We start from the raw sequence: 72089 nt of genomic DNA on the forward strand, positions 1-72089 counted from the left end.
CCACCGGTCTGGCGATGTGGAAGCGTATATGCTAGAAGTCGGAATTCGTCGTTTGGACTGGCCAGCTAGAAGTCCAGACCTCAATCCCATAGAGCATATCTGGGACGTTCTGAAGCGATGAGTGAGATCAGTGCAGCCGGCTCCGCAGACCATCAGAGAGCTAAAGAATGTGATTACCGCGGAGTGGGAACGTATTCCCGAAGAAACCATAAAAGATATACTCGCTAGCATGCCCAGACGAATGCAAGCTGTGATTTCAGCAAGAGGGGGTCACACTCAATACTAAACTTTTATCTGCTTTTAATGTATTCAAGAAAAACAAAGGATTTTTTTTTCGCATTTCATTTTTATTTAGCGAGCAGGTACAATAATAGTGTTTTGGTGGTGCTTAAACATTATTTCTGAATAATTTAATCAAAATGTTATGATAAAACTAATGAAAACTATTCCTTCTTAATTAATTTATAAAATTCTGAGTATAACAATACCTAAAATTGTCAAACAAACTAATAGTAACCATAAAATAGTTCCGTTGTTTTTTGCAAAAGTTTTTATATGAATATATCTCTATTTGAGAGTAATATAATATTTGTTAGATGCTGTTTTCTATAAACATTCCTTAACTATTTGTGAAAGTGAAATAAAATGTTTGCCTAGTTTATTGTTTTTTTTTTAAATCAAACCTTTATTTCTTAAGGCTAAATTTAATGTTATCTATACAAATAAATAAAATCGGAGTGTCTTTTTGTAATATTAAAAAAACGCCTTTTTACTAAATGCATATGGATGTAACACGGTACATATACCAAAACAACATTTTTTATAATTTTTGTCTGTCTGTCTGTTTGTTTGTTCCGGCTAATCTCTGAAACGGCTGGACCGTTTTGACGGCACTTTCACTGGTAGATAGCTGATGTAATAAGGAGTAACTTGGCTACTTTTATTTGAGACGAGCTATGCCCGCGACTCCGTCCACGTGGAATTTAACAAAAAAGTTATTGTTCATTTCGCAGACAATTGTTTCAACGACAAACAACAAAGGTATTTTATACCATGTACGGAAACATGCTTATTTAAGTATTTCCTCCCTCTAGTATATCCGAGTACGTGTTTACAATAGTAAGCGAATATTTTTTTTTGTTTGCTTACTAAAATTATTTAATAAAAGTCGGCAAGGACGTGTTATTGAGCCACGTAACTCAATTACTTTGTAGTAAGGTTTTGATTTAATTATACTTAAACTGTAATCAAATGTTATAGTGATAACGGCCCTAAAAAAACTTATTTATGTAACCTTGCTGAGAATGTGTAGGCGGTCAGTTTTGTTTCAGATGTGCTTATGTGTACTAGTTTTTTTCAAAAAACAAACTTAGTTCTACTAATAAGTAAAAAATATTGATATTTTTGTTTATCAAAAGAATAATTTTTTATTATTTTTAGCATGGCGAATAGCTCAGGAAAAATTGATTTGATGTCAATTTTACCAATGCTTTTCGTCGTACTAAAAATCCGGTAATGTTTTAATCTAACAATGTTTTAGAGTAAATGGGATGTAATTGTAACAGTATAATAAAAAAATATTTGGTCATAAAAATGTATATGAAACTAAAAATATGGTGTCTGCTAGCAGGTTGGTATTTTTATTTTAATACCGTTTAAATAAACTTGATCGCTTTGTAAATTTATAATTTAAAAATACTTTATATTACAGGTATAAATTAAAATTATCATAATAATATCAAATATTTTGGGATACATATAAGTACATAAGTATGACGACGCGTTGGCGTAACGGTCGCAGCACTGGTGTGGCTGTTGCGCTGGCGGTTGCGGGTTCGATCCCCGCACATGACAAACATTTGTATTGGCCATACGACGTTATCATGTAGGTACACCTGATAGCGATCTGTTACGCGGCACCTCCCGGTAGTCTTTTTAGAATAAACACACAACTTGTTCAAATATTGTTTTAGTTTATTTTATAGTCCACACACTAACATTAACTGTCCCTAAAAACACCTCACTTTCCTTTTCTGGATAAAAAAATATATACAGTGACGCGCTGGATGGTAAACGGCAACTGACTCGACCGTATGGAAAATGGAATATTTAAAAGTAATTAAAATAGCGCCGTCAGCACCAACCGCGACATAAACCTTGGTATAACAGATCGTTACTCATAGTAGGGAATATATCCGTTAACCCGTATTGGAGCAGCGTGGTGGATTAAGTTCTGATCCTTCTTCTACATGGAGAAAGAGGCCCAGCAGCGGAATATTTATTACAGGTTGAAGCGTATATACGTAAGTCAAATATAATTAACAATATTATTGAATTCTCCGAAACGGCTGGACCGATTTTTATTAAATTTTGTGAGCATTTCGGGTAGGTCTGAGAATCGGCGAACATCAATTTTTCATACCCCTAAGTTATAAGTGGGAGAGAGGGTTAAGGGGGCTAATAACATATATGGCAAAACAACGTTTGCGGGGTCAGCTAGTATGCATACCTATATACTTCTAAAGCGACTCTACTTATTGTTTCAAATAGGTGTTCAAATAAATAGATAAGCGTAATATACACACATGATCGTCTGCTCCTGACGTAGATTAATGTTTTTGTTTTAGGTAACAGCCTATTGATATAAATAAATTCGGCCTTTGAAAAGAAACAATTGGCTAATTCCGACTTCGTTGAGCGTTATGGTCTAAGATCCCAACCCCTTAGACCTTTCAAATTTTCTGAAGGACGAAATGCATGGCAATATAGTGGTTTTAGTGTATATATACTCTGTACAGTGAACGTATACACCCGCTAGCTGAAGCCGACGGCCAATTTTTTTTTTATAAATTAATTATACTTGCGTTAGATATAATTATGTGAATTCGACTTGCGTAACACAATAATTGTATTCATGGACACCGATTTGAACACTAATTATATATACATGATAGCATGTCACAAAAAAATTAAGATAATGTTCAAAACTTTGGTAATATTTTTCTTTGTTAATGTAGGTAAACCTAGACGGTCCACGCTGCAAATCTGAGTTTTTTTTTGTGTTTTATTCGTAAAATTTATTGCTTGTGAAGGAAAAGTGAAAAACCTGTAACATAAATAAGTCCTAACTATGTTTTTAAAAGGAGATGAGACCTTTGTCCAGTTGCGGGTTCTTCAGATTGATACAATACAGTGTGCCTAAGTAAAAGGATTATTTAAACCCCTTTAAAATCGTTTTTAGAATTTAGATATAGAATATAGAAAGAAAGATAAATAAATAAAAATAGCTGAATTGTAGTGAAGTAAAAAAACAACAGTAATTAAATTATTTCCGCAACACTGGGAATACTAATGTGACATTACTGCTATAATTGATTTTTTTTTATTGTACATATTTTTGTTTCCTGTTTTTTGAAACAAATAAAATAATTATTAAAATTCGTTATATAATTTTACAACTTTGTTTTTACAGTTTTTGCTGTCATCGATTGTCAAGAGAAAAATTATACCCCTATTTCTTTGTCTCCGGGAAGCTTTCGACAGATAGCACGTTCTTTTAAACCGGGTAAGATTTTTGATATAGGAGATTAGTGTGACATCTGCGTTTGTGGTCACTTGGGCTTAGCAATAAAATGTATAACTTTTAAATATTTATAGTAGGTACCTATACTATTATTGGTTAGTCTTGCGTTATTTGTTTCTGTAAAAGAATTATATCGAACCGAGGGCTGCTTGTGGCTATGCTGTGTGGCTACGGCATTAAAGAATATAGCCACCCCCTCTCTTCCCGCGGGTGTCGTAAGAGGCGACTAAGGGATCGCATAGTTCCACTACCACCTTGGAACTTATAAAGCCGACCGATGGCGGGATAACTATCTAATTGCGGGCTTAAATACACAGGCCGAAGACGGGCAGCAGCGTCTTAGGTGCGACAAAGCCAGCCCTGTGGTCACCAACCCGCTTGCCCAGCGTGGTGACTATGGGCAAAACACAAGAGTTCGCGCCATATTTGGCGCGAACTTGTGGAGGCTTATGTCCAGCAGTGCAATAGTGGACTGCAATAGGCTGAAATTATGATGATGATGATGATGAGGGCTGCTTAGTATGAAGTGTATGTTATTTACTAGCTGTGTCCCGCGGTTTTCACACGCGTTAATTTGAGGGAAAAACGTACTAAGGTATTTTATATAGCCCTCCTCGGTAAATTGACTCCTCATCCAACAAAAAAGGAATTTTTCAATTCGAACCGATAGATCTTGAGATAACCGCGTTAAAAAAAAAAAAAAAAAACTTCAGATATATAGTATTAGTATAGATTTACAACATTGTATGGAGGAAAGGTTAGGTGATGCGTGGTTAGTCGTACCGTGACTGTATTAATCTTGTCCTGATTCGCTGCTGGTTGAAGGTATATAAAATTTTCTAATTACTTAGTCATTTTGTGCAAGATATTTTAAACTAGACTGTATGCATAGTTTTGTTGCCCACGCAATAATGATTCAAAATGATTTCATTTTGTTTTTAAAAATATGAGTTATTTAGAACATTTTACGGTTTTAGTACCAAAAGGCCGATCTGCAAACATCAATGACACAAGGATCATATTTTATAGGTGAATATATACTTTAATATTACAATAATTACTTGAATAAAATTAAATTTAGGTACCTTTACTTGAAGCTTTAAGCTGTGAGGTTACGGTATCAATGAATAGCCACTCCCTCTCTTTCCGTGGGTGTCGTAAGAAGCGACGAAGGGATAACAAAGTTCCACTACCACCTTGGAACTTATAAAACCGACCGATTGCGGGATAACCATCTAACTGCTGGCTTTGAAATACACAGGCCGAAGACGGGCAGACTGGACATAAACCTCCACAAGTTCGCATTACAAAAGGGGTTAAACCCATGTGTGTTATCCATAGTCACCACGCTGGGCAGGCGGGTTGGTGACCGCAGGGCTGGCTTTGTCGCACCGAAGACGCTGCTGTCCGTCTTCGGCCTGTGTATTGTAAAGCCAGCAGTTGGTTGGTTATCCCGCCATCGCATAAATTGTATAGCTACATAAAAAAATAATTAAAATTTATATTAAATAAAAAAAGCTATTTAAGTTTTATATATTTACGAGTATAGGTTAGTACAAAGGTTGGTACAAATTTTCTAGTTTTGTTTGTATTTTCCCTTCCCTTATTTACGCGTTTGTTAATTTATTTTTAAAAGGATGGACGCTCGTAATTGGCCCTTTTCTATGCTGTATACCATCCCTAATAAAGAAATAAATATTCATATTTATTTTATATATTTTTTATATTATAGTGGTGGTGTCGAAGATCAAACGATATATACATTTGCTAATATTGATTCGTTGATGAACCACCCCAACTTCGACACTAACAAACCCACTGCACTTTACGTACACGGGTAAGAAACTTATTTTTTCTTTATACTATGAAGGTAAAAAACAAGCGTTCGGTACTCTTGATAGTCAGCGGATTCCGATGCCTCAAACACAAACAAAATTACAAACGTATTGTCAACCCTACTCCTGACCCTCCCCAGAAGCTTTCTCAATACTCACCACAGGCACACATTACTGCATGAAAGCAGTATTATTTAGCTGTTTTAGCTTCTTTTGTAAGGTCGAGGAGCACCTCGATCCTCCCCTGGGGTAGCAACCCCAGGGGAGGATCGAGGTTAGGGTCGGTAACGCGCTTGTGATGCTTTCAATGGTGTTTTTTTTTTATTTATTTTTTTATGACAAATAGGCAGGCATTTGACCACAATCTCACCTGATGTTAAGTGACGATGCGGTCGAAGGTGGAGCATGCCTGCCTAATAACAGCCTATTCACTCTGGCCTTGAAGGCACCCAGATTGTATCGTTCGGGAAACACAGACGCGGGCAACGAGTTCCATTCCTTAGCTGTGCGCATCAGGAAAGTAGAGCCAAAGCGTTTTGTGCGCGTAGATGGCATATCGATGACATAAGGATGGAACGATCGACCGCGCCTAGTGTCCCGATGGCGGAAGGTTGTTGGGGGAATTAGATCGTGTAATTCCTTCGCACACTCACCGAAATATATTTTGTAGAACACCGACAGATGTGTTGCAGGCGTCTATATGCTATGGTAGGTGACCGCTTACCATAAGACGGACTGTACGCTTGGTAAAAAAAAAACTTTCTCAGTTACTATTAACATTTTTACTGATACGAAGCTTACCGCGTTAGGAATTTTGAAATTCCCGATATTTCCGCCAAAGTTGCAGACGCTAGTGCGGGCACTCCCATCGGTTGTTGCCATTGCATCTGTGTAAGTTCTAACTCCCGTATAAGTAAAAGCGTTATATTAAACCTAAGGATGTTTTCTTTTATAAAATTTTTATTATGCTCTTTACGTATATAATATAAACTGGCAATGATGAAAATCACGGTAGCACTTTTTTAAATTTCTTAGCTATGTCGAATTGGTGAGCGATAACAGCGTAGTACTCGTGGTCAGATCTTACCTGCAGCGCGGTGACCACAATGTACTGGCGCTGGACTGGTCCAATTTGGCGTTTGGGAATTATCTGAACGTTCTGTTGGACGTGCCACTGGTTAGTACTGCTCTATCATTATAATTGGGAACCCTTCCCCTTACAGTGAAAGGAAGGATGAAAGAAAGAAAAAGTTAGCGATGTACGGTTGTGGAATAATTATTAAAATACCTATTAAAAAGTCATTTTGTAATTTTATTAATATTAACGAATATAACGACCAAATCCACAATTAACAAATTTTGTTCATCTGTTTGTCTAAAAGTTGCGCTTAACAGATAAGCAGAGCAGTAATCATTTATAAATACATATATACAGAATCAGACCTTAACCCACCACGCTGCTCCAATGCAGGTTGGCGGATTTCCTACTATGAGTAACGATCGCTATCAGGTGCACATAATAACAACCGGGACCGATAGCGTAACGTGCTCTCCGAAACGCGGTGGGGAGACCCACAAGTACTAACAACAAGACCGGAGATAAATACTCTATACTAAAACATTAATAATTTCTTAGATATAATAGGTAGCATTTCCCATTTTAGGTGGGCGAAGAAACAGCAAAAGCTTTATTAAGATTAGTGGACAAAGGTTTAAATATCAAAAACTTACATGTGGTCGGGCATTCACTGGGGGCTCCCGTAGCCGCTGTCGTGGCCAGATCTTTGAAACAAAATGGACACACGTTACCTAGGTGAGAGTGGAACTTTTAATTAAAACATTAAAAAAGTAGTTATAATTCTACTCAATGTATGGTCTGTTGCCATAATAGGCGAGATAAATACTTTATATTTAAAAATTGAAGATGTATATTGATAAATATTCTATATTTTTATATTTGAGAGTTAATCTCAATTAGAGCATCTACAAAACTTTGCGATACGTTTTATCTTTGGTTTACGTAAATACGGTCACATCCAGTTTCGTACTCAACTTAGGTGGCTCCCATTCCAACTTCGCCGTGATATGCACTGCATCCTTTCTTTTCTCTATCACATAGTCCATGACAAAAATTCTCCCTCCGACCTTCGGTCCCGTTTTCATCTTCTTCATACCCCAACACGTTCTAGGAGGTCTTGCATCACGTCGATGTTGGAAGTCCCCAGACATAACGCCAACGACTCAATTCCTTCGCTATACGTGCTGTAATATTTTGCAATCATTTACCGAGAGTGATCCAAAAAAGCACTTCAATTTATGCTTTCAAGGCAAGCTAAGGAATCCTCTTTTCTCCGAAATGATGAACCTCTCATAATTGTTGTACTCTCAAAGTATGTATTTATGTATATAAATAATAATAATAATAATAATAAGTATGTCAGCAATAGCGCTGTCGTACGCAGTTGGAAAAGAATTTATAAGCAACAGATGCAACGATCGCGCCACCTAGCACATCGTTCGATAGTCATCTACCCTCATTATATTACTCGAGTTATTCTGACGTGTATAAAACGAATAGTGCAACCGCCGCTAAGGCAGTCCTGGCTCTGGCTTGGCACGATGCACTTGTTGTATCCTGCTAGTAGCTTAACCTAGACTCATTCGATAATTAATTTGTGCATACGAATTAATTGTTACATATTATGGCGGATAACTCGAGCAGTGAAGGTGAGCGTTGATACGTATCCCAAAGGAGATCTCCTTAAACCTACACCTGGGTCGCAAGTCCTAGGCACTGCTCTGAGTTACTCCCTATGCCACACGATAGATTGGATCGGATCGCATTACAATTTTGTTATAATCATTTTAAGTACTACCTACATAGTATTGTAAAGAGTGCGAGTATAACCTACGCCTGCGCCCTGCAAATATAGAAAAGCAGCTTCCAATATCAGTCGAAAGACTACAAGTATCTTATAACGTACACACACGGTCGTCTGTTCCTATGGTAAGCAACTTAATGCTTTTGTTACAGGTAACAGTCGACTTAACAGTCTACTAGTTACTATTTTTTTTCGATAAACATACATAGAAATAATACATATATAAATACAAATATTACACTCAGACTCAGGTGGGAATCGAACCCGCAACTCGCGGAACAGAAAGTAGGGCCACTACAAACTGCGCCAACGAGCCAGTCGTTGACATATACATAGTCATGGACATATACATACATATATATGTCTGTATGTATGTATATGTCCATGTAACTGTGTATGTAGTTATGTATATATGTTTATATCACTAATTTTGAATGTATATATTTCAAAATAAGTTTATGGCTGTATTATTATTTTTAACCGACTTCCAAAAAAGGAGGAGGTTCTCAATTCGACTGTATTCTTTTTTTTATGTATGTTACATCAGAACTTTTGACCGTGTGGACCGATTTCGACAATTTTTTTTTAATCGAAAAGTGTTGTGTGCCAATTGGATCCATTTAAATTTATTTGAGATCTAACAACTACTTTTCGAGTAACTTTTTACTTGGTGCACCGATTTTGATAATTCTTTTTTTGTTGGAAAGAAGATATCCCTAGTTTAGTACTATGATAAGGAAACTAGGATATGATGATGGGATCCCAGAGAAATCGAAGAAAACTCTTGAAAATCTGCAATAACTTTTTTACTGAGTGTACCGATTTTAATAATTTTTAATTTAATCGAAAGCTGATGTTTGTTATGTGGTCACATATAAATTTTATTGAGATCTGATAACTACTTTTTGAGTAATCCTTGATAACACGTAGATACTTGACTATTTTTTCGTCGATCTACGTTGTATTACGCGTCGATGTAATTGAAGTCGGTTTTTTTCGTTTGCGAGCAAACACAATTATTAAACCTTTGGTTCGTTTTTTTTTTTTAGTTTATCACTCTTGCGCTATTGTGTCCCGCGGTAACATCGTTTCTCACCACCATGGGTAGACTGGTAGATATATCTTATAGAGATGAGTTCGCCCTTGCCAACATCCTTTGTAAACATGACTTTTTAATTATGTTTTTGTGTGTAATAAAATACTAAAAATATTAAAGTAAGATTCAGATAAAACGTTTTAAGTTTTTATTGACAACTTGAAAATCATCAAAGATACAAATAAGTGAATAATAAGCGGTTCGTTTTCAACGGCCCACAAATCCTGTGTTGGGGATTTGGACATATACAAGGCACACACGAACGCCCAAGTAAATCTGTATGGCCTATGTTATTAACATAATAAATTCAAGATAAAATTAAAAGTAATAGCTAGCATGTATCTAATGATACTCACCTACTTAGTAAACGTGACGAAACTAGATAAATCTTACTTTGTGATACAGTTACTGAAATGAAACAGGCACGGATCATTATTTTAATGATTCGATATTTCATAGCGCGTGTTAAACATGTTACAACAAAACAGTTTTATTGTTTTACTTAATATTGTTTCTGAATGTGATACTCGGCGGTCATTTACAGTTTTGTGTATCACTAGAGTAGAATAGGACAGTCATTTAAACATTAAAATAATATACAAAGGCGGTCTTATCTGTAGGTAATATTGATCTCCTCCAGAAAATCTTTGCATTGCATTCAGCCTGTAACATCCTACTGTTAGGCATAGGCATAGACCTCTTTCTCCATGTAGGAGAAGGATTGGACTTAATCTACCACGCTGCTTCACTGCTGCTTCTCCTATACAACGCGGTATTAAACTGGCGTCCTTTCGTTTAGGGCAATATAGAGATACATGGAATCCATACCCTAGCCGAAATTAGACGTGAAAGAAATGAAGCAGTAGTAAGTACAGCTCATCACCTTAATACAGTCCACTGCTGGACATAGGCCTCCACAAGTTCGCACCAAAAATGAAGTGAACTCATGTGTTTTGCCCATAGTCACCACGCTGGGCAGGCTGGGTTGGTGACCGCTCATAGTACAGCTCGATACTACGTAGCTTAAAAATCGACATATTATAAAAAATGTTGATAAGACATGAGAAAATTCCCGGCTCGAAATGACTCGGTCATTGGCACGACTCTAACATACAGACGACGGTAATTTTATTAATAGCTAGTGGCTCGCCCCGGCTTTGCACGGGTATTTAAAAAAAATTCAACATAAGTTAATAAAAAAAAATATAATATAGCCTATGGCACCCGGGGACAGTGTAGCTTCCCAACAGCGAAAGAATTTTTCTAACTGGTTCAGTAGTTACGGAGCCTATTCAATGCAAACAAACAAACAATAAAATCTTTCCTCTTTATAATATTAGTATAGGTAATTATTAATTAATTAATGTTATTATTATATATATTATTGCATATTTAGGTTGTAACATTGATTCTGATGTCGCAGTTAAATTGAAGGACGCCGGTTTAATAACACGTTGTATAGAATAGGAAACTTACTAATTTATTTTATTAGTGGGATAGTAGGATATATATGTTTAATGTGTTAGTACATACAAGTTAGTAGACTACTTTAGTATTTATTTATTTATTTATTTAACACCAACAAGATAGACACTGACAATAGACAGATATAATCAATCATAAACAAAGTATCTTAAAAGGTAAGCGTTATCTTAATTATAGGTGTTACACTCATTCTATTAATTCATTCACGTATACATAAAGATTATTATAACAAACAATATTAATTAAAACACATTAAAAAACAATTCCAACATAGTTCAATAAAGTCTCGATCAATTGACCATACAGTTGAAATGAAAATCAATTTGATATGATTTGATTATAAAATTAAATTAACATTAATGAATAAATCGCAGTTATTTTAAAACTAAATAGTATAATCTAAAATTGATAATTGAAAATCTATTTACATAAATTAAAAAAAAATGATATATAATAATTAGAGAATAAAAAAAAAAAACATTAAGGAACTACGTCATGCTATTAAAAAAAATCATCAGCTATTATATATTTAAATATCGATAGGTTACTCGAAAAATGTCAATAGAAACATTAGAATCGGGTTGTTTTTACCTTTTTTTCAATGTTTTTTCTTTTTTTTTTAGTATTACAGATACCACACATATGTTTTGTTTTACTTACCTTTCTAATATATTCTTGATGTTGTTACGGTCTGTTTACCGTTTCGTTAAGTTTATTAGCCTTGAATTTCGGTTTTAGTCTTGAGATGCTAAGCTATTCCATAATATTGCACAATCGTTTCGTCTGGAGAGTCATTTACTTCTGGTTTATATAAACGTGTATATAACTAGAGAAAATGCATGTTCTGCGGATGTCTAATTAAAGAATGCACGAGTAGGGCAAGGCAGAAAATACCCTGCTCAAAATTTGTAGCGGCTGGGGTAATACCTGAGCCTTACTGTAGATTACAGCTAAATAACACTGCTCTCAAGTATTGGTGTGTTCCTGTGGTGGGTAAGGCGACCAGAGCTCATGGACAGGGTCGGGTAGGGTCGGTAACGCGCCTGGATGCTTCTGGTGTTGCAGGCGTCTATAGGACAGTAACAGCTTGTTGTATTCCTGTAGTGATTAAGGTGACCAGAGCTCCTGGACAGGGTCGGGTAGGGTCGGTAACGCGTAACGTTGCAGGCGTCTATAGGACAGTAACAGCTTGTTGTGTTCCTGTAGTGAGTAAGGTGACCAGAGCTCCTGGACAGGGTCGGGTAGGGTCGGCAACGCGCTTGTGATGCTTCTGCTGTTGTAGGCGTCTATAGGACAGTAACAGCTTGTTGTATTCCTGTAGTGAGTAAGGTGACCAGAGCTCCTGGACAGGGTCGGGTAGGGTCGGTAACGCGTAACGTTGCAGGCGTCTATAGGACAGTAACAGCTTGTTGTGTTCCTGTAGTGAGTAAGGTGACCAGAGCTCCTGGACAGGGTCGGGTAGGGTCGGTAACGCGCCTGTGATGCTTCTGATGTTGCAGGCGTCTATAGAACAGTAACAGCTTATTGTGTTCCTGTAGTGAGTAAGGTGAACAGAGCTCCTGGACAGGGTCGGGTAGGGTCGGCAACGCGCTTGTGATGCTTCTGCTGTTGTAGGCGTCTATAGGACAGTAACAGCTTGTTGTATTCCTGTAGTGAGTAAGGTGACCAGAGCTCCTGGACAGGGTCGGGTAGGGTCGGTAACGCGTAACGTTGCAGGCGTCTATAGGACAGTAACAGCTTGTTGTGTTCCTGTAGTGAGTAAGGTGACCAGAGCTCCTGGACAGGGTCGGGTAGGGTCGGTAACGCGCCTGTGATGCTTCTGATGTTGCAGGCGTCTATAGAACAGTAACAGCTTATTGTGTTCCTGTAGTGAGTAAGGTGAACAGAGCTCCTGGACAGGGTCGGGTAGGGTCGGCAACGCGCTTGTGATGCTTCTGCTGTTGTAGGCGTCTATAGGACAGTAACAGCTTGTTGTATTCCTGTAGTGAGTAAGGTGACCAGAGCTCCTGGACAGGGTCGGGTAGGGTCGGTAACGCGTAACGTTGCAGGCGTCTATAGGACAGTAACAGCTTGTTGTGTTCCTGTAGTGAGTAAGGTGACCAGAGCTCCTGGACAGGGTCGGGTAGGGTCGGTAACGCGCCTGTGATGCTTCTGCTGTTGTAGGCGTCTATAGGACAGTAACAGCTTGTTGTATTCCTGTAGTGAGTAAGGTGACCAGAGCTCCTGGACAGGGTCGGGTAGGGTCGGTAACGCGTAACGTTGCAGGCGTCTATAGGACAGTAACAGCTTGTTGTGTTCCTGTAGTGAGTAAGGTGAACAGAGCTCCTGGACAGGGTCGGGTAGGGTCGGCAACGCGCTTGTGATGCTTCTGCTGTTGTAGGCGTCTATAGGACAGTAACAGCTTGTTGTATTCCTGTAGTGAGTAAGGTGACCAGAGCTCCTGGACAGGGTCGGGTAGGGTCGGTAACGCGTAACGTTGCAGGCGTCTATAGGACAGTAACAGCTTGTTGTGTTCCTGTAGTGAGTAAGGTGAACAGAGCTCCTGGACAGGGTCGGGTAGGGTCGGCAACGCGCTTGTGATGCTTCTGCTGTTGTAGGCGTCTATAGGACAGTAACAGCTTGTTGTATTCCTGTAGTGAGTAAGGTGACCAGAGCTCCTGGACAGGGTCGGGTAGGGTCGGTAACGCGTAACGTTGCAGGCGTCTATAGGACAGTAACAGCTTGTTGTGTTCCTGTAGTGAGTAAGGTGACCAGAGCTCCTGGACAGGGTCGGGTAGGGTCGGCAACGCGCTTGTGATGCTTCTGGTGTTGCAGGCGTCTATAGAACAGTAACACTTATTGTGTTCCTGTAGTGAGTAAGATAGATAGATAGATACTCTTTATTGTACACAACAACAATCAACACAATAACATATTACAAATAAAAATAAAACAGTGTACAAAGGCGGTCTTATCGCTAGAGTAGCGATCTCTTCCAGACAACCTTTGGGCATATAGGACACAGCGTAGTGAAAAAGCGGTAGGGAAGTGTATACAGAGAAGTGACAATTAGTGTCACCTACAACAATATCAACTATCGAGTACAAATACACATACATATACAGCACAATACATACATACATACATAGATACATACATACAAACATTTATATATATATATAAAATACTATACCTACATATAAACGAAATACATATAATATGAATAATAGCATAGAATACAAAATACAAGTGAAGCGATACTCCTACAATATGTTATGCAGAGATAAAAACAATTATGACGTACTAAGTGACAAATAGTGCGCCTTGAGGTATTTTTTAAAGCAAGACAGGGATTGGGCTTGTTTTATAGGAAGAGGTAGAGCGTTCCAAAGTTGAACAGCTTTAACTGAAAAGGAATTGGAGTAAAAAGAAGTAGTGTGAGCTGGGGTTTCGAGCATCAAAGTAGACTCAGATCTAAGGGTGCGTTCGTGTGTATTACAAAGATACTTGAAACGCTCCTTAAGGTACAGAGGTGTATCAGAATGAAAAAGTATACAATATAGTAGCGAGAGTATGTGAGTATTCCTGCGAAAGCGAATCGGAAGCCACTTGAGACAACTGCGAAATTCGGAAACGTGGTCATATTTGCGAAGACCAAATATGAACCGTATGCAAAGATTTTGAAGGCGCTCAAGCTTATTTAATTGCTCCTCTTTAAGATCAGGATAGCAAGTGTCAGCATAGTCAAGTAAGGTGTCCAGAGATCCTGGACAGGATCGGATAGGTTCGGTAACGCGCCTGTGATGCTTCTGGTGTTGCAGGCATCTATAAGACAGTAACAGCTTATCATCAGTTTGGCTGTAAGCTTGTTTGCAAAGCTAGTCGAAAAATAAATAATCTATTACATTTGGATGTGACTTTTGTATTAAATGTAAATTTGGCTAGAAAAGTGTATAACTAATTATAGTATTCACTTATAAATTTCAGAGTGACCGGACTAGATCCAGCGTCTCTGGGATTCTATCTGCCGTTAAGTGCCGCTCCTCTTAACTCCGGAGATGCGTCATTCGTAGATATAATTCATACAGATGGTGGAAAATATGGTACCCCTTTTAGTTTGGGCCACGTTGACTTCTGGCCTAATGGGGGTCAAGCAATCCAGCCTGGCTGTCCACGAAGATATATTCCACTTAGTATAGAAAGTAAGTAATAATTAATTTTGTTTGTTGCTACTGCATGTGGGTCAATAACATAGCGAGCTTAATCGCGCCTGGGGCACAAAATCTCTTTAGTTGCCCCCCATTCAAAAATAATATAATATGTCCAGCATAGCGCCCGGGGCATGATGACCCTTGTACCCCCCACGCTACGCCACTGATGTGGGTTGCGTCTGTTATCAGGTTTATTTAAGGCGCTACCCTGACCAAATAACCTTGAGCATTCGTTCCCTCTTTGCCGCACCCCACCTCTACAATACTTCGTAAAACACTACTAGCGCCATTTGGTAAACAACTTACGAATATGCGTAAAAAATATAGATCTTGGAATCCGTAGACATGGCATTCATTAAATTTTTTTTTAATATATATATATATATATATATATATATATATATATATATAATATGTTTTATTTAATATTAGTATAATATATAATATATTGCTGTGTACAATAAAAAGTAAATTAAATTTATTTTTTTGGTGCGTAAATAATTTTAGTAATGAATTCAGTCACTACACTTACGTTCATAATGAATACTTTCAACTTTTTAACCGACTTCCAAAAAAGGAGGAGGTTCTTAATTCGACTGTATTTTTTTTAATGTACGTTACATCAGAACTTTTGACCGGGTAGACCGATTCCGACAAATTTTATTTTAATCGAAAGGTGGTGTGTGCCAATTGGTCCCATTTAAATTTATTTGAGATCTAACAACTACTTTTCGAGTTATATCTAATATTGCGTTTTGACTTGACGCTTTTTTCGTCGACCTACGTTGTATTATACCGCATAACTTTCTACTGGATGTACCGCTTTTGATAATTCTTTTTTTGTTGGAAAGGGGATATCCCTAGTTTGGTACCGTGATAAGGAAACCAGGATCTGATGATGGGATCACAGAGAAATCGAGGGAAACTCTCGAAAATCCGTAATAACTTTTTACTGGGTGTACCGATTTTGATAATTTTTAATTTAATCGAAAGCTGATGTTTATCATGTGGTCACATATAAATTTTATCGAGATCTGATAACTACTTTTTGAGTGATCTTTCATAACGCGTAGTTGCTTGACTATTTTTTCGTCGATCTACGTTGTATTACTTGTCGATGTAATTGAAGTGGGTTTTTTTTTCGTTTGTGAGCAAACACAATTATATTCTAATACTAGCGACTCGTACCGGCGTCGCACGGGTGCAATGCTGATACTAAATATAAAATATATATAGATGAAAAGATACTAATATATAAAAAATATATTGTATTTCATTATTATGTATATATTATATATTAGTACATTATTATATTACCGTTGCGTAGGTTTAAAGATCTTAGCATACAGACTGCGGAAAGCGACTTTGTTTTATACTATGTAGTGAAGTATAAGTATTCATGATACTCGTTTGGTGTTGACTTTTTGGATTGAAGGCGAGATCTATAATAATAATAATAATAATAATATACTTTATTGCACATGTAAATAAAGAACAAAATTTACATAACAAGCAATTATGGTAACAAATTGTTCAACCAGGCGATCTTATTGCTAATAATTGTATTTGCTCGCAAACGAAAATTCAATTACATCAACAAGTAATACAACGTAGATCGACGACAAAATAGTCAAGTAACTAAGCGTTATCAAAAATTACTCAAAAAGTAGTTATCAGATCTCGATAAAATTTAAATATGATGATATCAAATGTCATGATAAACATCAGATTCGATTAAATAAAAAATTATCAAAATCGGTACACTCCGTAAAAAGTTATGCGGATTTTCGAGAGTTCCCCTTAATTTATCTGGGATCCCATCATCAAATCCTGGTTTCCTTATCATGGTACAAAACTAGGGATATCACCTTTCCAAAAAAAAAAAGGATTATCAAAATCGGTACATCCAGTAAAAAGTTATAATACAACGTAGGTCAACGAAAAAAGCGTCAAGTAAAAAGCATTATTATCATCATTACAGCCTATACAGTCCACTGCTGGACATAGGCCTCCACAAGTTTATGCCAAAAATAACGTGAGCTCATGTGTTTTGCCCATAGTCACCACGCTGGGCAGGCGGGTTGGTGACCGCAGTACTGGCTTTGTCGCACCGAAGACGCTGCTGCCCGTCTTCAGGCTGTGTATTTCAAAGCCAGCAGTCGGATGGTTATCCCGCCATCGGTTGGCTTCTTAAGTTCCAAGGTGGTTGTGGAACCTTGTTATCCCTTAGTGCCGTAGTCACACAGCACACGCATTATTAGATATAACTCGAAAAGTAATTGTTAGATCTCAAATAAATTTAAATGAGACCAAATGACACACACCTCTTTTCGATTAAAATTTTTTTATCGAAATCGGTCCACCCAATCAAAAGTTCTGATATCCACATACATAAAAAAATACAGTCGAATTGAGAACCTCCTCCTTTTTTGGAAGTCGGTTAAAACAAAATACAGTTGAATTGAGAACCTCCTCCTTTTTTGGAAGTCAGTTAAAACAAAATACAGTCGAATTGAGAACCTCCTCCTTTTTTAGAAGTCGGTTAAAAAGCAATCTATCTTTATTATTCAGACAGTGTAAGTAGAGAAATAAAATAAAAACAAAGTAAATTTTATTATCATAGATAATCATCAAGATATCATAGATAAAAACTAATTAAAATAAACTTCAACAATAAATGCTAACAAGATGCTAATAAATTTATTATTGTTAATTGATATTGTGAATTGAGCGTGCGCTACCCGACACGGTGACAAACAACACAAGCTTCTCCCTCCAAACCTTGCGGCAGACTGAATTCCGATACCCTGTGCTTGAGTTACAGTAGTGAATACGCCCAGATTTTAGAAAAAAATCTATAAAAATTCAAATTTGGGTCTTTTGAAAAAAAAAATTCTTACGTATTGTTCAGTATTCAATTGTCTATCAATTGGTGTCGGTTGCAAAATAAAATAATGTTTACTTTACGAGGAGATGCATATTATCAATCACTATTTCTCATTTTTGTGGTATCGTTGTAAGGAGATTATTTAACATCTATTCCTTCAAAAAAAAAAAAAAAATCTACCATTGTATAATCAAAATTATGCAGAATTTAACTGTGTTTTTATTAGTTTGATTCTTTTTTCCATTAACAAGTAGATAGCTCCAAAAAAGTGCACAAAAAACGGCTAGCGCGGCATTTTGGTCGGGGAGGCGCCTTAAGTTAGCTTCGAAGGGAAATTCTTTAATTTTTCATGGATGAATACTTGAATAAATAATATTTTGTTAGTAACAGAACTGTTTAGATTTTCTTCAATTCAATATTATTATATGTAGAAAATAACAAATAGTTGTTGCATAAATTGGTTGAAAAAAAGCATTGTTTATTTCACCCCTTCTTTTTAGAAGATTCAATTTATAGCCTTAACTCAGTACTATCCTTTGATATTCTAGGTTTCTGCAGTCATTGGCGTTCATGGCGTTTTTATGCAGAATCCTTAATCGGTGGAAAATTTGTCGCCAGGAAAAGTACTGATTATGATGCCTTCCTCCGAGGATACGGGAGCGAAACCGCTCTTATGGGGATTTCTGCTACTCCAGAGTAAGTGTGGATAACTATTGAGTAGTTTTGTTGAAATTTACTATCCTACTTAGACATAGTTTTAGATTCATGCTAACATACAACTTAACAACTGAGGTAGAGCACAGCAGAAAATTTCCTGCTCAAAATATGGATCAGCCCGACTGAAGTAAGTACCTCAACCTTACAGAAGATCACAGCTAAATAATACTGCTTTCAAGCAGTGTTGTGCTCCTGTGGTGAGGTAGAGAACTCCTGGGGAGGGTCGAGGGATATGGTCGGCAACACGCTTGCGATGCTTCTGGTGTTGCAGGCGTCTGCAAGCTACGGTAATCGCTTATCATCAGGTGAGCTGCACGCTTGTTTGCCGACCTAGTTATAAAAACAACGCCTTAATTTTAAGAACATGTTAACGAAATAGCTTCTTCAAAAGTTCCTGCTTCTCCAGCATAAATCTATCTCTTATTTTAATCTTACTAAATTTGTCAAGTGGTTGTATAACTATAATAAATACTAATTGGTCCGAAATTTTACTGTCCTTTAAGTTCGTTAATTTTTTTGAAAAAAAAAAATTAGGTTTCCTTTACCCAAGTAGTTTCAGAGATAAGTGCGTTGTTTTTTTTTCTTGAATTTAAATCAGTACATTATTAATTTTGTTGTTGTCTATAGATCATCCTTGCAATTTTTAGATAAAAATACATACATTTTAGTGTCGAAAGCTAATGAGCTCAATACTTTTATCATTTGTGAACCCTAAAATAATTAAGAAATAAACAAATCTCACCCACCATATAATATTAAAATGATAATTTTTAATTAACGACAATTGCTTAAATTTTTCTTAAACATTTTTCAGTTTACGTGGCAATTTCTACTTACAAACGGCAACAAGAGAGCCCTTCGCACTGGGAGACAGAGGAGCCCTATTACGATAGACTGTACTAATACCATGTACCTACAGATATATATAATAAACTAGCTGACCCGGCGAACTTCGTATTGCCTAACACAAACTTTATCGTATGGTATTAAAGTTCAAATTGAATTTTAAGTATTATCACAAATCTTTTGTATGGGAGTATAGAAAAGTGTTGTTTTTAGACTTTTTCAGGAAATTTAAATTTTTTTTTTTAATTTTTCTCTCCGTAAGAACCATCCTCGTACTTCAAGGAATATTTTAAAAAAAGATTTAGCGAAATCGGTCCAACCGTTCTCGAGTTTTGCGCTTAGCAACACATTCAGCGACTCATTTTTATATTATAGATTATTTCAATGTACATAAAAAATAAAACCTAACATATGTAAATGTATGTTTGAAAGTAACAAAACACAGATCTTGTCTAACACTGTACTGTTAGTTCTAAGTTTTTTTTTATGCATAAATAAATAAATAAATAAATAAATAAATAAATCTTCATTAAATTTTAAAAGCGGTATACCTGGATCATGTCTAGGTATAGCTAGGTAAGATGTGCTGCCAGCTGATTACCAAAGTAACATAGAAGTTACACTGTTCCTTCTTTTTAACAGAACAAGAGTCCCAACAGCGGGCTTCTATCTAGTAGCTACTGTCTAAATAGCGAGCGAGTAAAAATAGGTAAATAAATAATTTTGCAAAATTCGTATTTCATTAATTAACTGATCCAGCCTATAACATACCACTGCTGATTCAGCCTGTAATATCCCACTACTGGGCATAGGCCTCTTTCGCCATGTAGGAGAAGGATCAGAGCTTAATCCACCACGCTGCTCCAATGCGGGTTGGCGGATATATTCCCTACTATGAGTAACGATCGCTATCAGGTGTTCATGATAACAACCGGAACCGACGGCTTAACGTGCTCTCCGAGTCACGGCGGAGAGACCCACTAGGACAGACAAATAACCTTTAACGAAATTATATTTATTGAATTATATTAATATAGGCCATATTAAGTGAATTTAATTGATATAATAAAGACGATATATGACTATAAATTATATAGACTGATTATAAACATAGGTTGGAGGCTTAAACATTCTTATTTAGGTTAAAATTGGTTTTTTACGTTTACGTTTGTCACATTAAGGGGATCCCAGAAAAATTCGGCCGCTTTCATGTGCTATAAAGTATACGTTAAAGTTACGTTAAAAATATCAAATAAATATATGTTGTAACTCGGATTCAGTTTATTAATGTGACTGTAAGATAATTGTATAAAACTCTCTAAATAAAGAGAAATAATTGTTTTCCTGGACCTCCTTTCGCGTACAAAAATCGTATAGGATTTCTAATTTTACTACTTACAATAGTGAATATTTTTTTTGTTAATTAAGAATCCTGTACTTAATAATTCTACAGAAGGGTGTTTTATTAAATGCAGTATTTTATTAGAAAATCGTAAAAATATAATTTCTGGTTAGTTGCCGGGTGACTGGCGGCCCGCGGCAGACGGCCAGAGGCCTTTGTACGGTGAACTTGTGTCGCCCGCCATCGCTCGCTGCTCTTGCTTACGCGCAAATCTATTTACTTTTTTAATTCAAGATAGGCATAAAAATGTAACAGACAGACAGACTTACTTTTAAATTTTGCAATTGTATTTACTTCAAATAAAAAAATAATTTAAATTATTTATTTTGAGCTGTGTACGAATGTAAAGCTGCTTAGTTTGTGATCTAAGATCCGAACCTAAAGTCGATCGTCACCGAGCCGATAATAGAATAAAACAAATTAAGTATATCTATACAAATAAAATTGGAGTGTCTGTTTGTAATATTAAAATAACTGCTTTTTACTAAATGCATATGGATGTATACACGATACATACACAAAAATAGCATTTTGACAATTTTTGTCTGTCTGTCTGTCTGTTTGTTCCGGCTAATCTCTGAAACGGCTGGACCGATTCTGACTGGACTTTCACTGGCAGATAGCTGATATAGTAAGGAGTAACTTTGGCTACTTTTATTTTATAAATTTATTTATTTTATAACTGCGAACTGAACAACAAGTAACAACTAGTAATTAAATAATAATTATGGATGATCACAACTTGTACGCAAGCTCTTGGTCTAGGAAACGGATCAATCGCATGTCCTAGTAGTACAAGCTAGAGCCGGTAGATGGCCGAGCTTAATAACCTTTATGTAACACTGATCAGGTGAAGTGCGGGTGGGTGGGGTGTGGCAAAGTCTAAATGGTCAAGGTCATTGAGAAGGGGGAGCCTCTTAAAATATAATAAAAAATATGTTTATCCAGTAGTTTATTTTATTTAACTGTTTAATCAAATCATTCAAACATAAATAATTATACTTATAATTTAATATTAAACATCACAATAGCTTAAATTAATTCTATAGTCGGCCTCTTTGCGTCAACTATTATTTTTTGTGCATCAAATATTTTTAGACTTTAGTATACATTTTCTAGTTTATCTAGAAATTTTAATAAATTTTATACTCCTACAAAATCACAATATAAATGATTAGTCAGGTTCTGACATGAGACAATCTATACTTATAAAATGGATAGCCGGTTTTTTTGTTCGGTTATACTGTAAAAAATTGGACCGATCGGAATAATACTTATACCATAAGATGCTGCGTGTTTCCGAGAAGATTTTAGTGTAATATGATATGTTGGTGATAACTTATCATGTAAAAAATATGGACAAACAGAGGTCGCTTGTAGTAAATAATTTGAATTTATTGTCCATATTAAATCTTAAATTGACACCTCTGGATATGTCATTGTTTGATGAGAATAAATCATCATCATCATCACAGCCTATATAGTCCACTGCTGGACATAGGCCTCCACAAGTTTACGCCAAAAATAACGTGAACTCATGTGTTTTGCCCATAGTCACCACGCTGGGCAGGCGGGTTGGTGACCGCAGTACTGGCTTTGTCGCACCGAAGACACCGCTGCCCGTCCTCGGTCCGTGCATTCAAGCCAGCAAGCCAGCATTTGGATGGTTATCCCGCCACTGGTCGGCTTTTTAAGTTCCATGGTGGTAGCGAAACTGTGTTATCCCTTAGTCGCCTCTTACGACACCCTCGGGAAGAGAGGGGGTGGCTATATTCTTTGTAACCGTAGCCACACAGTACAGTTGATGAGAATAAATAGTACTATAAAATTAATCTGGCTTTACTTCAACATCTGCTACTTTTAAAACATAATGAAAATTGAAATTTTAAGGAAAATTTATCAATCAGTGGTAAAAGAAAATCCCGAAGTACATTATATTTAACACTCTTGTGTCCAACTGGACTTATGCTCTAAGATGGCACAATTATCGAGATAAAGCAGTTACCCGCGGCATCGTTCGCGTAGAAATTGATAATATTTACCAAAAAACTATTAGTAGACTAAAATAGTGTATAAACATTACATTAAAACAATTTACGACCTCTTTGTTTTCGACATTTATGCTCTACCTTTGTTGCGCAAGCCTTACCAGACTGCTCGCAGAGGTTCTTTGTCAAACAGTCACGCGAAAAACAGTTGCCTTTTAGGTCTTCTAATTACTAACATATCAAATACTAAAATCTTCTCTAAAAGACGCTGCATCTTATGGTATAAGTTTTATTCCGATCGGTTTAGTAATTTTCGCTGTATCAGCAAACAAAAAGCCAGCTCTCCATTTATTAGTATATATACTAGCGACCTCTGTCTGTTCATATTTTTTTACATGATAAGTAATCACCCACATATCATATACTAAAGTCTTCTCCGAAACTATCTTTTACTTCTTTTAACTATCTCTCTGCCAAATTTCAAGCTCCAGTTCCAGTTCAGTCCATTCAGTACCAAAAATGTAGCATTTTATAAATATATTCGAGAGTCCTCAGACCTCCTTAGTGCGGCTCGGTATCGTGAACGTCTACTAACTATAAACTACTTTTCTGTCCAGCTTTATGCAGGTATCAGTTTTTGAGATCTCGTGATGAGTAAATGACTGAACGATTTTATCTATACACGTTGTACAGTCGTAACCTAACTAACTTTCCTTTATATGGGGGTTCTGAAGGTGTAATAGATTACGTTACACGTGAAAAAAAATCTAGCCCTATTTTAAATATGACTATGTTTAAATAAATGAGCTACCTCAATAGATTAGCTCTACGTATTCACGCCTTTAAAAGGTAAATTGTTACTAACTGACGAATACAGTTAAAGAACTGCGTATTGGAAGGTATTCTTTTCCTCGTAGGATGTTATTTATTGTAAATTATAGCCGTGCTTACGCGCTTATTGGACGGTCATCAGAAGTATCTTGTAAAAAATATTACGCATTATTCTTTTCTACCACTAAACTGTCAGGTAGCGCAGTACCTTTTGTTTCTGGTAATATTATACAAACTAAAGCTCCAATAATTGGAGCAAACCCAAAAAAAACAGTCGGCATCCAAGATATTGTTAAATTTGAAAGAAATGGGGCTATCATAGACCCCACTCTCATGCATGTAGAGCAAGCGCCCATGCCCATGTTCCTCACAACGGTGGGAAATAATTCTGATGTGTAAATATAAATGCATGTAGCAACTACAGACACGCAGCTGATTCCTATGCATCCCAAGGTTAATGTCACCCAAAATATATTTGAAACTAAGGCTAGGCTCAGAACACAAAGTCCACCTAGTGTAAAAAAAATTATGACTGTAAGCTTGCGTCCGAAATGTCTTAGCAGCCATATTGAGAGCAATATAGATGGCACCTGAAAAAATGGATGAGATTAGTTCACTTGTATATGTACATATAATTCATATGTCAATAAACGTATGTAATTTAGTAATATAAATTTAAGTGCCCACAATAGTTATGTAAATGCAATCATATAAAGTTGTTCCTCTACTCATATGAAAATACATCTAAAGTGCAACGTCAATATAAGTTCTTTTGTACGGGATTCTCTAGTATTTATAATTTTATGAATACTGCCGAATAGAGCCAAAATGTAAATAATACAAAGCATAAACCCTATAAATTATTTGGTATTTATTATATTACAATATACGTTTTTTTTTAACATAAGAGAAATTGTCTGAAAATATAACCTGAATAGCACCCATTGCAGCCACAGTCAAAAAGGGATCTGGACTGGTCTGACTGATGTACTGGTTGAAGCCGTAGAATGTCAGGCCAGTGATCATCCATATAATGCACGAGCAAACGGTCTTGACTAGCAGAGTACCTTTGAAGAGGTCGATGTAGTTCGGTTTGGCGACAGTGGACTGTAATTTAATTTCTGCTGACATTTTCTTCAATGTTTCTTCCACGTTGGATGTTGGATATCCGTTGCTGTAATTATGAACAGTATGTTTTATAGATAAGATAAATGTAATAATGTAATGCATGTAATTTATAGAAAATGTTTTGTAAAAAAGTTAAACAAAAAAGTGGTTTCTAATTCCTATAAGAATTTTGTCTTTTTTTAGTGAATTTTTATTATTTTATATGTTTCAGCTTTGAAATAAAAGTTATTTTTCTTTTCAGATATAAAGAATTTCATTTTTCCTCGGTTTTATTTTTATTTAAGTTTTCGGTTTTTTTTGTTTCTTATTTTACTTTCACTTTTAAGGAGATTTTTAACAACTTACAATTTAGCAGCTTTTGTTACTAGTTTAGTGGCGTCATCAACTTTTCCAACACTGACGAGCCAGCGTGGTGATTCTGACAGTATGAAAAAGTAGGCTAAATATATAGCTGGGGGTATTGCCATTGACAAGGAATATTCGTTCCAATTTCTGTAGAAATACGCGAATACAGGCGTTGTTATGTGCCCAACAATGAACGGCATTTGAAATAGACAGCCGCATATTTCTCTATATTTCGGTCCAACAGTTTCCATGACAATCACGAAGGATATCACCATTGTCCCCGCTGTCGATACTCCGACGAAAAATCTTAAGACAGTAAAAGTTATATAGTCAGTAGCAAATGCGACACCGAAACCAAACGCGACGAGTCCCACAATTGACGCCAAAAATGTGTTTTTTCTGCCATATCTGAAAATATAAATAAATTTTTTGATGGAAAATTTGTACTCAAGGTCTTATTGAAAATAAACGTTATTCTTTAAAATGAAATAAAATTTAAAGCAAAAGTAGGATTTTAGTAGATTTATTCCATGTATTTTCTGTTTGGTTTTAATAAATGTTTTACAACATTTATTCATATACAGACAAATTCTATTGTTAAATAATGATAGCTAAGTCTCTTCTCACGAGTTGTCTCAATATTTATCCATTACTTCCTTATCAAACTGATAGTTTTACACTACAAATTCAGATGTCAGTCTCACCTAATCTGTTTCGCATACAATATATATCTTTGCCTTGCAAGTAGATATTATCTTATTTTTGAAAATTGACTTTATTTATACAAAATATTAATTTATTTTTGAAAATTGTTGAATGATGATGAAGAACTTGATGAAGACAGCATAAAATTCCTAATAGTAAGCACTAACAATATCTCTTAAGACACTTAAAAAATGACGCCCAAATAGGGTGTTATGAAATTTTTCTCTTTATATGTAATTAAAAATCATGGATGAAACAAAGAATGGTTCAAAGAATGGAAAATTTACATTAAAAAGAATAGTCTTTTTGTTCACAAATAGAAAAGTAGTTAGCATTTTTCGGTCATACCTACACGGGATCTGCAAGCTTATTCGGATTCTCCTCCTATCAGAAAAATATCTTAAATATCCTTAAACATTAACTCGTATTATTAACATCTATACCTCTTATCAATGAACTGTTCGGGGGAGCTTATCCAAATTCTATATCTTAAGTACAAGATCTCAACTGCGTATCAGATAAGTTTGACATATAAATTACGAGTATAATATCGAGGTTTTACATATTTACTACTCCTATCCCTCCTTGATATATATATAAAGATATAGGAAGGAAGAGATTCTTTGATCAAACCATACATTTTGTAGGACAAATATTTTTTCGAATAATTTAGATAATTATCATCAGATTTAACAAAAAAACCCCAGTTAGTACCTAAATTTTTTTTGAGAATCATCAAATCAACATATTTTATCCCTGCTACCCCTATTACCATTACTACCTTGGAACTTAAAAAGCCGATCGATGGCAGCATAACCATCCAACTGCTGCCTTTGAAATACACAGGCCGAAGACGGGCAGCAGCGTCTTCAGTGTGACAAAGCCAGGCCTGCGGTCACCAACCCGCCTGCCCAGCGTGGTGACTATGGGCAAACACACATGAGTTCACGCCATTTTTGGCGCGAGCTTGTGGAGGTCTATATCCAGCAGTGGACTGTATTACGCTGAAATGACCTCTATTACCTACCACAATCGAGAGTTTTCATAGAAGAAATTGTTGGGCATCTCATAAAAATGAAGCTACTCACGGAAAATTAGCTTAATTGTAATCAAGTGGAAAAATGTACCCGGGATCCTGGACAATGGCTGCTTCAAAAAAACAACCTTGAAATAAAGCGATTTCATTGTATTATATTTAGTAATTAATGTTTAGAAAATAAATATTTTAAATTGCACCATGCCTGCCTATTTCTTTTGCTTTTACTATTTCCAGTTGCTTATAACTTGGACGTCTGTCTCTATTACAAGTGATAAGAACAATTCAAAAGTAATATGCCTTTAGTTATAAGACAGTAAGTACACTGTCAATAAACAAGATTTGCAAGGATTTACTTAAGAGGTAAACACTTTACACGAGATGCATCAAAGTCAGCACCCGAAACCTAATCTTATCAGTTAAGATTCAAGTGAATTTTCAAAAGAATCGCATATTTAATTTTATTTAATTTATCTACAGATGAGAGCTGGTATCTCGACACCTAAGCTGATTCTTTTTTTTTATTATAAGAGGGACAAACGTGTAGACTGTAACCTCTAATGTTATCTGCAGCAGTGGAGAAGTTTCGGGTGCATTGCCAGCCCTCAGGAAAAAGATGTTTGTACACACGACGTTAAAAAAAAAGGCAAATTGTAGTGCTTAAATTTAAAAGCTAGTTGGAGATCAGAACTAGAAGCGATTTTCACCTATCTTCCTACCTATCGTTCGGTCGTGTCTATTTCGCGTCTCAGGCTACATAGGCCTTGAAATCAAAACACGTGTTTTATTAACTCGAGATGGAAAGTCCTAATTGACGTTAAAATCTAAGCTGATTTTGAATTAAAATTTAATTGTATAGCAAGTAAACAAATTAATTATTTTTTGGAAATTTTGAACATTCAAGAAAAATTTACTCAGGCTTAAACTTTTTACTTTAAAATCGACTTTGCGAAGAAGGGATTTCTAAAGTCGACCGATCTCGTGCGTGTTTGTTTTGTATGTACATCGATGTAACAAACAGTAAATTGTAAGGCGACTTTGAGAAATATATTATATATAGGTACATTTTTTATAAAAGCACTTTTTATTTAAAAGTTCTTCTAGAAGTAGATATATTTTCACTAAATTAGGAAATGAAAAAATCTTAAAAATAGTAAGTATACGACGATTCCTTCGAGTTTTTTGGCCGATTAGCATATTAACTGACAATGTGTGGTAAATCTCGGTGAAAACTAAAACTGCAGAATATCACAACGTATATAATATTATATATACAAATGAAGCAGTATGTATCTAATAATATCGACATGGATAAAGTGGAGCGTATCCTATATCTAAAAATGGCAATTTATTTAAGGCTTGTGTGTTTGTGGGTTAGGAGCCATTCAAGTATTACGTAAGCAGAATTTTAGTACGTTTTAACCCCCTCCCATCCCTTGTCAGTGAAAGTCAGCATAACCCTACCCCCCTATACTTATGTAAACATTCAGGGTCAAATATTTATTTAAGAAAATCGTTAATATTTATAAACATATTTAAATATTTTTAGCATAAACGATATATATATTTTCTATTATTTAAAATTTGGTAAATTCAAATTAATTGTTCTCTGTCCATGGCACTTGAATCCATGACCCTAGTTTGACCCCTGAGTTTTCGATGATATTGGATGTTTGCTGATCGATGTTGTGTGTGCGCTTACTTTCATGTTCTTTCGTTGTAATGACATCGTTCTCTTGGAACCATTTGACATCGTGGTGTTTGTCTGAAGTTTGTTTTATTCACATCAGTTCTTTAGCACAACGAGTAGCCACTCTATGTAGCTTTTGCTTTCATGTAGCCATATTTGCTTGAACTTAAACTTACTAAATTTTGTAAATAAAAAATAAACAAGAAATAATAAATAAATATTGCTGACATAACCATCATCTAGATCGTCGGCTCCCATGTCATCAAAAATAAGCATGCTTACGTAGTACTTGAATAACCACTGAAAGCTTCTTTAATTATTTAAAATTAAGAAACCTAATACCATACCACTTACCTGTCAGACAAAAATCCAAACATAATGCTGCCAAGCAGAATTCCAAACTGCAAAATAGTCTGAGTGAAGCTGGCCATCCAGCTCCTGTCGCATACCAAATCCCATTCTGATATTATTGTCCTCCCAAAAGGATATGTGTCGTACGAATATTCCAAACAATCGCTGTAGCATGTCATATTCTCACCGACATTTGTTGAATTGTTGCCAAAATTCGAGCACCAAAATTTTAAGCTCGGCGTTAGGAATATAATTGCCATTTGTACCCATCCTGATGACAGTTTGACCAGGGATACCGCTAGCATTACTAGTAGCTGCCATTTGCCAAATTGCCCGATCAAGTTCGCTAAGCCATCCTCTTTTTTGATTTGTGGTGCTTGTGATATAATTTTTTGGACCATTTTCGATATTTGTTTCTCGATTCTTATTTTACTCAACAGGCATTGTTGCTATCTATAAAGATGTGTTTTTATCTTTGTAAATATATATATGCAATGTAAATAGTGTATATCTCGGACAACAATAATCGGATTGGATATCGTTAGATAAAAAATTGTTATTTTAAATATTTTAAATTATGCAGCACTTTACGTATTATAATGAAACAACTTTTTGGGATTTTATCGCGGTTTATTAAGTTTTTTAGATGCCCAACGTTTCGAATACTTTACAGCAACTATAGTCACAAGAGGACTAAGTCTTAAATAACTTAATAAACCGCGATAAAATCCCAAAAAGTTGTTTCATTATAATTACTGACATTTGCGTAAACATTAGAAAACTTTTCGTGTTTTTAAAGTCGTGTACATTATTTATCATACAGGTAAAATCAATAAGTCATATTAGTTATGGAATTGATGAGAAATCCTTAAATTCGTAGATATGGATATGTATATAAAAACAAAGTTATGTTATTGATGTGATCTTATTTTAGATAAAATTATATAGATAACTGAGCTAGGTCACAGCAGTAAGTATCCCGCTCAGAATCTGAAGCAGCCCGTCTGGGAAAGTACCTCACCTTAAGATCACAACTAAATAATACCGCTTTTAAGTTCTTCTGTGGTGAGTAAGGTGACTGGGGGGGATTGGAGGTAGGGTCGGCAATACGCTGCTATGCTTGTAGTGTTGCAGGTGACTATAGGCTACGGTAATCACTTACCATCAAGTAAGCCGTGCGCTTGTTTACCGACCTAATAGTAGTATAAAAAATCGATAATTTCGTTGACTTTCAGCTAAAAATAGGGTTTACAAGTATTTCCAATTGAATGGTGATTTTATAGGTTGATAGAAGATATTTCTAGGCATCGTTTAATACAATGATTATGTTAATATTAGTGACATAACCACCTTTGCACTTTGTTAAGATAAAATAATGTTATTATTGATATTTTCATTCGTAGTTGATTTAACTTGAAGATTGACTATTATTGATCACAGGTGTAATTCTCCAAAATGTACGGAGGCAAAAAGTTTATGGTGGTTTAAACATATAAATAAAAGTTGACTTTTATTTTTTGGTATTCATTTATTGAAATGTTTTTTTTATTTGCAAAAATATTAAAAACAATTGAAGGTTAAATTTATGACATACCTCATTTATTTTGTATTAACTATTAGTCACTGAGTATTTGATTAGCCCTAGTTTAAAATTGCAAATCGTTCAATATTAAAAAAAAAAAAAAAAAATATATATATATATATATATATATATATATATATATATATATATATATATATATATCGTAACATTGAATTAAAAAGAAAGCTATTCATAATAATATAAAATGTCAAAATTGCAGTGCCCTTGCAGGTTTCTTATTTGAACCTAAACTTTGTACATAGTTATATGTAAATATAGTACAATATTAGGTATATAAGATACATTGAAACTGAAAATTGTAATTAAAAAATAACAAATTACTATTATAGCAATTTAAAGCAATATTTCAATAAACGGAAATAATATACGTTTCCATTTGAAAATCTAATGACGCAGATTTTGATATCAAATACACTGTTTGAATCACAATCTGTGTTCAGATTATACAGATAATTGTATTGTTATAATTTTATCTTAAGAATAATTATTGTCTAGACGACGTCGAACATTGTTTAAAGAGACTAACACTACTACTATTATAATTTAATATTTAGATTGTACATGCTTAGTAATAATATAATAGTTGGATTTATTTTAACATATTTATTTCAAGAAGTATATGCCTAATTTTTGGGTACTAGCTGACTTGGCAAATCTTATACCGTCATATTTATTGGTTTTTTTTTTGTGAATTTTTTGACTTTTGTTGTAAAAACTTTATCTGGACAGTTAAGAGAGCTATTACACAATCGAAGTGCCCAGTTTTCGATTAATTAGACGGCGCATGGCAGCGATCAATACAAAGAGCAATACGGTAAATAAAAAGTAATACCCAAATTGGATTATTATAAATAAACTAGTTGAGCTCGCGACTTTGTCCGCTTGGAGTTTAACAAAAAAGTAGTTGCAGTTTGCAGTTATAGTTCGCAGATATAGTTCGCAGGGTTATAAAATAAATAAATTTCTAAAATAAAAGTAACCTAAGTTGCTCCTTATTACATCAGCTATCTGCCAGTGAAAGTCCCGTTAAAATCGGTCCAGCCGTTTCAGAGATTAGACGAAACAAACAGACCGACAGACAGACAGACAAAAATTATAAAAAATGCTATTTTGGTATATGTACCGTGTATACATACATATGAATTTAGTTAAAGCGGTTATTTTCATATTACAAACAGACACTCCAATTTTATTTATTTGTATAGATAAATAAATATCTTATACATACATAAATACATGGTCGCCTGTTCCTGCAGTAAGCAACTTAATGCTTGTCTTACAGGTAACAGCCGACTGTTATAACTATATATTTTTTTTTTGATAAATATACATAGAAATAATACATATATAAACATATAAATACAAATATTACACCCAGACTCAGGTGGGAATCGAACCCGCAACCCGCCGAACAGAAAGCAGGGCCAACAACAACAACAACTGCGCCAACGGGCTAGTCTATTTGTTCAGAAGCTACGCGCGTTCTAACATTTTGGCCATTCGTTTTTATTTTTAGAAATAGATTGATATGATTAACTTTTTTAGACACACGTACACAATAGATGCTAAAATAAGGTCTATCTATGGCGAAATCAATTTTTCATTAGTATCTGATAAGCCTATCTTACATACCTATTACGGTATGCAACATATACAAAAGTGTACGTTGTTTATTCCATCACTATCCATTTAATATAATTCAGATAATAAATAATCTAGATTAATAAATAAATTCTTTATTTGGGCCAAATACTTACAATTTCTCAACCGGCCAAACTTCGTGTTAATCGGCGGAATCAGTGTTGGGCATTGGCCTCTTTCTCCATATAGGAGAAGGATTGGAGCTTAACCCAGCTTGCTACTCCACTGCGAGTTAGCGGATATATTCCCTACTATGAACAACGATTGCTATCAGGTGTAGGTATACGATAATAATTGGGACCGACAGCCTAACATGTTCTCTGAGGCACGGTTGGGAGACCCACAAGAACTGACAATTAAACCGGAAAGAAATACACAAATATCATAAAATCCAACCCGCAAACTACCGGTTGTTGGGTCATGGACATAGGCCTCCACAAGTTCGCGCCAAAAATGGCGTTAACTCATGTGTTTTGCCCATATTCACTACGCAGCGCAGGCGGGTTGGTGACGCTGCTGCCCGTCTTCGGCCTGTGTATTTCAAAGCCAGCAGTTGGGTGGTTATCCCGCCATCGGTAGGCTTTTTAAGTTCCAAGGTGGTAGTGGAACTGTGTTATCCCTTAGTCGCCTTTTACAACACCCACGGGAAGAAAGGGGGTGGCTATATTCTTTAATGCCGTAACCACACAGCACATTGGGTGCGTACAGGGAACACGCACCGATACACCAGAGCCATTATTAATAATAAAAGTACTCTAAAGTAATATTGTGTTTTTGTTGTAAGGTAGCGAGAGCTCGGGACGGCAATAGGGTCGTGATGGACCTGGTGTTGCAGATGTCGGGTGCGGTAACCGGCCACCATCAGGTGGACCGGACGCTTATTTACCACCATAGAGATATAGAAAAATCACACATTTAATTGTTTCAAAAATAGACTTAAAATACATAAAATTTGCATTTGCACTTATTACAAAATCTCGTCCTTTTATGGTGATATCGAAAAAAAAAACTTTTAGTATTCAATTTGACGTTCTTGACCCGCAATGAGTCGACGATTACGTTATAATGCATGCTATATTTAGTGAATATAACCTTAAAATTATTACGAAATATTGTATATTATATACATCCAATCATCCAATCAAAATTGTCGATTGTGCAAGTTATTTGTATTATTGTTTTATTTCTTTTGGTTATATGTGATTGAGATCGGGTGATGTTCGTCGTGGTTTGTAAAACTGATTAAATGCGCGAAGTCATATACACCCATAGATATCCATACCAGAATTATGTGTCGCGGATCTCAAAACGCACACAACACAAATACAAACCTCGATACGATATATCTGTATGACTATCGTAAATATAATATGCGTGGGGATCAAACCCGCAACCGCCTGTGCATCGAACACATTCATGACTACTGAGCCAATGCATCGTATTGATTATGATTATTTTGCAATTATATTTGGACGGTTGTGGTGATAAACGTAAATAAATAATTATAAATATATTGATATATATAATTATTTATTTACGTTTACCTTTACGATATCTAAAACTATGTTGTTGGATGTGTGTATATATATATAAAAGAAATACTTATAATTAATAATTTATTTGTTCGGATATGGATTTATATAATGTCTATAAAATAACCTACGCAAATAATGCATTATTTTAGAACAAACTCGATTACCTTAAAAATGTTATTTAATTAGCCTTAAAATATAGATATATGCTGCCGCAGACTTTTATTTAAACTTTTAATGACGATCAATTCCGTCATACGATTTTGGGTAACTTTGATGTTTGAATAATCAATTAAATAGGCATTATTAAGTATAGCTAAAAAAGTACTAATCAGACCTCGATCAAATTTAAATGGGACTGTCTGACTATCACTAGTTTCGATTAAAAAAATTAACATCAAAATCGGTACCCACACTAAAAAGTTATGACGTAACACACATAAAAAAACAGTCGAATTGGGACCTTCCTCCTTTTTTGAAGTCGCTTAAAAATAGAATTTGAAAAAAGTGCGCAGGTCTGAGTATTTGTAAACTTGTAAGTTTGTACGTAAGAAAGAAATCATCAACTAGTTACATAAGTTCCAAATATAGACATACATTCACATTGAACATACATACATTGACAAATCATCAATCATAATCGAAAGAATAGTCAACACCATAATAAATAAAAGATAATTTATGATTTCAAAAACGTAACAAAAGTTCATTGACCGGTCAAGGTGAACAGTTTTTACTACACTATTGATTTACAAGATGTTCCATACATCTTTATCTAGTTTCGATAATTGTCAGATTGCGTAATGTTGGTTGGTAGACACCTTCACGACTTTTATCGGTCTAAATAGACGTCCCGTCTCGTAATCCACGAGAAGAATGTTCCAAAATATTCTATTGGCATACGTTGCGCGCCTACTCCTTCTCCTTCCTCTACCTCTTCCTCGTCTTTGTAAACTGTTTGTGTTAGATTCGTGAGTTGTTTAGAGAGAGGGTGGTGTGTCTGCTAACTGCTGTGTGTCTCTGACTGCTGATAGTTGTGTGTTTTGTAAAAGTGGGTCTTGTATGTTGTGTATGAAAACAGTATCTCCATGCACTTCACTGAGTATTATTGTTGTATGTGTGGCTGCTTGCTTTTGAAGAATGCTGATGTTAATATTGAAATCTAGCTGTTGCTCCGACATTAAAGTCGCCAATTTACTATGAAAATTTCCTACCGAATTTTGGTTTCAATTATTATTATTTTTTATTACAAGTCGAATTTTTACACCACATCACCAAAGCGAAATTAAGAATTAAATTAGCAAAATATATGTAGCAAAATATATAGTTTGCGTTTTTAAAACATTATTTTGAGTAGTTAAATAAATAAACACGTTACTATGTAGTCGTATTATTACCTACTTATAATTGTGTTGACTCGCAAACTACATCGACAAGTAATACAACGTAGGTAGATGAACAAATAGTCAAGTACATACGCATTATCAAAGATTACTCCAAAAGTTGTTCACAGATCTCGATGAAATTTAAATGGGACGACATGATAAGCATCCGCTTTCGATTAAATTAAAAATCATCAAAATCGGCACAACCAGTAAAAATTTATGCAGATTTTCAAGGGTTTCCCTCGAGTTCTCTGGGATCCCATCATCAAGATCCTGGTTTTCTTATCATGGTATCTATCACACTTAAGATATTTACTTTCCGAAAAAAAAAGAATTATCAAAATCGGTTCATAAGCGACGAAGTAATCCCCGAACATACATTTAAAAAAATCGGTCGAATTGAGTAACCTCCTCCTTTTTTGAAGTCGGTTAAAAATATGGTAGTATAAACTTTGTCGGGTTAGCTAGTGAGCAATAAAATGGTATAATTCATGATTTATTATTATTATGCTAGATGTCACTCCACCCGTTTAATATATAATAGACACATATAATATAATTAGGGATGTAACGATACATGAATTTGCCGATACGATACCGATACCGATTATCGAGAAAAATAATCGGCGATACCGATACCGATACCGATATCGATGGCTTAGTAATAAATACACCCAGTAAAAAAAGAATGATGTACTTTATATGCATAAAACTTACTTATTTTACATAGAATAAGTAGACACTCCATTCTGTAGTGTGGCAAAAAATGGAAATTAAAAATAATAAAAAAAAGGTAAAATATCATATCAACATTTATTTGGGTAACATTTATCAAGGAATCAGATGCTACTTCTATGTTTTAAAGGAAACGGTATTTTATTTATCGTACGTAACTGTATTACAGTCCTCACTTCACTCAAAAACAGACAAAATCATGAATAGCGGCGACGAGACGTAAATTCGCCGAAAAACATTACAATGCTGTGCCAAAACTAAGCAAATACTGACGAGTGACGACCGTTAACCGCGTTGCCGTTTGCCGTGGCGCGTCCTTCGCCCCACCCTCTGAGACGGAGTGGCAACGTGGTCGCGAGCGCATCGTTCTTTCCGCGCGCTTTTCAAACTGTGTATCGGCTGTATTTAAATCGGCGATGCCGATATATCGTCCTGCCGATTATATCGGCCGATATATCGGTATCGGTATCGGTATCGTTACATCCCTAAATATAATATATACGTATATAATAATACAATAAATTTACATTACAAGCACAGCTTCAAGATGGCGATTCACCACAGGGATGCCGCCGTCATTGAGAGTGTGCTCGAAATGTTAAAAAGTGTTGGGGTGTGAAGACAACATTACAGAATTAATATATTATAATAAATTGTAGCACACTTATTTGTACCTATGAGTAAATTGTAACTATAGTGTAATGTAATCACAGTAATCACAATTTAATGTAATGATAAGACTTATAAAAATAGGACTAAGGATTTAAAAAAAAACTTACTAATAATAACATAGCTAAAGTGTATATTTTAAGTAGGCCAAGTAGGTCATAAGTGTACATATACGGTAACTATAAAATAAGTGTACATATATTATAGATAGCAAGTAAGTGTAGGTATATATACACATAGATCATAATAATAATAATAATGACAATAATAATTAAGGTAAGGTGCAATAAAACAAAAAACAATAAAAATTACAATATTTAAAAAAAAGTAAAAAAAAAACATCTATATATCTTTTTGCATGATCAATTAAGTTAGCGTAATTTTGGTCGGTGGACTCACGTTTGCATTAGGGACACTATAGATAGAATAATTAGCTACAGTAGTGTACCAAGTAACGATTACTAACAAAAATAAAAATTGGAATAACAAAAACGCAGGCATTTATATATATTATATAAATTAATATAAGTACTTACATATATAAATATAAGCGGGTCAATATTATCATTATTTAAACTAGTTTGTCAAATTCGTATATATTTTAAACAGGTACAATTGGGATAATTCAATACTTTTACGTTGACAATTTATATTGACAAACCTATAATTGGATTGATAAACGAACTCGTTTATCGCTTAATCTCATTACTGACTATATATTATGAAACATATGCATTGCATAGATACATTACGAAAGCTGCAGAACCACATAAACACCAAAACACCGTTATATGTAAGGTAATTTTGACTAGACAACTATTAAATAAATTAATAAATTAAGTACATAATAATTATTTAATTAATGTATTTATTATACGTAAATATTGGTTGTTGAAAAAAACCCAAATTATTAATTAGTAGGCTAATTGCATAATTTTTCGATTTTTCATCACTCCTCTACTTTCAAAGGTACTTCGCTTATATACAACGTATATAACAAAACTTGGTAAAAACAAAGAAAGAGTTGGACCATAGTTTCAGAAAAAAAATTATGTCTTTTATAGAAGTACGAAAAATAAAGTAAAATATTTTGTAAAAAAATGAAAGAACTACAAATTGATATCAATATCACACATTCACAAATATATAATAAAATAATAAACATACAATAAGTTTTTTAATTTGCATGTTGTCTATTGAAATGAAAGTTTTACTGCGCAAATAAAATATACTCACCAATTTTTGATTGAATGTTAACGGCAATGGAATCTCAAAGAAATGTCAAGTAAACCGAACAAACCAAGCACAACACAAAAACTGAGGCGAATGAGATGTAACATTTCGACTCACGCGAGTTACATTGCTGCAGATAAACTATCACCGTCGTATTAAAACAGACTATTTTATTAACAGTTTTACAATCTCACAACAAATCTTAATTTATTAAATAACATATTTTATTTTTGAAGTAAAACCACTTTACGCACTCTTGACTTGGAGAGTAAGCTGGTGAATGCGTGACGAAAGAGTTACGAAAAGTGTGATCGGGCGAGGCGAACGGAAGTGATTAATTAAGTTAGTGAAGGTAGTAAGAAGTTTTGTTCACAATAATAGAAATAAACGTGACAGAGGTTCGTGGTATGTTTTATTTCAATGTCAAGATATATTAGTCCTCGATAAGTCCTTGCTATGCTAATTTTTTTGTTACATCGTTAACCGAATGGATGGCCACATCATCTGTAGCATAATAATGAATCTTCACAAGGGCACTGCGATCTGTTCATCTGAAGTTTGTTTATAAAAGTATATATATGCATATCTCAATAGCAGTTTAGCGTGTATTTTAGATATTTTATTTATTTTTATTTTACTATACAGGAATCCAACACGTGTAAAACTTTACGCTTTATTATAAAAATTAACGGTATAATATTTTTATTATACACTGAAATTAAAGGATAACTCACACGTCTAACTAACACGTCTTTGGAAAATTTTATTATAAACAAGAGAAGGAAAGAAACATCTATCTGTATCTATCTTAATCTTTATACCTGGTGTTTTACGGTCTATGTTGCTTTTGATGCCGTATTTTACAATTTCATTTTTGTCAAAACGGTTCATTAACTTTCAATAACAATCACTGTATTTTTGGCTTTATTTAGTAATCTACTACGAGTATTTCAATTGTTTTCTATCAACATCCGTGACTGAATGTCAATTGTTGTTAAAATTGTCAAGTCTGTGTTTACTGCATGTGGTTTTGTATTAAGTTATTTGTATTTTATTCGTCCCGGACCCCAGACGCAGAATTTTGGAATTGAAGCACTTTCAATTTTTCGTCTACCTACGTTGTATTATTTACTTGTCGATATAATTGAAGTCGGTTTTTTTCGTTTGCCTGCAAGCACAATTATGTTAAATGGGATAGCGTTAAAAGTGTTTAGGGTGAAATTGATATTCAGAAATATTCATAATATAAAATAAAACCTTTACAAAAAACACTACCATGAAAGACCAAACAACAAATTAAAAAAAAAATCAAGAACTAGAAAATATATATAAAATTAAACTTTTTTTTTCAAACTGTGTTGCTTATATACTATCCGAAGGAACTTCGTTCCTACTTGTTGTCCCATAACACCACATATTTTTTTTAAACAGATCAAAAAATAAATAATATGCCCATTCTATGATAATCTAATTTGACAACACACAAAAAAAAAATAACATTAACGTACTATCTCCTTATGTCGGTTTTACTGTCAGTAATTTGTTCGGTGTGCCAAATATTTACGAAAAAATAGATAAATAAAATTGAATTTTAGAACACGAAACGTCGCAAGATCAACACCGAAATGTCTTTATCGTACACATAACAACACTTTCTTTTTTAATTTTGAATTTAATTCTATAATATTTAGTTCATGTATTTGTTTTGAATGTAATAATTAAGTCGCATGTTAGATATACGAAACGTGTAATTTACAATGTAGGAACAAATATTAAAATAACATTCGACGACGCGTTGGCGCAACGGTCACAGCCCTGACTGTTGCGCTAGCAGTTGTGGGTTCGGTCCCACCTCACGACAGACATTTGTTTTGGTCGTATAGATAATTTACATGGTCTGGGTATTTGTGCTTGTGTTTTGCGTGTGTTTACGGACCCTCGACCCGGAGGAGGCTCGTTGAGTGTGAAGCGTTTATATAATAAATAAATTCCCACTCATTTGTTACAACTACAAAATTCCATATTTAATTCTAATATTATATCTTAATAATTTCTTGGTTCGCTATTATTCTAAATTATACTTTATTTATGATAGGCTTGTTCAGTTAAATCTTATACTATTAAACGAGCAATTCTTGTATATATATATATATATAATTTGAATCTCGGAAACGGCTCCAACGATTTCCATAAAATTTAGTATATAGGAGGTTTCGGGGGAGATAAATCCATCTAACTAGGATTCATTTTTAGAAAATGACGTTTTATCCCTGTTTTTAGGGAGTGAAAAAATAGCTACAATATCGTTAGAATACGAAGGTAAATTTCGCAACTGTCATTAAAGTTGTAATAGCTCGGTGGGAAATCGGCTGGTCGGGATCAACCGAGGAGATCATGGTTCAAATCCCAATGTCCCTGATCAATTATTTTTTTCCTTTTTTTTAATTGCACTCGTTATTTTAAAAAATATATTATTCATATTTTATAAATATGTAATTCGAATTTAAATATGAATTCCAAAAAACACGATTTACTAAAAATACCGAGCTAGGCTCGGTCACCCAGGTACTTAACATTAACAACGATATAAGATAGGTGTGGTGAGGCCTAGCTAAAGATTTGCGTTTTGAATGTCAATTACTTTTATGGTGAAGTACTATCAAAATTAAATATAAAATTTCAACTTACCCGTAAATAAAAACAAGAAAAACATTTTTATAAAATTACTTAGTCGGCCTTAGGCGCAATCCATAAACTACGTCACAAGTTAAGGAGGCAGGGGGGAGAGGTCTACTAGTAGGTACGCAGCGAGCGTCCTAACATGTCGCGATAGGTTTGATATTGGTTTAATATGCCATCTTATGATGCGCATAGGCCTCTTTCGCCATGTAGTAGAAGGATCAGAACCGGTGCTCCAATGCGCGTTGGCGAATATATTCCCTACTATGAGTAACGATCGCTGTCAGGTATACATTATAACAACCGGGACTGACGGCTTAACGTGCTCTCCGAGGCACGGTGGGGTGACCCACAAGGTCAGACATCGAAACCGGAAAGAAATATTTTGTCAAATATATTGTCGATGTTTTAGGCCTTTCTACTGCTCGCACCACTACACCAAAATGGTATTTTTATCATCTAGGCCTTATTACTGGATAGGCCTTTTTAGCCGCACCAACTATAAAATGTTTGGAAATTTAATGTCAGAGACGTTGACTTATTAGAATTTAAACATTTAATCATACTGATATTTGTTTAGCTCAACTTCAGGTGTTCAAGGCGTTAAGATTATAATAATAAAAATGTTGGCCTACTTTTAAAGACAAATACAATTAAAACGTAAAATGAAATCACAGCATTTGTATAACATATCTGTCTTAAATTGGAGAAGTAATTTGCTCATTTGTTTGAATGCTCTAATCCCATAAGCCATGACGTGTACGTTCCTTTTTTAGTAAAATATATAATGGGAGTAGAATTTTTGGAGTGCCAAGCTGGTAATTCAGCGTCCCTTACAAAAATAATTCGAAAGAAATTTTAGTAGTAACTATGCTACTAAAAATTGGGACAACCCACACAATTCGAGCATCTGTCAACACCATAGTGAGGATAGGTGAAAGATAACCATAACTTATAGCTTATTTCCAAATATCAATATTTGTAATTTTAACTTTTTTATTGTATTTTTTTTTTTGTATTTTTTTATTCATTATTTTCGAGATGACATAAAAAGGTAGAGATTATAAGACCTCACTTTATTTTGAACGTTTGTTACCACTACTTAGCCAACCAAGTGTTACCAAGTGTAGTGACAATAATAGTGGTAATTTTAACCTATCCACCATGGCGTTTGCAATGGTGGCAAAATATCCAACATGATCCATAACAAACATTGTATATATTACATTTTACATGAATAATAAATAATATAAATAATATTTTTAGTAACCATAAAGTTTGAAAAACCATTTTCAGCACTTACATAGTAATACATAACTGTAAAACTCTTAAAATGTTTTTAATCGTTGGAATTTTTACTTGCCTGTTTCTGCATATTAGTCCAATTAGCTATGAGCGCTAGAGCTGAGAGCTATGTAGATATTTTCCTGTATCGACGAAGGTAAGAAGATTTTAAGGACGCTATCACATTTTGAACTCGCTTAAGTTTAGGTATCTAAATCGTAACACAATAACATTACGTGTACGCACACATTGATACCGCTTTCTGCTCGATTTTGTACCGACGTAACTAATCTTGGTACTTGAAAGTATTAATTTTTAATTTTACTGATATTGATTAGTAAATTTAGTTGTAAGTTTAAAAGTCGAACTTGGTAACTGTTACTAAGTACCTACTATTCACGAAACCTCTCTCCTAATCTGTTTATGACGATGTCTTAAGTCGTCGGGAGTAACTTAGGCTATTTTTATTTTACAAATTTATTTATTTTATAACTGCAAACAGAACAATGACTTTTTGTTAAATTCCACGCAAACGAAGTCGCGGGCACAGCTAGTATAAAATAAACTAGTTTACCTGATAGACGTTGTCGCGTCTTAACTATGAATATTGAATTGGAATTGGTAGAGTTAAATAAAAAATATTAAAAATGTGTTATAACCAATCTTCTGTCAATTCTATGTCAAACGTCATTAGGCTGCATCAAAAAAGTTTATATTCTCCAAAAAGCTAAGGTTATTAACCGACTTCAAAAAAAAAAAAAGAAAGTTACTCAATTCGACCATATATACGTTTATGAACCGATTTTAATAATTCTTTTTTTTTTGTTGGAAAGGAGATATCCCAAAGAGGGAAGGAAAATTAATTTAATTAAGTTAAAATTTAGAAGGTTAATTTTTTTTCGTCTAACAAAACTTAATAAAAAAAGAATAGAACCTTTTAGATCACGTTATTTATTCACTGGTTCAAATATCATTATGTACAGCTATCAAATCGATAAAAGATAAAGAAGTTTACGCAGACACGACACGACTTAGGATCTTTGCGAATAATAATGAATGTATTTTTTTTTAATATTTATCGCAACTGTAACTGTTTAAACATTTATTTTGTGTTATTTATTTATTTGGCAACGCCGTTGATTAGGTGTTGCAACGATCAAGGTGACTATAAAACAGGTCTGTTATGATGTCGTATCCCCTGCACTGGTTTGCATTTGATTAACTACGTACTTTTTACCGATTCATCTTTGCAGAATCTATATTCCGGATCGGTGGTAACTTCACTTCTAACTATTATTTATTTATTTATTTATTTATTTCTTTATTTATTTATGTATTTATTCTTAATTTATTATTCTATTATTATTTATTATTTACTATTCTATTTAAACAAACAGAATTTTAATTTGTGAAATAGCGATGCAAAAGTATTGAAGCTTATTTGAATAAAGTAAAGTAATAACCAAATCACATTATTATGAGGCATACAGGAAAAACAAACAAAATGCTTAAAACCTTCTAAATATAATGATTTTGTTCATGTTTTGATGTTTGATAGCGTTTCGATTATAATGCGAATTATAAATTAATATGACGTACTAGCAAACTATATACCTTATCATAGAGTACTTCGAAATGCAAAGTATTAATCTAACAGTAAAATTATTTTGTACATCTTTTCTTGGAACCTTTCAAAACATACTTTTATGACAAAAATAACAACATGTGTAGGCTCATTTTGTAACAGGCATGTAAATAGTAGTAAATCATTCATTATGAAATAATATATTTAGGCGTAGCTTATTAACAGTAATAAATCAATTTATATATATGATACCTCTCTGGTGAAGTGTTGCGTGTGCTGCGTGGGCACCTAAATACGAGCTTACGGGATCAATTCCCGTTCGTAGTGAATAATTTGTATTTGTACAAATATTTATTTCCGGTCTGGGTGTCGGTCCCAATTGTTCTCATAGACACCTATTAGCGATCGCCAACCCGCAATAGAGCAGCTTGGTCGACTAAGCTCCGATCCTTCTCCAACAAGGAGAAGGGCCTATAGAAGTAGAATGTTACAGGCTGAACCAAAGCGATATATGAGTCAGTTATAGAACTACAATACTTACAACAATATAGAACCACAAGTGATACTTAAGTTTAACGACATTACGACAACGACGCGTTTCTGAAGCACGTAGAGCTTAAATGGTCTTGCTTCAATGTCAACTCATGAATCGTTTTATATCTTGGATACGATTTTCAGCTATAAATACACCCACTTATCTTACCAAAATTAATTGACTGATAATATAAGAAATTAACACCGTCCACATATATTTTTTGAAGTAAAACTTCTTTAAAATCGTGATTTGAAACTCGATGATATGAAAATGTGTCACGATAAAGAAATAAATACATAAATGTATCTATAGGGGTTGGCGGATATATTCCCTACTGTGAGTAACGATCGCTATCAGGTGTACATGATAACAACCGGGACCGACGGCTTAACGTGCTCTCCGAGGCACGGTGGGGACACCCACTAGGACTGCACAAACACCCAGACCACGGCAAACTGTATGGCCAATACAAATATTTGTCATGTGCTAATGGGGATCGACCCCGCAACCGCCAGCGCAACAGGTACAATCCATGGCTGTAACCGTTGCGCCAACGCGGAGTGTGATTTACACTAACACATATTTCTTTTGATTTTACAAATAGGATAACGTTTGAACATTTATATTGACAATAATTTCATCTATTTTAAAACTATAATTGTATTTGCTTGCAAACGAAAGAAATCTACTTTAATTACATCGACAAGTAATACAAGCCGCTTGGCTCTGCGTTCCAGTGAGTCCAGTGTGGCGAGTTGATATTTAGCTGAGCCATCCCACAAGTGACTACAATATTCCATGCACGATCGGATTTGAGCTTTGTATAGCGTAAGAAGCTGTTTAGGCGTGAAATATCGCTTAACCTTATTTAAGATGCCAAGCTTTCTGGCCGCAGTTTGCGCTTTGGACTCAATGTAATTGCCAAAGTTGAGGTTAGAATTCAACTCTATGCCAAGGAGGTCGAGGGTATCGGACACAGGGTCAGGTGTACCACGGAAAGTAGGAGTCAAGTTGAAAGGACTCCGTTTGGTGGAGAATAAACAGGCCTGCGTTTTGGCGGCGTTGAACGTGACCAGGTTGCAATCACCCCATTGGGATACTTGCCCCAGTATTGAATTTGTTCGTTCCACCATGGCCTCTCTCTGAGAACGTATTACGTCCCTGCTGTCTTTTGCGCTGGACAAATATCTCTCAACAATCGTACTGTCATCTGCGTATCCAACAATGCCTGGTCGTAGCATGTCGTTAATATGGAGCAGGAAAAGAGTTGCAGAGAGAACAGAACCTTGAGGGACGCCGGCGTTTATATCTATCAGGTCAGAGGAGCAGCCGTCCACGACCACTCTGATCGACCGTTCACTCAAAAAGTCTGAAATCCAGCTACAAAAGTCAGCAGGGATGCCGTAAGCAGGAAGTTTGCTAAAGAGACTTGCGTGCCAAACCCTGTCGAAGGCCTTCGAGATATCTAGTGATACAGCGAGCGCCTCACCATGTTTCTCAATGGCTTCGCCCCAGCAGTGTGTGACATACACCAGAAGATCTCCAGTAGACCGCCCCTGACGAAAGCCGTATTGGTGGTCACTGAGGAGTTCATTGTCCTCTAGGTAGTTCAGCAACTTGCTGTTAAGTACCTTTTCCATGACTTTGCAGAGCATGGAGGTGATGGCGATTGGTCGGTAGTTGCAGGGATTCGCTCGGCTACCCTTTTTGGGCACTGGCTGCACATTAGCCAGCTTCCAAGATTTTGGCACCGTTCTAGTTTGAAGAGAGAGGCGGTACAGGCGCGTGAGAACAGGAGACAGCTCAGGTGCACAGGCCTTTAGGACGCGCGCAGGTATACCATCAGGTCCAACTAGTCTTATTCACGTCAAGGTTCAGCAAAACTCTACGGACCTCTTTATTGTAAATCGTGATCTCTTGCATAGAAGAGTCACATCGAGGCAAGGATGGTGGTTGTGTAGAGCTAGCGTCAAGACGCGAATTGCTCGCAAAGAGAGATGCAAACAAGTTTGCCTTTTCCACTGCCGAGTGAGCTAGCGAACCATCAGGCTTCTGCAGAGGAGGCAATGTAGGGCGGCAGAAATTGGACTCTACTGCCTTCGACAGAGACCAGAATTGTTTACTACCAGGGGGGTAGGAGGCAAGTTTAGCGCCTATACGACGGATATGGTCGAATCGGGCCTTTTGTAATATCCGTTTGCAGGACTTGGCGGCTGAATTAAAAGCTTTCTTCCTCGTGCGAACCCTCCGCGCTCCAGCTTTGGCATCGCGGACTTGTACCCAAGCTTTGTAAGCAGACTCTTTCAGGGCTTCAGCATGGGCGCACTCAGCATTGTACCAAGGTCGGGATTTGTGGTCGAGCGATATGTCGGAGAATGGTATAAAGTATTCCATTCCCTGTCGAATCACGCCCGCAACTGCCTCAGCCGAACACGAGGGGTCACCCGAGGAAAAACAGGCATGCCGCCAAGGGAAAGATGCATAGAAATGCCGCATCTCTTCCCAGTCCGCTAACTCATATCGCCACACTCTTCTTGTGCCCCTTGGACAGTTGTCCGGAGGAGAGGCGGTCGATATGGATTTCACCAGACAATGGTCGGATGATCCTAGAGGGGCAGATACTGAGACCGAGTGTCTGTCTGGATCTGTAGTCAGCAGAAGGTCCAGGCAATTGGCTGTATGGCTAGCAATATCTGGTACCCGTGTTGCAACCTGTACCATCTGGGTAAGATCGAGTGCTAACGCGAATTTGCGCGCCTCCCTCCCAGCGTGGCATGTTTTCTCGTACGGGAACAACCACTGCTCGTGGTGGGCGTTAAAGTCCCCGAGAAAAACGAGTTCCGCCGTCGGATACCGTTGCTGCGCTTTGTCTGCCATCTCTGTAAGGTGGTCGAAGAGCCTGGTTGTCTCCTGATCTCCACTGTGCGACCGATAAACACAGGCGTAGACAGTCTTGTCCACGCCGGTGTCCACTAAAACCCACAATGTAGAGAACCCGGTCGCTTCAAAGCACCGGAGTCGCTTATAGCAAATATCATTGCGGACGTACACACAGACCCCAGCGTGTTCCTTGAACTTATGTTCTAATGAGTAGCATGGGTAGTTGAGGTACGTCGCATCTGCTGGACATTTGATTTGCGTCTCCGTTAAGAAAAACAGATGCGGCTTCACGGTCTCGAGGTGGTGGTAGACCGGGTCAATATTGGAATGCAAACCTCGGATGTTAATGAGGTGCACCTTCAGTGGGAGAAAGTGCAGCCGTTTTTTAACTTTTTTCCTTCTTTGTGCTTTTTTCATATTGAGGAGTGATGATGGGGAAGCAGTTGGATGTCGAGGCGCAGCTTTTATCATGCGGATTCCCTAGGCTAAGCCGACCATTAGAGGAGCTCATCTGGAGACTGCGGGGACGCCCGAGCCCCCCTGGAAATCGCCACCGGGTCCTCCCACCCAGTCGCCAACTGGCACGGTGGAGCCATCCCAGGATTTTTCGCGAGGTGGCGGGGCAGCCTTTGCCACGTGGCTGGCGCGCTAGGGCCCCCAACTGCCTGCGGTTGGTCAACGGCAAGACCGTGCCTCGGATCCCACTACCCTCCAGTATGAGCTACCCGGTACAGTGCAGTCCAAGATTTCGAAAAACTGCGCAAGCTGCGCAACTGACACTCTTCTAATCCCCCAAAGGCACTGGTACTCCCGCTCACAGACGGAACGCAGCAAGCTGCTTGGCGCCTGGTTCCGACGGGAGGGTGGTCGCTGCCAGGCGGTCCCTAAGTGGGACCTACCGCCGCATTGTGTGGGGGTCGTTCAGCCGTCACCAAAAGTAAATTAGTGGTGCCGTTGCCCGGGGTGGACCACTAGGAGGTAGACCCCAACCACCCCAAAATATCGCCCCTCCTATATTTTCCTCATCCAATCCTCCAAAAACTCCTTCTTCTCCTATTCTTTCGCACCGTAAGACTGTTGTCCGTACTCCTTGTCCCAAAGACCTGTTAGGCAAAGGATATGACAAGCAAGTCCACCAAGCTATCATTAGCAACTGTCCCTCCTCCCTTCCTAATGGCTGCGCTCTTCCCACGGAATCCTCTCCTGATAAAAAATCTGTTCTTCTAAGCCTTATTAGCCTGGTCCTCAACTTCCTCTCCACATGTAATGATCCTTCTATACCGTCCAACGCTGCCCAACCTCTTACCCAACTTTTACAGACCATTGAAAATGGCTCCAACCAAGTTTCTCCAATGGAACTGTAAAAGTATCCGTCATAGAAAACAAGAAATTCTATCTCTAGTTAACCTGCATAATCCTGTCATTATTGCCATCTCTGAGTCATGGTTGATCCCTGGGTCCCGTTTTCGGTTACCAGGCTTCTCCTGCTTAAGGGATGACAGAAGTGACGGGTATGCTGGTAGTGCCATCCTTATCCAGCACACTATTCCCTTTTCCCAAATTCCTTTACCCTCACGCACCCCACACATAAATGTTGTGGCTGTCAGAGCACTCAATATCTCTTTGTTGTCTCTGTATATTCCTAACCCTAATCCTTCTCTTTTAAGTAGGATAACAAGAACTTTAGAAGAACACCAACCGCGCGAACAAGCAGGTTTCCGTAAAAGCTATTCGACTATGGACCATATTCAAGTTGTAACACAAGTAATTGAAAAAGCGAAGGAATATGGCAAGACTTTGTACATGTGCTTTATAGACTATACAAAAGCATTTGACTCTCTACATTTTGAAGCTATATGGATATCACTTACACAGCAAGGTGTCAACCAGAAATACGTCAACTTAATTAAAAATATATATACAAAATGTCTTGCTAAAGTGCGCCTAGAACGTGAAGGTACCGAATTCCCCGTACAAAAAGGAGTAAGGCAGGGAGACCCCCTCTCACCGAAACTGTTTTCAGCAGTACTCGAATCTATTTTCAGAAATCTAGATTGGGAATCAAAGGGAATAAAAATAGATGGAGAACTGCTGAACCACTTGCGTTTCGCGGACGACATTGTGGTATTCGCAGAAAGTGCTACCGAATTAGAAAGTATGTTAAATGAACTAACAATCGAAAGTGAAAAGGTGGGATTGTTAATGAATACGACGAAAACCAAAGCCTTGACCAATGGAGTCCCTCAAGATATTAGAGTAGAAAATGAAATAATTGAATATGTTAAAGAATATATATATTTAGGACAGCTAGTATCTTTTAAAAATAATACAGGAAAAGAAATAGAAAGAAGGATAACTCTAGCGTGGAAGAAATATTGGGGATTGAAAGAAATAATGAAAAACAATGATATTAATATAAGTATAAAGAAAAAACTGTACGAAATAGTGATATTACCATGCCTGACATATGGTTGCCAAACATGGTCACTGAGAAAAATGGACGAAGAAAAAATTACTATCTGTCAACGTAAAATGGAAAGAAGCATGCTTGGTCTAAAACTATTAGATAAGGTTAGCAACTTTATTATCAGGAATAAAACAAAAATGATAGACGTAAGGAAAAGAACAAGACTGCTCAAGTGGCATTGGGCAGGACACATCTGTAGGATGAATAATTACCGATGGACAAAACGCCTAACAGAATGGATACCAAGGGACAAGTCAAGGGAAAAAGGAAGACCAAGTAAAAGGTGGAGAGATATCTTTAACCAGAGATGTGGACCGCTATGGACACGGAAAGCACGGGAAAGGGATACATGGAAAGGTTTGGGAGAGGCCTACGCCACAGAGGCGACTATTACTAATATTAATTAAGTTATATTATAAATATGTATAGGAATAAATTGTATAGCTTCAATATATAGGTTAGGTTAGGTTAATATATATTCATACATACATATGTTTGTACTAACAATAATTGTAATTTATTAGTAGTAGAAATAAAGGCTATTTTTATTTTTATTTTATTTTTTATAATCCTTCTCTTATTCCAGAGATCCATTCCATCATTTCCTCTCTTCCTAGCCCAATCCTCGTTATGGGGGATTTTAATGCTCACCATGTGGCATGGGGGTGTTATTTCTGTGACGGCTTCGCCCTCCGGCTGGTGGACATGGTTGATGATGTGGATCTCTGCATCCTCAACGATGGCTCGCCGACTCGTAGGGTTTACCCGAATCAGAACCCTCAATCCGCCGTTGACCTGTCCCTATCATCACCTTCCCTCGCCTCACAATTATCCTGGAGCATCCTTCCATCTACCTTTGGCAGCGATCACTTCCCTATTCTCTTAACATTAAACCAAAGCCCTAGTCCTTACATAGTTCCTAACCCCATCTTAAAGTTCAGATTGAATGATGTTAATTGGTCAGCATATGCTGCCTCTGTCGATGACATTATTGACTCCCTCCCTCATTGTCTAGATGACAGAAATATAGTTTTTTGCTATGATCTTTTCCTTAAAGTCCTCTTAACTGCTGCAGAACTTCACTTTCCTAAAAAGCACCTAAACTCAAAAACTCGTTTGCCTTCCACCCCCTGGCGGGATGAGGAATGCAAACGAACCTATGAACAAAGATTACAGGCTGAGAAAGCATACTCACTGAACATGACTCGGAATAATTTTAATTGTTTTAAAAAAATAAATGCTAAAATGAAACGATTGGTATCAAAAAAGAAAAAAGAAAGCTGGTTAAACTTCTGTGAATCCCTAAGCCACCGTTCTCCTTCTTGTATAGTTTGGTCTAACTTAAAAAAATTCCGCCGATGCCTTGACTCCCATAACATCCCTTCCAATAACCCCAGTGCATGGCTTAATGATTTTGCTGACAAACTTGCCCCTCCATTTGTACCAGGAGTGGACAGTTTTCTGACCTCGTCGCCAGCATCCACTTTTGATGACATGGATGCCCCCTTGTCTTTCTCAGAGCTCCAATGTGCTCTAAGTGGCCTAAAAGACTCAACTCCTGGGGAAGATGGCGTACCCTATTTCTTCATTGTAAACCTTAGTGATAAAGCAAAAAAATACTTTTTAAAAATAATAAATACTTTCTTCCTGGAAGGAATCGTTCCGCAACCATGGAAGTCGCAAATAGTTATCCCTATTTTGAAACCAGGAAAGAACCCTTTAAATTTAAACTCTTACCGGCCTATTGCTTTATCACCCACTTTAGCCAAAATTTCTGAACATCTTTTAAAAAATCGGTTGGAATGGATAGTGGAAAGCAGGAAAATTATATCTCCTTCCCAGTTTGGCTTCCGGAAGGGATTCAGTACCGTTGATAGTTTAAGCATACTCACGACGGACATTCGAATAGCTCTAGCTAAGGGAGAATACCTAGCAGCCATCTTTTTGGAGGTTGCTGCTGCATATGACAATGTCCTTCTTCCAGTGCACAGGCAGAAAATCCAACAGCTGAGTATTCCGCCAAGAATGGTACATTTCATATGTAGTATGCTGTCCTGTAGTGCAGATCTATATCTGTAAGACATCATCTCCTTACCCTTCCCACTAGACTTGTCTGGAAGGGCCTCCCTCAAGGTTCAGTCCTCAGTCCCTTGCTGTACAGCATTTATACCCATGACCTCGAATTGTCCGTCAATAGTTTCTGTAACATATTGCAGTATGCCGATGATAGTGTTTTATATGAAAATTCTAATTCCGTGCAAAACTTGTCATTTCGCTTAAACTCTGCCTTGCACTATCTAGGCCAGTGGCTGTCTGATAATGGTTTATCGTTATCGATATCCAAAAGTCAGGCAATCATGTTTACTAGGAAACGTACACTCCCCGTCTTTGCTTTGATATATGAGGGTCAGCGCATCAATCTTGTGGACAAGGCTAAATTTCTTGGAATCATTCTCGATAACAAACTGAACGGATTTTCCCATGTAGAGTATATCTCAAAAAAAATGTGAAAAATCTATCAATGCCCTAAGAGCTGTGTCCGGTATATGGTGGGGTGCCCATCCCTATTCATTAAAATTAATCTATAATGCGTAGCCACATATCAATGGATTATGGTCTTTTTGTATTAGATCCCCTATGCAAATCCACTGCTGAAAAGCTAAATAAAATCCAATATAAATGCCTACGCATTATACTAGGTGCAATGAAATCTACGCCTACTAATGCTCTACAGGTTGAGTGCGTTGACCCACCCTTACAAATTAGAAGACAGCTCCTTTGTGACCGCTTTGTCATCAAGTCATTACAGCTCTCTACACATACCCTTTGCCCTAAATTAGATCAATTAGCCCAAGTCTGCAATCCAAATAGACCCTCTTCCTCCATGGTTTTATCACCGAAATGGACCTCCACATTCATAACAACGGGGAAGTTCCTACATTCGAGACTCACAGAGGAGACAGGCTATACTCGAGTTGCGTAGATCTGACTCTAACCAGTCAATCTCTTCTCACGAGACTGGAAACCTGGCGAGTGGAACGAAATCTGATCACATCTGATCACAACGCCATTACGTTTAGTCTGCGCACTGAGGGGCCCTTGAAACCATTGGACCCAATCTCGACGCGTAGATACAACACCAAAAAGGCGCGATGGACAGATTTCTCCGCTACCCTAACAACCGGCCTCGCGGAAGAAAGCATCACTCTGTAAGCCGTCCGAAATGTCTCGAACAAGGACGATCTCGATGGCATAATCGCAAAATACGTCGCGATTATTCACCGCACATGCGAGAGTACCATCCCGAAGATAAAACCATGGAAAGGCGACCCCCGACCGCCCTGGTGGTCGGTAGAGCTAGATTCCCTGAAAAGGGAACAACTAAGAGCCAAACGTCGCATCAGAAATGCTGCACCCTGCAGAAGGGCTGGCGTCATCGAAGAATACGTACGGGCCAAGGAAAAATATAAACAAGCGGCAGACAAAGCAGCCACTCAGAGCTGGAAAGAGTTCTGCACGGCACAGGACCGCGAAAGCGTGTGGGACGGTATCTACAGAGTCATCAGGAAGACCTCTCGTAGACACGAGGACGCATTGCTAAGGAACGAATCAGGCGAAACACTGTCACCAGAACAGTCGGCAAAACTCCTAGCAAAAACGTTCTACCCTGATGACTCTGTAGAGACCGAAACCGCCCATCACAAGCAGATCCGAGAGGCCGTAGAAGGCAGAACTCCCGCGGAGTTAGAAGATCTGTCCGATGACGACCCGTCGTTTACGGCCGCGGAGCTGGAACAGGTTCTTTTGAGCCAAAATCCCAAAAAAGCTCCAGGCCCAGACGGGTTAACGTCGGATATATGCGCGGCGGCAATAAACTGCAACAGGGAGTTATTCCTAGCGTTGGCGAACAAATGCCTATCGCTGTCCCACTTCCCCAAGCTGTGGAAAGTCGCCCACGTACGCATCCTCCGCAAACCAGCCAAAGAGGACTACACCCACCCGAAGTCCTATAGACCTATAGGACTCCTGTCAATCCTAGGAAAGACAGTTGAGAAAATGCTTATAGGTAGACTTCAGTGGAGACTCTTCCCCACGCTGCACCGAAGCCAGTACGGATTCATGCCACAGAGGGGAACGGAAGACGCCCTCTACGATCTCGTCGAGCATATCAGGCAGGAAATTAAGTCCAAGAAGATAGTACTTCTGGTATCGCTTGACATAGAGGGCGCTTTCGACAATGCATGGTGGCCGGCTCTCAAAAAACAGCTAGTGGACAAGCATTGCCCGAGAAACCTATACGCTATGGTCGCCTCATACCTCCAGGACCGAAAGGTCATCGTAAATTACGCCAGAGCGACCAGTGAAAAGGAGACCACGAAGGGTTGTGTCCAAGGATCCATTGGCGGGCCGACCTTCTGGAACCTCATACTGGATTCGCTTCTGAGAGAGATCAGCGCGATGGGGGTATACTGCCAGGCCTTTGCGGACGACGTTGTCCTCGTTTTCTCCAGCCAAAAAACCAGCAACCTACAGACCTCAGCCGAAACCACCTTAGCGGCCGTACAAGAGTGGGGTATACGTAACAAGCTGAGCTTCGCCGCGCACAAAACCAACGCGATGGTGCTCACTAAAAAACTCAAATACGACACCCCCATAATCCATATGTCCGGCACTCGACTGAGGCTTGTAGATGAAATAAAACTGCTGGGGCTCATTTTGGACTCGAAGCTCACTTTCAACGCGCACGTATCCGCCGTGTGTAAAAAAGCGGCGGACATCTATAAACAGCTCGCGCGCGCGGCGAGAGTGAGTTGGGGTCTGAATGGGGAGATCGTACGGATCATATATGTGGCGGTGATAGAGCCCATCGTTCTGTACGCAGCGAGCGTATGGTCCCCTGCAGCAGAGAAACTGTCGATAAGAAAGCAGCTAGACTCACTGCAGAGAGGATTTGCACAAAAAATGTGCAGGGCGTACAGAACGGTGTCTCTGACATCGGCACTAGTCCTCACTGGCTTGCTCCCGTTAGACCTTCGCGTCCGAGAGGCGGCCATACTATTCAAAACCAAAAAAGGTCACAGCACGGATCTTCTTCCACCGGGAAGAGAGCTAGAGCGCAGGGTGGGACCAATGCAAAATCCCCACCCTTCCCTACTCATGACAACAGAGTACGAGCGCTTAGAGAATCTGAACCCCGAAGTCCTTGAAGAACACAACATCGTCGGGCCTTTCATCTTTACCGACGGAAGCAAAATAGAGGGTAAAGTAGGAGCCGCCCTCACATGCTGGGACCAAGGCAGGGAAGTAAGATACTCTACTTTCCGGTTAGAGCCGCACAACACTGTCTTTCAATCGGAGATGTACGCACTCTTCAGAGCCGTGGACATGGCAAAAACCTCAAAGTCATGCTCCATTAACATCTTGAGCGACTCGAGGTCATCTTTAGATCTGCTGAGGAGCCCCTCAGTGACTCACCCTCTGGCCCTGGAAATGAAGAGTCGAATCAGACAGCTCCGGGAGGAGAATAAGACAGTGCGGTTCTTTTGGTTGAGGGCCCATGTTGGAACACCGGGCAATGAGAGAGCGGACGGGTTGGCCAAAAAGGCGGCCTTAACAAAAAAGACGGCACCTGACTACGACAGAGTACCCATCTCGTATGTCAGAAGGCAGATCAGGGAAGAGACTGTCAGGATGTGGCAGGAAAGATATAATTCTTCGGAGACGGGCTCGGTCACGAAAATATTCCTACCGGATGTAAAGACCGCTTGCAGGCTGGTAAGGAAATCGGCACCAACAGCTGTCGACACAAAAATTCTGACCGGCCACGGAGGATTTGCGGCGTATCTCCACAGATTCCACCTCACTGACAGTCCTTCATGTATCTGCGATCCGAATTGTGAGGAGACAGTTCTGCATGTTATACTGGACTGCCCGAGATTCAGTAAGGATAGGCTAGATCTAGAACTCAAACTCCAGATCAAACTTGAGCAGACATCGCTCCATACCATCCTGGAGAGTGAAAAAAACAGAACTGCCTTCCTCACATTCGCGAGAAAGGCCGTCAATATAGCCGCAAAAAGGAACAGCACGACCGCTCCACCACCTGCTGTAATACCCACGCAGAGCGCTAACACCGTCTTCCACGCAACACACACCCAAACACACAACGCACAACTACAAACACAACAAAACTGTGTCCAACAAGCCACTCAGAGAAACAGCTCAACGGCTCCGCGGATTTCTCCTGGCCGCACCCTTCTGGGTCAAATAACAAAGGTCATGCCCTCCTCGCTGCAGAAACTGTTCAGGAATAGAGCCGACCAAAACGCACCTCCGCAACCGACCCACAGCGGGATGACACAATCCTCGCTTAGCGAAGGGAACGGAAGCGAAGTAGTGGGAATTAAAACCAGATGCGTGGCTCTGTTCATGGACAGCGAAGTAGAGAGGATGGGAATAAGTTTCTGTCGTTCCGAAGGACGCGATCGGCTGGCGATTTCGCCGGGGCTCGCTTTACTGTTAAAGGGTAGCACGCAAAAGACAAGTATAAAGCGCACTAAAATCACAGCGCTATCGCAAGAACAGAAGGGCGACTCGACCTACCGTCTGGTGCGTTTGAATAACAAATCCATCGTGCTGTTCGAGTGGGGAGAGACGTCCCCCTTTACGCAGTCTAGTGTGTGGCTACGCCGGTTGAGCGAGACCCCCGGTGGAATCCCCAAAAGAATTAGCGTGGATTCGATGAGGGTCGGATATGATAGAGGTGACGTATCTGATAGGTACGGTTGCCTAATGGCCTCCAAGTACAGTGAGGTCATAGTCTACGAAGACAGGGGGGAGGATCTCGGATATCTAAGACCGAAATCCATAACACCAACACCTCCTGCATCTCCGGCCGACGACGAGTCCACGCTCTGCGGCTCGGAGCGCCTACAACAACGGATCGAGACCCAGAAGGCAGAGCGAATTAAGGCAAAAGCCACACCTGAACCTAAGCCGAGCTCGATGCCATTGGCGACCTTTATCCACGCAACCATCTCCCCAAAACCAGGCAAGCTCCCGCATCACCTCTCTCCCAAAAAGGCTGGACAGGGTGAGCGGCAATCGGCGGCGCTGAGCAGGTTCACCAGAGACAATAGTCCGAGGCACCCGGAGGCGTCACCGGCCGCTCGTACTAAGGCCGACATGGGACATGTAACACCGCCGAGACTTCGACCTGCCTCCACACCGCTACAACATGCGGAGAACGCCCTAATCGAGTTCCTGGCGATAATAAAGGCAAACCGCGAGGTAAGCCTGGCCACCTGCAAAAAGATCATGCAGGCCTACCAGTACGATCACCAAAGATTACTGGAGGTGGAACTCGAGGAAGCCGAAGCGGCCATATACAACAGTGAAACCCGACAAATACTCAAGGGCAAGATGTCGGGTAGGTATATGGCAGCATATAACAGCACAGCAGGCTTCGTGAGCGCAGTCGAGTCGGAGGAGAATGACGAGGAGCCACAAACCTTCGAAACACCTGAAGGGGACCCAGTGGTGGTAGTGGCCAGATGCACGAAAGTAATGCTGGGGGACCGGATGCTACGGATGGCGAAAACCATCTCGGGCGACCGGGACGGCTTACCGACCGTGCCCTGGGAACTACCATCACTGGAGTGGATAAACGGGGTACCGGGATGCGGCAAGACAACTCGCATAGTCGGGGACTTCGATGAGGACACGGAGGTCGTGATTACGACCACAGTCGAGGCGGCCAAAGACTTAAAAGAAAAACTGGCGCACCGCTACGGCAACAAAGCCAAGCAAAAGGTGCGCACTATGGCCTCCGTTCTAGTTAATGGGTTCAACGAGGGCTCAAAAATCAACCGCCTAACGGTGGACGAGGCCCTTATGAACCACTTCGGAGCCATAGTAATGGCCGCCCGACTATCGGGAGCTCAGAAGGTAGTCCTTATCGGAGACATAAACCAGCTGCCGTACATCGACAGGGACAACCTGTTCGAAATGCGGTACTGCAGACCAACCCGGATAACAACCATCTCGTGCGAGTTGTCATGCACGCATCGAAATCCCAAAGACGTAGCCCTTGCCATCAGCGAAGTTTATAAAGACGTATACAGCTCAAGCCCAAAGATCCGATCTTTGCGAGTGGAGAGCCTCACGGGCGCGCGTATTCCTGCAAGAAGAGACCGAACCTTATACCTGGTCTTTACGCAAGAGGAGAAGAGGTTGCTGACTGACCAGGGATACGGATCCGGGGAGGGATCGCGCGTCTTAACCATCCACGAGGCGCAGGGCCAGACCTACGAGGACGTCATTGTCCTCCAGACGAAGGCGAGGAGGCTCAGGATCCACGACAGCGTTTCGCACGCTGTAGTCGCGGTGACTAGACACACCAACACCTGTGTCTATTACACCGACGACCGTGACGACGCAATTGGTCGCTTTGTGGCGAGGGCAGCGGAGACCGCGGATAAGAAAATACTCGAGCACAGTCTCAAGATGGCGATTCATCACAGAGATGCCGCCGTCACTGAGAGTGTGCTCGACATGTTGAAAACTATTGACGTGTGAAGACACTTGTTGAATAAATAAATAGTGTGTATATAAACATAAGTACTAAGTGCTAAATTAAATACGATTAATTATATAAATATAAATAATAATTACTAAATTAAATAGGATTAATTACATATAACATAACGTGTACAAATTATTTATACTTAACATGTGTAACAAATTAATTAAGATTAATTATATAATATTAATTTTAAAAAAAAATACATATATGGTGATAAATATATAAGAATATATATAAAAAAAAAACAAAAAACGAAAAAAAAAAAAAAAAAACTTACTAACAGTAACCTAGGCTAAGTGTATATTGTAAGTAGGCCAGTAGGCCATAAGTGTATATATAAGGTAACTAGGAAATAAGTGTACATATATGATAACTAGCATATAAGTGTAAATATAAACTTAGATAATAAAAATAACAGTATAAATACAAAAATTTCAAGAAATGTACACAGCTTCTACCCCTGGACAGTTGTAAGATAAAAGTGAAGAAAAGGAAAAAGTAATAATAAATAGTAGTAATTATATATATAAGTAAATTAAAATAGCATAACTTTAAATTTTGGTCGGTGGACTCACGTGGGATTAGTGATACTAAGCTTAGTTTAATTAGTCTCTAAGTTGCATATGTAGGTGCCAAGGTATCGAGAGTAACAAACAAATAATTGGAATAACAAGAGCACGGGCATTATAAGCCCGTGGATATATATCGTTATAAAAAAAAAAAAAAAAAAAAATAGACCCTCTTCTTACCTATTAAACAGCTTTATTAAATATTCTAAACTTCCTCACCCCCTCACTAGGTTTCCTGTTAATCCACTTTATTCTATCCCTTTTAAAGCCCTTACACATAACTGTTTTCACAGATCTAGGATTAGTAAAAGATGCTCCTGATACCAATTATAAGTTTCAGATGATGGTACATCAAAATTGGTCGAATCACCTTCTTATTTACACAGATGCTTCTAAACTTTCCCCCTCCAGCTGTGTTGGTGCTGCCTGCTGGATACAGTCCTCCAGTTTAAATGCCCCCCAGAAGCTTCAGTATTTACTGGTGAAGCTATCGCAATACTCGAAGCTATCCTTTATTCCCTCTCCCATAACTTAAGACAGACTGTTATTTTGATTGACTCCCTTAGCTGCCTTTAAGCAATTAAAGATAATCCCTTTCGTAGCAGATTAAGATTTTCTGTTATTTTAAAGATAAGAGAGGCTCTCTTCTCGTGTCATCACAAGGGCATTCAAATCTCGCTAGTCTGGATTCCAAGCCATTCTGGCATTCCTCGAAATGAAACACCAGATTCGTGTGCTAAAGCTGCTGTACTGTATGGTTGCATCAATCATTTTGAAATCTCCTCTCAAGACCTCCGTTCCCTAGCCAAATCCTCGATGGACAAATCCTGGCACTCACATTGGAATTCATCAAAATCGGAGAAGGGTAAGTTTTACTCATTAATGCAACCAGACATTCCAAGACGCCCTTGGTTCTTTCTTTATAGACATGCTAGCCGCAGAGTCACATCTAGAATTTGTCGTTTACGTCTTGGACATACGTGCTTACCTGTCCACCTGGTAAAAATAAGAGTTCGCGACCACTCACTGTGTGAATGTGGCCTTGACGAAGGTACAGTGTCCCACATCCTCTTCAACTGCCCCAAACTCCTTCATCCTATCTATGACATCCTTCCCTGTGAAATTCCCCGACCTATTAATGTTGAATGTTTGTTAACGTTTGTGTTTAGTCCCTTTTGAGCATTTTTGTGTAAATATATAGAAATTAACAAAATTAAGTTGTAGATAGACTATGTGAACGTCCTGTTTTTTCTTTTCTTACTGTGTATAATATATAATATAATTAAAATATTAAATGTACTTTTAATGTTATTGTCCGTTGTTTCATGTTGTGGTTTAACAACAAAAGCCTGACTATTTTTTTTCTCTGTCTGCAATAATCAATATAGCTTACAATCTCAACCACATTGATCATCCTCCTTCGTGTCTTTTTTATCCCACGTGACATTGGCGAAATCGACAGTGCCCCCTGGCACAACTGAAAGCCATTAAGCCCAAGAATAATAATAATCAAAGATTACTCAAAAAGTTGTAATCAGATCTCGATAAAATTTAAATATGACCATATGATAATCATCAGCTTTCGATTAAATTAAAATTCATCAAAATGCGGTGCACTCAGTAAAAAGTTGTGCGGATTTTCGAGAGATTTCTCTGGGATATAGTCAAGTCCCTCGATTTCTCTGGGATATAGTCAAATAAAAACGCATTATTACTACTAAGTTGTTAGATCTCAAATAAATTTAAATGGGACCAAATGACACGCACCACCTTTTGATTAAAAAATTTTTTTGTAGAAATCGGTCCACCCAGTCAAAAGTTCTAAAGTAACATACATTCAAAAAAGAACCTCCTCCTTTTTTGGAAGTCGGTTAAAAACGTAAGTTAGTTCAATAATTACACCAATGTAATAGACATGAGGTTTTTATTTTCGTTGGTAACTTATTAAATATTTAGGGCTTGTTCTACAGGTTACTCTTGGCGGCCTATTATTACATTAATGACCTATTTAACCTGAATATAATTCATGTTATTACACACTTTATAATTTTACATAAATATAAAGCTACTTATGAAATTATTCAAAGGATTTTTAAAATTTTCTACCGTCTTATTAGAAATTTAAGTAAAAAAAAAAAATAAAGACACGCGAGTACCATAACCTAGAAAGGAGACTTGACGTGTTTATACTGAAAGAACGAAACACGTTTATTTGGGACATTGGTTAATTTGGTAATATAGACTACAAAAAAAAAAAAAAATAGAAAAAAACTCGATATCATCAAAAATAATTATAATACTGCGATTATTGCTATTTCTATGAAAACTATCAATCAATAACAATTATTTATTGTACACTAAGAATGATAACACTAAAAAGAAATCGGAAATGAAAACCTAAGGTATCTTAACTAGCTTTTCCCATAACTACTAACGCGTTGTCATCGAAAAATTAAAATTACCCCGGATGATCATTATCGGTAAAAAAGTAAGTGATGTAGAGGTCCATCACGTCGCGTCTATTTAATAATAATATAATTAATTATCATAATGTAAAATAATATGTAATGTATTATATTATTTATATAAGTATTTATTATATTATATGTATATATTATATATTAAACGGGTGGAGTGATAGTATTTTTTTTAATTTATATAGTGTGAGTAATAATGTTTCTTATAATCTAGTGTAAAGTAAATACAATAACAAATTTAAAATAGTTACATTTTTAAAGTTGTTAACTACGTTCCTTCAAATGGGTCCTTCAAAACGAGATATTCTGGCAAGGTAATTCTACGTAAACCGTCCAATGAGCGCATAAGCACGGCATAAATAAATAACTATACAGTAAAAGGATGGTTTATGCCTAACTATTGCCAGATTAGCTCTTATATAAGGACAAAGTAAAATTTAAGAAAGTGATCTGTAACACCTACTGGACCCCCATTTGTGGAACCGAACTTAGCAGACGAACACTTAGGAGCTAGGATTTTTTTACGCGAATCGTGATCTATTACACCTACAGTACCCCTCATTTGAAGGAAAGCAGTTAGGAGTCGAATACCTTATACTCGTACAAGTTATACAACGTCAGTACAGAAAAGTTTGACATCTAATCATCGAAGTCAGGCCGAGTCAGCTAGTTTATTTGTAATATACTAATACACTTCAATTTATTTCCTCAGTTAATATTACGTCATTTATTATAAAGCACATTGAAACGAAAAGTCACCGAAGTGGACGCATCGTTTGTCGTTCTGTCACAGAAATTAAAATAATCCATAATTATGTTTACCGTGGAACCAAAAAATATAACTACATCAGAATCTAAAACAGTATCATCAAATTTACTTAAAATATTCCTTATTATATTTCAAATCGTATTTGGCTATGATTTTGGTTTTATCAAGTACAAATCTACTCGTCAAAAAATTATTATTTCACTTGGTTTTGTTACTTTACCCTTTGTTTATGGGATTGCTTTCATTTTATTAATATTACCCGATTTTCATATAAATGTTGTCATATGGTATTTGGTTTTTGTTGTAGAGTGCTACTCGTACATTATTATTTTGCTTCTAACCTCTGAACGAAATACGTTCAAGAAATTTCTGCAACATTTACAATGGATAGATTCCGAACTTAAATTGGAAAACTCGTCAAACTATTTCGAACTTAAAATAATTTTATGTTGCGTGATATCACTGGCGTGGAAAATATGGTTGCGTATTTATACGGTTCAACCGTTCAGTAGTTTATTTACACAGATTTTCTATTTTTTTATTTTTCTACCCATAAGGATTCCACTTGTGTTACTGTTTTTCATTTTTCGCGCCACTCGCATCAGATTGGTTGCGTTGAAAGCATTAACAAATGTAAAACCAAAACAAGCACAAATTTTATACAAAAATCTAGCAGATTCCGTTGAAAATGTCAGAAAGCCATTTAATTTCATTGTAAGTAATTATAAATCTTTGTAATAGGGCAAGATGTGTGTAATATTTGCAAAAACGTATCGGCAAGTTTTATAAAGTAACTTTTTTTTTGTTTTTCAGATTTTCATGACTATATGTGCAAATATACCGACCACGATGTCATTAATTTATAACATAGCCAAAGATTTAAAGACCGATGGATTTCTAGTAAGTAGCTGGTGAAATGTCTATTTCATCCGCAGATATAGTTACAAAAAGTCCTTCAAGTGGACGCCTAGACGAAAACTTAACGACGCGACGTTACTTTACTCGTAGAATGTCTATATGGTATATGGTACATAGCTTTGTGTGTTAGAATTTTAGCTATGTTAAAGAAACATTCTGAGGTTTTAAGGAAAATAAGGAGATAAGTACATATATTTGAACTTTTCACAATGAATAAGAAAGCAACGCATGTTATTTGTTAGAAAATCGTTTTTTAATTAATGTTCAATATATTCATGCCTCAACTCCTTTTTGATATGAGACATATTAATATTCTTAATCAATAAGTGCAAAAATCTCATTTTAAAATTTTTTATTTATTGACTTTACTATAAATTGACTTATCTCCTTTTTTCTTAACACCACAGAATTGTTTTTGCAACATGTTATCTCACTACAATAAAATATTATTTTCTGTTTCTTAGTTAATAAAACTAAAATACAATCAAAATCATATACTCATATACATATACATATAAATACAAATAATGTATATCGTTGTGGGCGACAATCGTACTTTCTCGTTTTAGGTCTAAATCATAGGGTCCAAGATACCGTGCTCTCCAGATCTTACTTAATTTCTAATGGCTATAATGTATTTCTGTCTAATAATAATCATTCTTATTATAGTAAATTTTTTATTTTAAATCATAAAAATTACATCGTGTTTGGGACATAAAAAGTAAATTTTCATCAAATTTTTCAAAACATTTTTTTTCTTGTAAAAGATAAAAGTAAAAAACCAAAAACTTAGTTTTTTGAATTTTTCACATGAAATTTTGAGGTTAGGTCAAAAAAGTGTAAAGAAAAAAAGTTGTAGATCTTTTTACCACCTACAACTTTTCAATTGAGCTTTTTTCCATTGGATTTTTAGTTTAGCCGGAAACGAGATAAACCATTTTTTACCCTTTAAATAAACCCCAAAACCTCAGATCGCCCTTAATTTATTTGTCATTTCAATTTCGTTTTCTTTTACAATCGGTTTCATCATATAATATACTATAATGTTTTTGGTTTCAAAAGATAAAAGCACTGGTCTATTAATCAATACACATGTCTAATGCCCTAATTATTCATATCACAAGTATATGTGAGTATTATGCCCGATTTACAGGACAATTTACATAACAACTCATGGAACTATATTGCTCCTGCCACGTTTCTCCTAACACTTTTCGCGCCAGTATACGCAGCGGGAACGTTATCGACTGAGGTTGAAAAAATTAAGATAACTTTGCATGATTCACTTATTATAGAAAATGGTTGGTATTACTTAAAAAATATTTTAGATACAAATTAACCTAAAAAAGTACGTAAACACAATCACTCTAATTATAAAACAGTATTTTATCCTTATTAAAATATAATCTGTTTATTTTTGGACTTAAAAAATCAAATGGTCGTCAATTATGTTATTTGCTCTGAATAAACCTACATAATTACGTAGGCATTTATTCAGTACGATGTACCTTTACCACGTATAGGCGACTTGTTTATCCTACTGCTATTATAAATGCGAAATTTTGCGAGGTTTGAAGTGTGTTTTTTTTGTGTAACTAGGTCGGCTAACAAGCGTACGGCTCGCCTGATGGTAAGCGATTGCAACACCAGAAGCATCGCAAGCGTTGCCTATCCTATCTTCAATTCCTCTGGTGAGCTCTGGTCACCCAACTCACCAACAGCAACACAACACTGCTTGAAAACAGTATTATTTAGCTGTTATCTTCTGTAAGGTTGAAGTACTACCCCAGGGCTGCTCCATATTTTAAGCAGGAAATTTTCAGCTGTGCCCAACCTTAGTTCCTATTTCACGCAAAAACTATTGGGCCGATTTTAATGAAAATTGGTACGAAGATAGTTGGAATCTGGAGATCTAGAATAACATATAGACTCGAATCGGAATTTACGCAGGTGGAACCGCGTAGCAAAACTGTAATAAAATATTTAGTAATAGCTTTTTTCATATGCAAATACGTTTACATTAAAAATGTGAATGTAAATATGTTTGTGCAAGCTAATCTCAGAAGCGACTTATCCGATTTAGATGCGATTTTCATTAATGTATTGTGGAAAGGTTAATAAATAAAAAAATTATGTGGTGTCATGGGACACCAGGTAGAAACGAAGTTCCTTCGGATAGTATAGAAGCAACACAATTTGAAAAAAAAATATATTTTGAATTTTATATATTTTCTAGTTCTTGATTTTTTTTTTAATTTTGTTGCTTGATTTAATTAAGTACATAAAAGTATTTAGGAAATTTAGTATTTTAGAAAATAACAAATACCGTAAAATAAACTGAATCAAATAAAATAATAATAATAATAATTCAAACTATTAAGTGAAATAAAAAAACATGTCTTTTTTTATTTTTGTCAACAGTATAAAATTACTTAAATAATTTTAAAAAAGTTTACTAGTAATTTTAGTTTTACAAATGTCAGATTATACATTCGTGTGACTAATATTACGTAACTTCGGTTATATGTATATTTTTCTTACGGTTTTAGTATCACATTTTTTTCAGTTCGGTCGCTCAGCTAAATGTCAAGCCTGCCGTAAGGAACTTCGTTCCAATAATTACTTACTTAAAGACGACGATATCGCTATATGTCAATATAAGCCTCCCTTTAATTTTTTGATTCCATATCATTCTGTTTTAGGCTTCAATTAATGTACATTATCGTCTCGTTTATAAATATTGACACTTGATTACATTGTATTCGTACGTTCCTTCGCAGATGAAAACCGAGTGCAAGAAATAAAAAGATTCTTGAATTATATTGAAGCTCGACCTTTTAAGCTCTACGTTCTGCGGATCATTCCTTTAGACGTGTCGTTTGTAGTCACGTCGATAAATTTTTGCATCAATTATTTAATTATAATTTTACAACTGACTCATATTTATTAAAAATAAACGCCTGTTACGTTATGAACGACTACTATTTATTACCAATACACGTTTCTATATTTTATACAGGAGTAGTTGCTTGTAATGTTGTGAGAGGACTGCAGCTACACTGCTTATAAGTCAAGTTTTCAAGTCATTTTAGTATCGGCTCTCAATACTGCCCTTTTGTAACCGTACTAAGATTTATAGATAGGAAAACATATTATTGGCCTAATTATTGTTAATATTATGTTAAATCTATACATTTTATAAAATCTATACATTATATAAAAGCGAAAGGTCACTCATCACGAAATCTCCGAAACTATAACACCCACAAACTTGAAATTTGGCAGGTAGGCTCCTTATAGGGCGTAGACATCCGCTAAGAACGGATTTTACGAAACTCGACCCCTAAGAGGGGATAAAACGGGGGTTGTAAGTTTGTATGATAGTCCTATGTTTTTGAAGTAAGAGACTTGAAATTTAAAATGTACGCTCTTTAGATGGTGAAAAGGTGCCCAAATAACGTATCTTTAGAAATCAACTCCTTTTAGGGGTTAAAATCGGGGATGGTAGGTTGACACACTCATCACGAAACCTCTGACACTATAACAGCTACAAACTTGAAATTTGTCAGGTAGGTCCCTTATAAGGCGCAGACATCCGCTAAGAACTGATTTTACGAAAATCAACCCCTAAGGGGATAAAACAGGGATCGGAAGTTTGTACGAAAGTCCTATGTTTTTGAAGTAAGAGACTTGAAATTTAAAATGTATCCTCTATAGATGGTGAGGAGGATTTTCGTACGGTTTCACCATTGGAGAGAGGGCTCCACAACTGGCAAGAGGAAGGTTTACGGAACGGCTAAGCCGATTTTGATGAAAGTTTCACAGAAAGTTTGCCGGAATAACTTTGTGACACACTGATTACAACGCGGGCGAAGCCGCGGGCACGGCTAGTTTTATATATATACGAATTGTAACCCTGTTGATTTTCAAATAAAAATAAACAAAACAATAAATAACAATACTGCTTTATTAATACTTTGAACATGCAATTTGTAGATACTGCATTATGTTGGATGTTTTAAATATATCTTATAAATATCTTATTAACTGACTTTCAAAAAAGGAGGAGTTTCTCAATTAGATTGTATTTTTATTGTATGTTACCTCAGAACTTTTGACTAGGTGGACCGATTTGACGATTTTTTTTAATCGAAAGATGTTGCGTGTTATGCGGTCCCATTTAATTTTAATTGAGCCCTAATAAGTACTTTTCGAGTTATATCTAATAATGCGTATTTACTTGACTACTTTTTCGTCGACCTGCGTTGAACGTTGTACCGCAGAAATGTTCACTGGGTATACTGATTTTAATGATTCTTATTTTAATCGAAACCTGATGCTTGCCTTGTAGTCTCATTTAAATTTGATCGAGATCTAATGACTACTTTTTGAATAATCTTTGATAATGCGATAATTTACTTCACTATTTTTTTTATCAATCTACGTTATGTTTAACTGAGGTAGGGCACAGCAGGAATTTTCTGCTCAAAATATGAAGCAGCCCGACTGGTGTAGTACCTCGACCTTACAGAAGACCACAGCTAAATAATACTATTTTCAAGCAGCAGCAAGTATTGTGTTCCTGTTGGTGAATAAGGTGACCAGAGCTCCTGGAGGGGATTGGGGATTGGGTCGGTAACGCGCTTGCGATGCTTCTGGTTTTGCAGGCGTCTATAAGCTACGGTAAGCTCTTACCATCAGGTGAGCCGTACGCTTGTTTGCCGACCTAGTGATATAAAAAAAAAATGTTACACATGTAACAAGTCAAGCACATCGACAACGATTTAATTGAAGTCTGTTTTTTTTTCGTTTGCGAGCAAACACAATTATAATATACACACACGGTCGTCTGTTCTTACGGTAAGCAACTTAACGCTTGTGTTATAGGTAACAGCCGGAGCCGATAGCTAAATAGTTTTTTGATAAATATACATATAAATAATAAATATATAAATAAATACAAATATCACACCTATACTCGGGTGGATATCGAATTAACCACAACCCCCGGGGCAGAATGCAGGGCAACTACAAACTGCGCTAACGAGCTAATTAAAATGATGGATGCAAGTTGAACGTATTTCATTGGTATTTGTTGGTATATTTTGACTCAGTTACTGCAATAAATCAGCTTATTATACTTTTTCAACTCGCAATGCTGTAACATTTGTTCGTCAATAAAATAACACTAGCGACCCGCCCCGGCTTTGCACAGGTGCATAAACTATCAGTGTTCCTCTACTATATTATGCATATATTATACATATAAGCCTTCCTCTGGAATCACTCTATTAACTAAAGAAAACCACATCAAAATCCGTTGCGTAGTTTTAAATATCTAAGCATACAGACAGCGGGAAGCGACTTTTATTTTATACTACCTATGTAATGATTATTGTAAGTAGTACGACTACGAATAGCTGTTTTATTGAATTTCATTTCATTCGAAAATGCAATAACTCTTCTTAAGGGACTACACTACCTCAGCTCGAATTGAGATTTCACCCGTACTAAATACACATGAGAATTGAGAGCGCTTGGTTGTTCATCGCGCGAATTATATTTATTTTCTCCCTACAAACATTATCAATAGCTATTTTTAAAAAAACAAAACATATAAAGCGTTCTTCATACTTATTTCAATTACCATGCTTAATCTCAAGACCATAACTTTTATATTTACTGAGATATTAAGGTTTTAATACAAAAATAGAGGTAACTTTGCGATTATTTTGTATCGAGAAAATTTTATGAAATCGTGTTTTCGAAACATATGAAAGATAGTTTATGTCTTGAACTTTACCATACATAAATTTCAAACTTAAATAAGTGGTAGTTTGGAAGATATGTCGGACATCCTGCCGAGTGGAAAATAAGCAATTTGAGGTAGCATACACTCTTAAGCAGTGTTTTCTAAATGATTGCCATCATAATCTTGCTCATCATACTGTAGTATCATTACTATACTTTTTGTAAGAATACAATGTAAATATGTGTACTTATAGTCGTTACAAATGTAATTACAATGATCGTTCCAATGCTACATACGAGTTACAGCTCGAGTACAAAGTATTACACGTAATTAAAGTTTAATATTTTATCAACTTTATGACTTAAATAATGAAATGGCTGGAGAATTACATTTTATGAATATAAATATGTATATTTAATGAATACGAACTACTTATTTTTTTTTAACAAACATTAATATATTCTTTCTTTTTCGTTTTATTTTAATTATAATTTCGATGATTCACTATTATTTAATAAGATATTTCATCATATAAAAAAATTATCAACTAAAAATATGAAATAGCTTGTGCGTTTTAATTACCCAATCGTGTATGAGACAAACGATTACCACTATGTCGCCGAGCGCTCTATAATTCATCATACTTCGAATCTCATTGATTATTTATCAAATAGCATTGATTTTTAATCGACTTAAAAAAAGGGGAGGGTACTCAATTCGACAGTATAATTATATATATATATATATATATATATATATATATATATGGACAACGTTTGCGTGGTCAGCAAGTGTATATATATATATATATATATATATATATATATATATATATATATACACTTGCTGACCACGCAAACGTTGTCTTGCCGCTAAACGCTATTAAGAAATAGGGGTTGGTGGTAGAGGGATGAAAATTTAGGGTTATATGTATTTCTGATGCCAAATCACAATAAAATAAAAAATAAACAAATTATCCAAAAATTAAAAAAAAAAATTCTTTTTGGGGTGGACTACCCTTAACATTTTGGGGGATGAAAAATAGATGTTGTTCGATTCTCAGACCTACCTAATACGCACACAAAATTTCATGAGAATCGGTCAAGCTGTTTCGGAGGAGTTTAACTACAAACACCCCGACACGAGAATTTTATATATTAGATTATGTATGTTCGGGGATAACTTCGTCGTTTATGAACTGATTTTGATAAATCTTTTTTTGGTTAGAAAGGAGATATCCTAAGTGTGGTACCATGATGAGGAAACCAGGATTTGATGATGGGATCCCAGAGAAATCGAGGGAAACCCTTGAAAATCCGCATAACTTTTTACTGGGTATACCGATTTTGATGATTTTCAATTTAATCGAAAGCCGATGTTTATCATGTGGTCACATTTAAATTTCATCGAGATCTGATTACAACTGTTGGAGTAAACTTTGATAATAAGTATTTACTTGACTATTTTTTCGTCTACCTACGTTGTATTACCTACTTGTCGATGTAATTGAAGTCGGTTTTTTTTCGTTTGCCATCAAACACAATTATATTTAGTCAAGTAGTATGGATACTTACGAAAGATACTTATCGCTGTAGTCGAGAATAAAAGTCGAGACTAGACCCTTATTAAGTTCTTAATATAAGTAATTTACGCATTCACACCAAATTTATTGAAAAAGCTCACAAAGGTTTATTTAAAACAACTAATGAATATATTTAAACCTTAATTTTGCTATGTGTACTTAATTAGACATCTATATCGACCACATAGATGTTAGTCGTGGTCTGGGCATTGTGTTTGTGTATTGTATGTGTTTCCAGACCCCCAGCACAGGAGAATATCCTACTAGGGGATCCATTGAGTGTGAAGCGTTTATTAATTCTTATATTATTTATTAATTATTAATATTTATGGAACAAGCAGTAAATTTCACATGAAGTAAACATAAAAAGAATCCACTCGTAAGAACCATATGCTAATTATGTGCAGTAAAAAAATGTAGTGTATATTTATTTAGACATTTGTTTCAATATCATCATTTCAGCCTATCACAGTCCACTGCTGGACATAGACCTCCACAAGTTCACTGTCAACTCATGTGTTTTGACCATAGTCACCATGCTGGGCAGGCGGGTTAGTGATCGAAGAGCACATTACAAACTTTGCCGTAACGCATAGTTTTAAAGATATAGGTAGATGAACAATAATGCTAGTTATGGCAGTAGTGGGCAGAAATTACAGTAGCATGCGATCTACACAACAAATGCACAACATTCAAATGCTATCGTAAAGTTTATGATCAACAACAGTTCAAAGGTATGTGGTGTAATTTGGAGTTATTTTTAATACAAAACACGTTAATCTATATTATATAAAGAATAACTCATCAATAAATTCATGGTCATACAAATATTTTTGTAATAGGTAGGTATAACTACCCCATAATTTAAATCACGTTCTCAAATATTTTTAAAACAGTCTTCGTTATATTTCAAATCATAGTTGAGTCTGATTTCGGTCTAATTAAATATAGTTCTACTTGTGATAGAATAATAATTTAATTATGTAAAGCGCAGATAACGTACGAATAACAATTTTTTTTATCCTTAAATTAAAAAAGTCATTCGATTGGACAACTAGAAGTAAGAGTCAATTCTTTCGAATACACAAAACTGTGATTGGTAAAATGGCGACACTCTTAGAATAAAGAGTAAAACAAATATGTACAAGAAACTTTACAGACAAAGTTAATGAATAATGTAATTGCTTTGATATTCGGGCTTTTTGTCACTATAGTATGAGCACGTTGAGCAATAAATAATCATGTGTTAGACAAAAGCTTGAGTATAAAATAACAATACAATTCTTTGAAAAAACATCTCAATTATCAATTAATCATTTGAAAAATTAGTCATCTGTTCCAATAATTATGGGACCATTTAGGTCAACAATGTAAATGTATGTTGTTAATGTTCAATGTATTCTCAATTATTATGAATATAGGTATTTTAAGGTATTCTCTATTCAGCATTTAGTTAATTGTGCGAAGTATTATAAAAGTTTTAACGTAAATTTAAAGGAATTGAATCAAACGACATCGTGTCTGTTAAATTGTGTAATTTATTGACGAAAAAAGTTTACAGTGTCCCTAGTTTAATTAATAAAGCAAACTAATTTAATGAATGCTCAAGTTGTAGTGCGCATTATTTAAACATTTATCTTATAAACTATCTGTAAGGTATTGATAAAGCAGTAATATCATTTGTATTTATATCACCTCTCACAACTCTAGAATCATAATTCTGTGACAAAAAAATAACAAAATGTATTTCGAACAAATTGTAATTAACATGTCACAGGCGGTACCTCGTGAATAATAATGCACTGATTTTAAAAAATGTGAGTTAGTTGTAGACTTACAATCATATATGTGATAATAAAATTTATTGTCATGACGACAAACGACGTGTCTAAAGGAATGATCTGCAGCACGTGTAGCTTAAAAGGTCGAGCGTTAATGTAGCTCACAAACAATTTTATATCTTCGACGCGACCTTCGTCTGGAAAGTAAGAACCAAATAAACATTACCCAGAAACTCGGAGAGTAACTTTAAGCTAATTTGGCGTAGTAACGTGGTAACTATTAACTCCGTTATGTTTGTATCTATATAGCTTTTACGGAACAGACCAAGACTAAAATAACTTTTTAATAATGCTTGAGAAAACAGATACTTTTGTAAAACATTGACAATTTTTGAACTGATTTCAAAAAATGTGGCCTTTCTAAATTCGAAT

At 36.6% G+C, this 72089-nt stretch overlaps 3 protein-coding genes across 3 annotated transcripts; 1 reads left to right on the forward strand and 2 right to left on the reverse strand.

Annotated features, from left to right (window-relative positions):
* Nucleotides 1–1613: 1613 nt before the first annotated feature.
* On the forward strand, nt 1614–19595 carry LOC123664212 (pancreatic triacylglycerol lipase-like). Its single transcript, XM_045598808.1, has 7 exons — nt 1614–1630; nt 5316–5420; nt 6454–6595; nt 7083–7231; nt 14848–15062; nt 18507–18654; nt 19490–19595. Exons 1-7 carry the CDS (start codon nt 1614–1616, stop codon nt 19566–19568), a joined length of 855 nt encoding a protein of 284 aa, XP_045454764.1. The 3' UTR covers nt 19569–19595.
* A 4290-nt stretch (nt 19596–23885) lies between these two features.
* Nucleotides 23886–37991, reverse strand: LOC123664014 (organic cation transporter-like protein). The gene is made up of 5 exons (XM_045598643.1): nt 37799–37991; nt 29001–29450; nt 25216–25623; nt 24673–24916; nt 23886–24332 (listed from the first exon to the last, which is right to left on the reverse strand). Exons 2-5 carry the CDS (start codon nt 29396–29398, stop codon nt 23904–23906), a joined length of 1479 nt encoding a protein of 492 aa, XP_045454599.1. The 5' UTR covers nt 29399–29450; nt 37799–37991; the 3' UTR covers nt 23886–23903.
* A 7729-nt stretch (nt 37992–45720) lies between these two features.
* LOC123664213 lies at nt 45721–47175 on the reverse strand. The gene has a single exon (XM_045598809.1). It carries the CDS (start codon nt 47173–47175, stop codon nt 45721–45723), a length of 1455 nt encoding a protein of 484 aa, XP_045454765.1.
* Between the last annotated feature and the right edge of the window lie 24914 nt (nt 47176–72089).

The sequence above is a fragment of the Melitaea cinxia genome, chromosome 21 (genome assembly GCF_905220565.1).
Source record: "Melitaea cinxia chromosome 21, ilMelCinx1.1, whole genome shotgun sequence".
Taxonomy (NCBI): domain Eukaryota; kingdom Metazoa; phylum Arthropoda; class Insecta; order Lepidoptera; family Nymphalidae; genus Melitaea; species Melitaea cinxia.

Coding starts and splice junctions, on each gene's coding strand:
- LOC123664212 (XM_045598808.1), top strand. Junction 6,596..7,082: donor TTCTGTTGGACGTGCCACTG/GTTAGTACTGCT, acceptor TTCCCATTTTAG/GTGGGCGAAGAAACAGCAAA. Junction 15,063..18,506: donor TATTCCACTTAGTATAGAAA/GTAAGTAATAAT, acceptor TTGATATTCTAG/GTTTCTGCAGTCATTGGCGT.
- LOC123664014 (XM_045598643.1), bottom strand. CDS start 29,398: ATGGTCCAAAAAATTATATCACAAGCACCACAAATCAAAAAAGAGGAT. Junction 25,624..29,000: donor TTTGGATTTTTGTCTGACAG/GTAAGTGGTATG, acceptor TTATATTTTCAG/ATATGGCAGAAAAAACACAT. Junction 24,917..25,215: donor GTAACAAAAGCTGCTAAATT/GTAAGTTGTTAA, acceptor TCATAATTACAG/CAACGGATATCCAACATCCA.
- LOC123664213 (XM_045598809.1), bottom strand. CDS start 47,175: ATGAAAAAAGCACAAAGAAGGAAAAAAGTTAAAAAACGGCTGCACTTT.